This window comes from Cryptomeria japonica, chromosome 2, assembly GCF_030272615.1.
Source record: "Cryptomeria japonica chromosome 2, Sugi_1.0, whole genome shotgun sequence".
NCBI lineage: Eukaryota > Viridiplantae > Streptophyta > Pinopsida > Cupressales > Cupressaceae > Cryptomeria > Cryptomeria japonica.
Window position 1 is genome coordinate 22039416 of NC_081406.1, and position 72089 is coordinate 22111504.

The 72089-nt window shown below is 36.1% G+C and overlaps 1 protein-coding gene and 1 long non-coding RNA gene across 2 annotated transcripts; one reads left to right on the forward strand and one right to left on the reverse strand.

The window, feature by feature from the left end:
* Positions 1–35986: 35986 nt before the first annotated feature.
* LOC131048509 (acetate--CoA ligase CCL3) lies at positions 35987–40411 on the forward strand. The gene is made up of 3 exons (XM_057982469.2): positions 35987–36487; positions 37074–37658; positions 39320–40411. Exons 1-3 carry the CDS (start codon positions 36284–36286, stop codon positions 40214–40216), a joined length of 1686 nt encoding a protein of 561 aa, XP_057838452.1. The 5' UTR covers positions 35987–36283; the 3' UTR covers positions 40217–40411.
* Positions 38970–39431, reverse strand: LOC131048510 (uncharacterized). The gene is made up of 2 exons (XR_009106451.1): positions 39293–39431; positions 38970–39181 (listed from the first exon to the last, which is right to left on the reverse strand). It is a non-coding gene; the product is annotated as an uncharacterized LOC131048510 (long non-coding RNA).
* Positions 40412–72089: the final 31678 nt, after the last annotated feature.

Genomic DNA, 72089 nt, shown 5'->3' on the forward strand with positions numbered 1-72089 from the left:
GCTTTGACTCAACCAGGGTAATTTAATCGATTGCACCAGATTGTCCAGCCAACTTTGATCAATTGTATAACATCAATCAAAAGCACACACTACCTTTGTGTCGTATCTCTTGCATGACCTAAGGGTACTCGTTGGCTTGCCCTTTCTCTGTATTCACTATGTTTTCTCTCATTCTTTCACCCTTATTTCTAAATTCTACTTCTCGTTCTTTTTTGAGAGATCACTCGATTTTTCAAAAAAAATTGGGCCATCTCTCGAGGGGGCATACCACCCACTAAATTAACATTTATGGGGCATATTTCTTCACACCTATTTTTTTTTCTTTGAAACGACGCGATAAACTGCATCGTCTCAAAGAGGGGCAAATGTAGTCACATAAATCTGTCCATTTAATTAAATGAATATTTACTATTTATTTGATTAATAAACCCACTAGCCAACAGTTAATTAAATTAACATTTAATTAATTCCTCCTCAACCATTCTCCTATTAATTAAATAAATTATTTAATTTATTTTAATCAATTCATTACACCAAATTAATAATCAATTAAATGAATAAATCCTATTTATTTAATTTAATCCCCTTTCCTCTTTTAAATAAATAATTAAAATATTTATTTAAAAACATTAAACCTCCCCCCCCCCTCACTTGCATTCTCCTACAAATGCAAGTTACAACCACAAGTTGAAATAAATTAATTTTTTTTTAATTTAAATCCTATTTTCCCTTACCCACCAAACCCACTTGCAATCCTAAATCCCCTTCTAGACCCTTCTAACCACTTTCTAATAATTCCTAATTAGCCTAATCCATCCCCAATATTGTCACATTCCTAAGCAACTTGAAGTCACTTCTCAAAGACTCCAAAGTCTTTGAAAAACATTTAATGCTTTATGTGTTCAACAAGCTAACCTCTAAAGTTTTCCAAACCATTAATGGCTCTTACATAACCATTTATGGTTAAATCCACTTGCCCCCATGGTTAGAGACTTTACCTCTAACTCAACTCTCATTTAACCCATGGGTCTCTTCAAGTATTTATTGCTTTAACCATGGTTATCCTCACTAACTCTTGCACAAGAGTTTATCCATTGGATAAAGGCATTATTTATTGGATAAAGGCTTTATTCATTCAACTCAACATTAACCTTACCTCCCAAGTTAACCCTCAAGTCATGTCAAGCATTCAATGCTTATTCCCTCTCCTCTCAATCCATCTCTTGTTGACATTTGTCATCCTAGGATTGGGTTGAAAGCCCTCACATGGATCATAAACCCATCAATTCTGGCCCTTGTTGAGATTACTCAGTCTCAACCATCCATTGCTCCATTTTACCTATAAATAGAGCTCACATTCCTCATTTTCAAATCCTCAAGCCTCAAGCTCATCTCAAGCACATCTATAATCCTGAAAAACTTGTATGCATATAACTTATAGTGAATTTTAGAGAGCATTTAGCATAATCATTTCACATTGTCATTTTGGGTTAAAATTAATCTTAGTTAATTACATAATATCTCATATTTAGTTTGTTTTACACTTGCATTTGCATAGTTTAAAACATTTACAATCTTGAACCTCCATAAGACATCCAGAATAGTGCAAAAAGCTACTGAGACCTACACTCATTTGGGAACCTGGAGAGGAGAGGAACAAGGGAGGAGAAGCTACAAGCATGGTGGAAGGCATTTGGAGATGCCTTGTTGCATTTATTTTCTTTGTTAAATGTTCTATTTTTCTTTTAGTGTCTCTCTTGATATGCTTTCTTAGGATACTGTTTGATTTCTGATTTTCTAACACTAACAATTGGTTTCTTGCTTGTTTGTTTGTGTTTGTCATCCTAACCATCCTTTTTGCAGAGCGTCCCTAACCATTTTGAACATGCAAGCATAGTATTTGTTTGCAATGCAAAGGTAGGGCTATTTAAAGAAGCTAAAAGTAGAATCATAAAAGCAAGAGTTCAAAACTGAAAATTCTTATAAGGATGAAAATATGTTTTACAATGTGCTGATGAGTTGAGTGCAAAAATTCATTTTTTGTGTGATCATTTGAACATGTTTGCATTATATTCACCATCAATTTTTTTTAAAGAAAAAATGTAATAATTTAATAAAGGCATTTATAATGCATAAACATTACTACACAAAATCGTAAATTAATAAATATAATTATTTTAAAATATTAATTAAGTTAATTAATTAAATAATAATTAACAAATATAATTATACAAAATATTAAATTAAATATTTCATTAAGAGGATAAATTGAAACTTTATTTAATTTAGCAAAATATTATCAATCTAATTTAATAAATTGTTAAATAATTATTAGAAAGAAACATTTAAATTTTATTTATTTTGTCAAAAGATTATCAGTTTAATTTTTTTTTTTTAATTGAACTAGAAAGGCAACAAAAAAAAATTGATCACCCATCAAAGTCAAAAACTAACTAGGCAACAAAATGATTAGTTCTTTATTAGGACATATAGTGATATGATAATATAATTATATAGTTAGCCGATAGGCTATTATGGGTGGGGAACTCCCCACTGAATTTCCACAATTTTCATGCTAAATTTTTCTTCACCTTACAAGAAATGCATCGAAAAATGCATGATAACTGAAAACACTCAGTATTAATTGTCCATATATCTACCTCTTTACTTGAGAATAGTCAAGATTTCTATTCAAAATGTATTTATATTTAATATTTTCTCTGATCTGTATGCCTCCGTATGTTGTGATTTAGAATTGTGTGATTTCCACTTTTTACCTTTCTCAATTAACATGGGGAGAAATTTGAAGAAGTTGCAATAAACTTTTTTTACTTATTTATTTGGAATGGTGCTCATTACCTAATAAAGAAAAACATATTCCATGAATGTATTTTTTCTATTTTGAATAAATAAAAACATATTATGAGCAAAAAAAAGAAGGAAAAACATAGGAAATGCTTGTCTATAGAAAAGTTTGTATATATATGAAGAATGAATAGCAAGTGTAAAAAAATAATTACAATAACAACTAAACAAAAATAGCAATAGCAACACTTTAAGAACAAACAAAAGTAAGCAGCAAACAAAAGAAAGCAACAATCAAAAAATGATGAGCAACAATCGATTCATTGCAAACAAAAAATGAGTAAATTATTATTATTTTTTATATTGAATCAATGCAAAAATAATTTACATTAAACTAGGCAACCATAAGGTTGCCAAAAAATAGAAACCACCAGCATTCTTACAAGCCAAAACCATATCAAAAATCAAAATTATCGTTGCAAGGAACACCTTATCTAAATCTAAACAGAACATATAGGGTTGCCCAAAAAAGGGAACCTCAACAAGAGTATGACTAACATCATTACAAAGGAGCTTTTATAGATCTCTAATTGAATGCATATAAACTTGGAACAAAAGCAACCTCATCTTGGAGGAGTAGACCATTTTAAGGAATGACTAAGTTTATTATGAAGCTAAAACTTTAAAACTTGCTCCTTGATTTGTTGAGGCTAATCTAAGACTTTACAAATTTTCTTGCATAAAACCTTGGTCTAAGAAAACAAAACAACCACATGAAGAAATATGTCAAAGTAAAGCCTTAGAATGCCAGTTGCTAGATGACAATTGTTAGAAAACATAGTTACACATCTCTCTTTCCATAAACGCTTTAAAATAACTTGTATAATAGAATCAACATTACATCTTTTTGCATGCCATAATAAAAATTGGCCTCCTTCCAATTAAGATTATGTTTAAAAATAGAAAGTAAGTCTTTAAACACAGTAGTCCGTTGTTTCTTAACATATATGCAATCCTAAAAGATATGTTTCAGAGTTTCAACACCTTGACAAAAAGGCTAGCTAGCTAGTTGAACCATAATACATTTGAATCTACCCTCAATAGGTAGTTTGCAATGTAGTGTTTTCCAAGCCAACAATTGAGAATTAAAAAGCTTTAGTTTTTCATATTTGAGTGCTCAATTTTCTCCATAACTTGGAGCTAAATCTACGTTTCCATTTTTTATTTTAAATGAGGATTAAGAGGCTAGTTAGGAAGTATTTGAATGTAAATCTTCTTAAGAGGAAAGTAGTTAAAATGGTTGTAGGATAACCATTTCAAATCTTTGAAAAAGTTGCAATACCTTGGAGTACATAATTTTATTAAAAGGTCAATAGGAACTAATGACTAGACAAAAATCAAGAAGTGTTTATATTTATCACTTAACCCAAAATACTCTTTAATATATGTCCATGAGGCCTATTCAAATGAATTGAAGTCCCAAATGTCTTTAAATTGTTGAACCCCTTTTTTTGAACAAAAATAGGAAATACTTGGGAAAGTTGATAGCCAAAGGTTGATCCTAATAATTTATAAGCTTGTTTCACCATATAGACGATGAAGAAAAACTAATGTCATGCTACAATGGAGAATCATTCCATTTAATAATTTTACAAACTTTTTGCCAAGATTCACATATTGGTTTTAAAGGAAATGAAGTTCTAATATTAAAAGAAAGGAGACACGCATTTTGTCTAACCAATTAACAATCTACCATTTTTTTTGGACTGTAGCTTCCATGATTCAATGATGAACTAAAAATTTTCAAGGTTCATCTCCATTAGTAGCTCTTATGATCCATTTAGCAGCAAGACATAGCCCTTGAGATCTAGGATCTATAATTTCAAGACCGCCTTTATATCTGAGTTGAATGTAATGATACCAAGAAGAGGCAATAAATCAAACATTACCATCCCATTTGGACCACAAAAATTTATGAATTATTTTGTTCAATTCTTCAAAATCGTGTTTAGATGGCATCCATTAGGATGAATAATAAACATGAGTGGAAATGAGAATCTTATTAGCAACTTGAATCTTATCGGCTAAGGATAAGAATTTTTTGCACCAATTAAACAACTTATTCTTGAGTCTATTAAGAAACCAACTCCAAATATCAGAGAGAGAGCCCTACTCCAAAAGGAATACCAAGATATCGGGTTATCTCTCCATGTTTAATAAATTTCCATTCCTTAAGAATCCATAGAGGAATAAAGACAAGTTGAGATATCAAAAATTCTATCTTGTTGTGAGCTAGTATTTTAGATCAAAAAAGAGAACAATACAAATTCAAAATATCCAACATATTGATGGCCACTTTAGAATTTTGCAAGAACAACATATTATCATCAACAAAGTATGAATTAGTAACCACATGATTTTGAGGAATAGAGATTCCTTTAATAAGTTTAAGTTGGTTGGTTTTTTTAAGAATTTAACTCAATGCATCGGAAGTAAGCACCTATAAAAAGGGAGATAAAGGGCATCCTTATCTAATAGAATGTTGTAACTCAAAGGAATCTGACATTATTTTATTGATAATGAGATGTGCATTAGAATATTTGAACAACATTTAAACATGATTATGAATTTTAGGTTCAAACCCCAACCATTGCAACATTTTAAGATTGAGGCTCCAACAAATTCTGTCATATGCTTTATCAAAATCTAGCTTAATTATCAAAGCATTTTGACCTATTTGTTAGGCCCATTCAATAGTTTCCCAAGCCAACACAATATTATCAATTACGTATCTTCCTTTTATAAATCATGTTTTATTAGGTCTCACAATACCCTGAACAACAGGCTTAATCCTAATAGCAACAACTTTTTCAATAATTTTGTATGAGCTATTTAATAAAGTAATTGGACGTATGTCAACCAGCTATAGTCTCCTTATTTTTTCCTTTGGGAGTAAGCTTGATTAGGCCCTTATTAACATTAGGGCCCAAAGAACCATTATGCAAAGCTTCTAAGTAAAATTGTAAAAGGCATCTTTAATATGATTCCACATAACTTGATAAAATCTACCTAGAAGACTATCGACACCAAGACTTTAATTAGATTTCATAGAGAAAAGAGCTCATTCAATTTCTCCCAAAGAAGAGAATACAATCCAAGAATATGTTATAGCTTGGATCATTTTTTTTATATTTTTAGATTTAAGTTGCTACCATAAGGGGTAGATCCCTTTCATTAAACTTAAAAAGGAAAATTACATAGTATCAATAGGGCTTAATGGTAGAGATACCCTATTCTAGACCCAAAATCCACTAACATACTCACTACCTCTTGAGGTAAGAGGTCACTATTAGCAGTCATGAAGGAGTTAAACTCATCCAAATTATATTTCTTCTCTACACCTCTCTTATACAGATTCCAAACTTTGTTTAACTTGGTTTTTTTGCCTTTTGCATTTAGGTCAATGATCCCAACATTACCTTTGAAGTCGATATGAAAGCCTATTGATTACCTCACAGACTTGGTCAACATAGTCAAAGTGGACAATCTTTTGAGCTATTTGAATCCCCAACAAAATGAAACCAAGGACTTGCATAGTCAAGGAAAAAAGTCTGACATACACTTCTCCATCATGAACTTGGCCACCAAGCCAAAATTTGTGGCACAAGATCTTAATAACCATTGCTTGCTCCTCCTCTAAACCCCTCTGAAATAGGTAGGCAATATGTTTCTCTGGAACCTCCTCCACACATCTACATTTATCTCCAAAATATTTTGTGATGGCTCTTTGCTCTTGTAGAAATGAAATGCTTCTTATGGGAAGTCAATGCAAAACTAAAATGCATGCCCCTTTATTTATCTTTTCTATTTAAGGCATGAGTTTGAAATATACCAAAGAGAATTGCTAGATCGCTAGATTTCAAAGTGACATAAAAAAAAATTGACATCTTGAGGCTAAATTTATTAAGACCATTAGTAATCCATTGTGTGGTGTATTGCTTTGTGATCTAGGGATCTATTTTCATATTGAATCAATTGATATGAAGCCTCAAGAATTAATGTCTTATAAAATGGATATTCTTTAGAATGCAATATCTTTGAATTGCCTCAGGAAATGAGCACCATTTAATTACCTGGCTTAAGGACTATGAAGAGCCAGTGAAAACTGTATTGCTTTTTAGTGATAGCTTTAAAATTATATATTGCCAATATCATACTACCATTCCTATTGTCATTGTCAATTTTGAACTTTCCTTATCCAAACTAACATATTTTTCATTCCTACTTGTCTAATATGTTTGAATGGTTCTCTAGTTTAATTCCCTTCGGATTGATCATGTTCTCAATAGGAAACTTTTTTCCTTTTCATTTGTTTCTATTTAAAATTGGCAAGTGATATTTCATGTCTTATTACAATTTGTATGTTTTGACTGGTTGCCTCTCTATATCCTTTTCTATATTAGGTTTCTCTTCTAATAGGATCTTATCTAGACCAGGCCATGTTACAATATCTACCTCAATTATCATATCCTCTTATTGCTAGACTCCATAATTAGCTAGTTTATCCACCACCGAGTTCGCCTCCAAATATATATGTGAAATGGAAAAATCACCAAGATTGTTAAGAAGTGACCAAGCTAGAACCACCCAACATCTTAACCTCCAATTTAACAAGTCACCTTTGATTATTACTTGGATACATAATTGAGAGTGTCCTTTTATGTCAATATTCTTCAAGTTTTTTTCTTTAAATAGTTTCAACCTAAGCACTAAGGCTTCTCACACTACAATTACCATTATGATATCTTATTATGCTTCCCACTCTAGCTTTACCTAGGTTGCCTTTAGCAGCCCCATCAAAGTTGAGTTTACACCTTCTTGGTTTCAGGGCTGACCGTGTTGCATCTTTTCTAATTTGATTTCTTTCATTCACTTAACATCTAGGGCATTTGAGCTCTTGCCATTTATTTTGGATTTCTTCATCCCATATTTTGAACTTAGTATTTGCTTTGACTTTGCACTTTGTATTGGTCACTTCATAAATGCCTCCTCGAAGAATCCTGATAACTCCCTCCACCTTTTCTGTGCATCATTAAAAATTATGTGGTTTCATTCTTTCCATCTATGCCACACTAGCATAGTGGGTGATATAATCCAAATATTAGACAGGTATGTGCAGGACCATGGTAGGCCAAAAAGTGGCAATGTGAAAAAAATGTATTTTTCCTTTGCCCAAAAATGTGAAAATCTGCTTTGACTTTTTACTTGGGTTGGGAGAAAGTACATGTTGCCATGGTACAACCCAAGCCTAAATGGATATCTGTTTTAGAGAGCATTTAAAAAAAACCAAAAGTATGCTATAATATATATTATATATAAGAATAACGTTATTATATATAATATATTATAATATATAATATTATATTATATATAAAAAGCTCTCACATTATTACAAAAAAAATATTTACTGCCACGAAATGGATATCTATTGGCACAATAAAAAAGAAAAAAACATACCCATTAGGGTCATTTTTACCATTTGGCAGGTGGAGAAAAGTGCCCTAGGTAATAGATATCAGAAATTATCTAATATCCATTTTGGACAAATAAATTTTCTTTGCAATTTCAACAAGGTATGCTCAAAATATACCTCTTGTATCATTTTTTTTGTTTATGCATTCTTTTTTTGCACGAAATGAGAATTTTCTTATTTATTTCAATTTTTTACTTCAATTAGGTATAGTCGTGGATGATGATCAAAACCTTGCCCCACCAAATTCACTTGCACCACCCAACCCTCCCCAACAAAATCCTCCTTCAATTTAGGACCTGATAAATGCAAATTTAAATGAATTGAAGGATATTTCTCAAATCTACTATAGGGGCTCTTGTTTGTCTCCTTTGATAAACTCCTTAGATGTCAACATTTTGAATGTGGAAAACCTCACATCTTGGCATGGTGCATTTATAAAATTGGTGAGATGCCATAAGGGAATTATATTGATGGATTATCATATGACCATGTTAAAGAGGGGTTTGGGAGAGCTCCATGTTGACATGTATCCTCAAGTGAACTCTAAGAGTAATAAAATCAATTGTAATATTTCTGTACCAACTTTTCTCTTTTTTTTTATTGGTAATGGGTCGAAGTCGATAAGGTGTACATACCCTACCCCCTTATGGGATTTGAACTTGTGACCTCTCTTTCAAGAGCACAAATTCTCCACCACTAGGCCAACTCAAGTTGTACATTTGTGTACCATATTACTCTTCCTAGGTAGTTTGCAATATCTTTTAAGAAAGGATAAAAACAATGATTAGGGAAAGGCATTTTTATCCATGCTCAATATTTAGACTTGACATATCACTAGGATGAAATTTGAAGTCCCATAGTTGAAAATATCTAGTCTATCTGTAGATGACACAATAGTTGTATTAAAAGAGTTGTTTGAAATGTTCAATGAATGCAATCATGCAAGATACATATTATCACCCAAGCCCCCCTAATAGATTATATAGACCAACCATGGAGTTCCTAGCTTGAGTGTGTACATTTATAAAATTATTGTTGGAATAAGAATCCTCTCAAGAAAAAGAAAATGGTGAACCTAGGTTTACAATTAGAGATGAAATCTATAATATTATGGAGGGAATAATCAATTTGAGATTCTCAAACCAAGCTGTATATCAATATCCTCCCCTTCAAACGTAGTGTGTTGGATGACACCTTCTTTAAATCCATTAGAGTGAATAAATAACTTGAGACCAAAAGATTCAATGTTTACTAAAGTTTTAATGATGGATGAAGCTAAAAATTTAATGTGGTTTTGAGTCTTATTACATTTATATATATTAAAACCTTAAACATGAACTTCATTGACAAGATAACAGAAGGATTTACTCTTTAGTGTGGAGGGGGACAACCTAAATTCATTTAGTAGAGAAAGAGTGTCCATTGGTGACCTAGGGTGATGCAGTCGTAAGGTGGAGAACAAGACTAGAGTTCAATAGGATGGGGAAACCTAGCCTCCAATGGAGGAGGATGAGAAGATGGGGAAATTGGGTACTAAGATGAGTATTTTCTTCATTTCATCTTCACTCACCCGCCATCTAGAACTATTTCTTTGTAGGAAAGGGTATAGGAAGGAGATATTTTAACTAGGGATAGAGGAGAGGTGCAAGGAATTGAATATTGGCTATAAAAAACAAACATGGAACACAAATAAGAGAATTCAATATATTAATTCAAACCTTATTTGATTTTTAATTGTAAGCCTTTGATTAAAATAAGAGATTATAGATAAAAAGATGAAAGAAAATACAACACACCAACAAGACTCTTGATGCACATAAAATGTGAATGTGCTCAAGATGGATTTTTTTATGAAAGATTACATGTAAGGTTGCTCAAAACAACCATATGTCATTTTAATGTTGTAAATTTCACCCCATGCAAATTCACGTTGCATAAGACTTCTTCTTTAGCCAAATTAAAAACAATGATCAAACTTTCATACCATCAACTTGCCTTATCATTTTTTGTGCTTAGTCTCCCAACCATTTGGTCTAGATTATGCATGGACACGTGCATGCCATAGAGATGCCTAAGTGACATGCATTAGTCCCACAAACATTTGTGACTAAAGGTGGTTGTTGCAATGTTAAAGTTGCTAATTCTAGCAATGTAACGACTCTCTAGGTTCACATTGACGCCAGGATGATTTCCAAACCTTTCATATTGCCTTTTAATACCTCATTTTAATCTTTTACAACTCTCTCTTGCTTGCTGGTTGATCAAAGTGACTCTCTTTAACATTCTTGGAACCCTCTACATCATTTTTACAACACACTAGCCCACCATCTTCCACTTTTATTGAAGCTATTCTGATTCGGAGATTTATGTCCTCTTGATCCTTGCAAGCCTTTTTACTTCTAGTGTTAAAAGGAGGGTACCTCTTTCTAGGTTGCTTGCTTGTTTGTTTTCTTTAATTTACCATATTCTTCTTGTTTCATTTCTATTATCATTGTAATCCCAATATTGCCTATAGGTTGTTTGTGGAGGTGAAAATTGTAACATGTTATTTCTAAGCAAGAGAATAAAGAAAATTAAATTGAATAAAACTTTAAGAAATATAGCTACAACTTTTTTTTCACAAAAGAAAATGATTTTTTTTTTTCTAAAAAAGTAATATCTTTAAATAACCATGAATGATTACAATAAGCTTAAAAAACAATAAGAACTAAACTATTAACAACCACATTATTAATTAACACAAGAATAGTTTAGGGTTTACTGATTCTTGGATTCCAATCTGAATTTATATGTATCATTGCATTCTAATAAGAGGTCCAAAGTATCATCAAGGTGATTTTTTGACCAACCACAGACTTAACTGCAATCCCCCATGCCTCTTCTAACTGGAAGGGCCCGACCCTTCGCTAGGTATAGATAGATGATAGATCTAATGCCATTTGAGACCCAGTGTTTTGACCCTACACAACCCTAGTCGATCACACACCATAGACAACTCCTAACTAGTATGACCTATGGTTGGGTTTTATATTTGGGTCATATGAATTGACTGACACATACTTATTATAGCGTCGCCTTGGCCGAAGGTTTTACATGTTTGCAACACGATTATGCGTGTAACCATTGTTCATGACCCTACTCAGCTAGGTCAAAATTAAAAGCAATTTTGAGCAAAAATATAGAAGCTTAGAACAATTTTGCACACAAAATAATAGGCTTCAATATCCACCCACACAATGATATGGATTGCATACCTATATAGGACTTTATCATCCTATTTTATAGTTAATTTCTTGTAACAACTTAATCATACAATTTGTTCTAACAAATCAAACAAACACTTAACCAACTTCCCATATCTACTCACAGACATTAAATCATAGTAATAATGTAATATTCCTAATCCACGTAAACAGTAATCTCTAACAAAAATAATTGATAGTCTTTCAAGCCATCAAGATTGTCCCTTATGCTAACTGCATGCTGACTTAATTTGAGACATACTGGGCTCTACATTTATGCTTCTAACTTTAAAAAGAAGACTTTGTTGTTATAAGAACATTGCTATCTATCATTCTCAATGAAATATGTTTTATTAATTTAATTATTTGTTGACATTATCTATTGATTTCATACTTGTGCTCACGAGCTAGCAAACCTACTCTCTCATGCTCATAGGTATGTGAACTCAGTCTAACACTATGCTGAAATTATCTTTCCAATTGTATATTGTACTAGGATTCTCATCAGGTTAGAATGTTTACTTATTTGCAGTAGTCACAAAAACTCTGTGCTAAATCTTTCACAGAATTTCAGAACTGAAATCTGATTTTTAATTAGTTAGTTCAATATTTTATTCTAAGAACCAGTTCAGAGTGTATAAATTTTGGTTCTAACCATGGCTACGCTTTTCTAGGTTTAACTTTACTATATCTTCTCTGGCTTCCAAATGGGCGACAACTTTTCATTTGAAAAGATGTTTTTTGCATTCTATGTTTCTTTCCTTAGGAGATTCTAAGTTTGATAATGTGTTCTATACCATTGTATAGCAATTATAACAATTACTCATGTCAATTTACTTCCATTTATATTTATGGTAAACTTATCAAATTTTCAACAAGGCACATTTTCCTTTGCTATTCAGTTTAGCTTATATCTAGGCTATGCTTATATTCATATATTCATCCCATGCAATAACATGGTTGTTTGTCTTCCCCAGAAGACTCTTCATTTCATATCTGAGATGTCTATATAAATGACTGAGTATAGTCATGTATGTTGTAGAGTTGATATTGGTTAATAAGATTATTTCATGTGTTTCTGGTGGACGTAGCCACTTAGTGGTGTACCACGTTAAACCTTGCATTGTGTGTTTTCTTTTCTGCTATTTTTTTTTTGCTTCTCTGCTCGTTTAATAACTAACAATTGGTATCAGAGAAATGGTGAAATCTTGAGCAGAGATGGGATCCGATTGGATAGTTGATCCTGGATATGGTTGCCCTTTCTTTGTGTTTGATCCCAGAGCTGGGTGCTTTTATGTTATTGACAAACAAGTTGAACTTTCAGATGATGAGGGCGAATCAGATGATGAAGCCAAATCAGTCATCGAAAATTTTCTTGGTAGTTTAGACGCGGTAGAGAGTGATGTCCAAGTGGAGGTTGAAACCAAACGTCATTGGTGGGATGGCTGGGAAAAGGAGAAGACTCCAGTTGAAGAAGAAGAGGGTTTGTTGTATTTGTTGTTTGAAGCAAAAGTGACTGGTTTGTTTCCCTTCCAAGATGAGGAGGACGCCTCCTGGGGTGAGGAGGATGTATTCGCGAATCTAGTGAATGGGGATGACCCTGAAGATGAAGAGACGAATTGCAGAAGCGATGATTTATTGATGAAGATTGCAGAAGTAGAAGCGGAGTGGATGCATTGATTGCAGGTGCTGCACAAACTTGTGCTAGAAATACCAAAAAACAATTTGACATGAAGCCCGTTGGTGCTGGGTATGGTTATCGAACCGGTTCCTCTCCCACATCTTCAAACCTAGGAGTTGGGTTTTATTGTGATGGGATGCCTGCGGATGGCCCAAAGCAAGCAAAGCTTGTTGCAAATGCCACAGATGACATGTGGTCGGTTGAAGGGATTCTTTGGTTGGAAGAGGACCAGAAGGGGAGTCCAAACGACAATGTTGTGGAGATGACGCACATAAAAGAAAATTCAACCATGGAAGAAGTTTTTGACCTTGCGGTAGATCCAAATGTTTTGATGAATCAGGAATGGTTGGAGGCAGAAGAAGCGCCAATGCCATTGGAGGAGGAGAACCGGACGCTCAAGAAGCACTTGTTTTTGTGGCAGATAAAATGGATGATTTGCATAGTCGTGTGATGAATTTGAACACCGAGCCAATGAAGCAAACTATGAAGGAAGAAATAAAAATAACAGAGGAGACGCCAAGTGGTAGAGAAAACGATGGAAGAGACATGGTTTATGTTTCTGTAGACAAATCTGCACTAAAAAACGTGATGCGGGCATGGGGCGTGGAGGCCACCGCGGCTTCCAAAGCCAAGCTCTTCGATGCTCTCTTGCTATCCACATCTCAGGCTATTGTGGCCTTCGAAAACAAAAAATCATCAGATGACGCGAACAATCTTAATTATAATATTTATGATCAGGATGGAGGTATTTTACTGCAGGCTGTGTTGGCAGAGCCCTTTGAGAGAGCGACAACCTCGTCAGAGTTCAATGACAATGGAGAAGACATATTGATCCTAGCATCGCAATAGAGCAAATTGGAGCCTGTGATGTGAGAATATGAAGAGACTCGCTACATGTTGTTGGTTGGACTGGGCGATGAATTTTGTACTCGCAGTGGTTTGGAGGAACACGTGGCGATGATGTAATTGAAATGTCTGAAGGCATTACTGAATGTTTGTAGTGATTCCTTGAAGATGGTGAGTCAAGGTCATGATAAAATGGAAGGGCTCGTGCTTGGACAACCTGTTTTTCTGTTTTTTCAGTTATGGGGGAGCATAGGGGATCATTATTGATTAATAAGTAAAGTAATAGGAGATCAGGTTTGTGACTCGGATCTAGTTTGGAGACAGTTTATCTGTAGTGTTCGTAAACAAGAGTTTGCGAAGTTAAAGTCTTGCAGATTGGGTGCAATGTAAGATTAGGATGGAAAAGCAGGGAATGTTTCACTACATGGCTATGCCAGTTGGACTTCACGGGGGAGATTGTTGGGTATATGAAGCCCAACGGTCACATGGTTGTTTGTCTTTCCCATAAGATTCTTCATTTCATATCTGAGATGTCTATATAAATGACTGAGTGCAGTCATGTATGTTGTAGAATTCATATTGGTTAATACGATTATTCCTTGCATTTCTGGTAGACGTAACCACTTAGTGGTGAACCACGTTAAACCTTGCGTTGTGTGTTTTCTTTTCTGTTGTTTTGTTTTTGCTTATCTGCTCGTTTAATAACTAACAATAAGAAACAAGCATTGAAATGAGATTAGAAGTATTATCAACTATGTAAATGAAAAAAATTCATACAATTACTGCTCAACATAGTTTAAAATTAGCTTTAATTTCATAGCAAAGCATAGATAATGGTACGTAACCTAGCAAGAGTCATGCCTTCCAAATGGTGGATATGAACTCTCTAGTTCAATTATGAAAGCCTCCCTTGCTAGTCTCTGCTTACTTATGCTTTTAACTGCTTATGCTTTCTTTTCTTTGTGAGAAAAATTAAGAGCTCCCAAATTCATATTATCAGAACCATGTGTTTCCAAAGCTAATTCCTTTCCGTATATAACATACAGATTTCAAATTTCCCAAGTTTCAATTAATAACAAGCGGTTACGTACATTTCAAAGCATTTCAAGAAGATTTCATTTCATTTCTTTGAAATTTCCATTATTCTCATTATGAGTTAAACTGATCCCTTAATACTAGGGAGGCGATGGCTCCAATTCAATTTTATTTAAATGCAGTTTAAATCTAATACGTCAACTTATAGCCGACAACATATCGCTTTATTTATATGATTGCTCATTCACTTTGTTACAAGGTCTGTAGTTTTAATATGATTCATATCTTTTATATTTAAGTATGGTCTATTCAATACATGGAATACAATTAAATAAATACATAATGGACTATGTATACACAAAATATGAAATTCTTATATTATTATATATATGTATGTGTGTGTGCTAATTATCAATTAGCACAAACATGTGTGTGTGCGCGCATATACACACACATTCTATTTATACATTTAATCATTTATGTATTTATTTTTATCGACATAAAGAATTAAATAAGGATTCATAATTATTTATCTGAGTAATTTTAATTTAAGGTTTTATTTAAAAAGATGCCAGAGTCCAAGACAATAATTTTATAAAACCCTAACAATTAGATTGACTATCTAGGGTTAACCAGAATAGGTACTTAGTTTGCAACACCACAACCTAAACCCTATCTCAACATAACAAGTCTAAAAATTATAGGCTTAGGGTTTCAAATAGCGTTAGATCTTTCATCTATTTTCCTCCCATTCCTGATGATACTTTCCCTCCCTTCTCAAAGGATGTCGAATTCCCTACATCCACCAAGTTAAAACCACATAGTCTGGAATCTCATAATTAACTCTAACATGTTCAAACATGATAAAACGACTCATATAAACTTAATGATTTGAAACAAAATCATTTGCATTGCATTATGAATCACCATTCAATAGTATAGAACATCATGTATCAGTGCATTAAAACATTATCAAAATATTAGGGCACAAGAGGGATGTAATAAAAACACCAAAATGTGGGTTTGACTGTCGAAAATGTCTAAACACAAACACCCCAAATATATTGGCCTTGGTCTTATGTGTGTAGGTTTTATTGAAGGACATCGTTGCTTGGGTTGGAGGCTTCATATCAAGGACTCGTTGTGAGTATCTCTTCGTCAACCTTGTCTTTTTGTCCATTTATTTCGTCTATTAGCTTTTAGAGCCTAGAGCCTAGAAATTCTGTACCTTGTCTGTGTAGGACGTTTGAATGTCAAGTTGTCGTCCTCGACTTGCATGTGCATCTTGGGCAGAGAGTATATAGAGTTGTTCGGGCAGTCCTTGTAACCTATGTTTCTGGCCTTTGTGGTCTAAAGTTTATATCTATTAGTATACCACAATTACACAAAATTCTCTTCTAATTGAGCAAACTCAGAGGTTGTGGTACCTTGAGGTTTGTTCAAAATGGAGAGTTAGATTTTGAGTCCTTGTAGGGTTCAACCTCCCTTCGTAGTGGTTCCATTTTCCTCCTCTACAATCATATTCCAAGCTCTTATGAAAATAGCTAATAAATGAGCTACTTACAAATTGGGATGATGATTAATCAAGGGTTGAGAATGGTTTAGAAAATCAACGAAGAAGATTGATTTAGAGAATTGGAGCCATGAGAAGCCTCCAAGTAACACCTTGTAATTGGTGAATGAGAGGAGTTCCACAATCCAAGGGATTTGGATGGTGATCCTAAATTGAAGAATATGAGGGTGGGGGGCAAAATATTCTTTTTGGAGCTTTGGGAAGGGCTAGTATTTTTTTTATTTAATGGGTGGAAAAGATGTGATGAAGACTTGTGAAGCATGGGGCCATGCATGTGCAAGTTTGACTTGGCTAAATCAAGTTTAGGATTGTGCAAGTGTTTTATTAGCTAGCTATTTGATTTTAGCCAACTAATGGTTTTGGGGAAAAGAATGAATTAAATAAACAATTTATATTAATTTACTTTTTTGAAGATTGAGAAATGAAGTGAGAATTTAGCTAAATAAATGTTTGAATTTATTTAATTAAGGTTGGACTACATAGGAAAGAGAAAAATGATCAATTAATTTTGATAAATGATTGAAATTTATTCAATCATTGCTAAGAAGATGTTTGGATAGTTTAATTAAATATTTAGTTTCATTTAATTAATTGTGGAAGGGGATGAACTAGGTGATGTTAGGATGTGGTCCAATTTAGGCATTATAGGGTCCTTAGGAGGTGCAAGGGAATGACTAGAATTAGAATGAGATATAGAAACAAGGGAGGAGTGCATAGGAGGTTGAGATGTAGTAAGCGATGAGGTAGCTAAGGGCTTGGAACTATGGGATACGGGTAGGATGGGGTTTCCACATGAATGAGTCCTTAATCAAGTGTCCATCCCATATGTAATAGAAATAAACATCCAATTTATTGATGTGGTGATTGTTTCAAGTCACAATGAATCAAGGGCTAGTTAACTGGATTTAATTGAGAGGGATTTAGGAGAGGTCAATGTTGACATATATCCTTAGGTGAACTCTAAGACTAGAAAACTTATTTGTAATATTTTTGTACCATATTACTCTTCCTACCTGTAGTTTGTGATATTTTTTAAGAAAGGATAGAAATAATGATTAAGCAAATGTATCTTTATCCACATTTAATATTTCGACTTGGACATACCCTTAGAATGAAAGTTGAAGTCCTATAGTTGAAAATAGCTAGTCCATCCATAGATGACCTAGGAGTTTTATTAAAAGAGTTGTTTGACATGTTCAAGGAAAGAAATCTTGCAAGATATATATTGTCACCCAAGCCCTCTTGTAAGGAACACCATAATTTTAAAATAACATAATTAACAAAATACACAAAATCAAGAATAGACGATTGCCACATGTTTAGATATACAAGGTTAGAGACAAGAAATATCATCTAAAAATATAAAGTCAAATTACATAAGTTGACATCAAGATAGACATAAGGAAACACATACCTTACAATAGACCGCAAGGTCAAATACAAAGAAATCATAATGTACAAACACGAAGACCACTATGACAGGAACTCCCAACATCTCTCTGTCGAGCACATCATGGTCGAGAACATTGTCGGAGCGTGTTTCCACCCTACCACGAAGTAGTTACACTTCCCCGAAATCTTTCATGACACGAAAGATACCCAACCCAGCACGAGGGAGACTAGCAATCTGATACTGGCAAGAGTAATGGAATTGGTGTGGCATAATACATCCACATTCTAACTCTAATGCAACAATATCATAGGCTTGAATATAACTCAAATATAAAGATAGAAGCAACAACATTTGCTTAACTATCTAAAATCAAGGTCTCAGTTCCCTCTTCATCACATTCATTCCAAGAGGTAAACATAACTCGAAGTTATATCAAATATATGGATAAAACACAAGAATATATCTATGCAACATGCATACAAGAGCATGGAAGATTATCCAAGTACTATATACTAGGCATTACCACAAATTCACAAAAATACTCATTGGCTTTTAAACATTGATAGTTATGCATTATCTCCTAGCTCAACCATAATGTTACAAAATAAATCCAACTTCAATGTTTTCCAAACATTCACAAGAGACCATAAAAATATTACAAAAGCATGTTTAAGCATACAAAAGATTAGATACGAAAAAATAAAAAATCCTACAGATGCTTACTATAACTTTGTCCTTGTTATAAAATTAAAAATTTGAAAATTAAGATAAATTTCATATCAACAATGCTCAAAGATTTATCTCTAATTAGGCATACAACACTCGTAAGTTTTCTCTTTCATGTACATGTAGGACTTTAAGAAGAAAATTACTTTGATAATATCATTTGTAGTGTCATAAAATTGTGAACCTAGCAATTTTCGACCACATTAGGGTCCTCACGCATGCAAAATCGAATCCCCTAGCCTGATCAGAGACCAGAGACTACTCAACCCCTAAAAACTGCTTCTCCCTTGCCCTCTGCACCACCCTATTTGCACTCTTCCTTGGAGAAAAGGGCAGGATAGGGGCGTGGCCTACTTTGGGGCAAGACCTTTCCTGAGTTTGCATAGAAGGTTGTGCAATGAGCAAGAAAACTTCCCTGATGTCGACCCCTGATGAAAATCAGTTTCATTAACCCTAATTGACAAGTATATAAGTTGCATTTGTCCTCTCATTTTCATAGGTTGGATGAGGGGGAAGTTTACATGAGATCAAGCATTCAAGAGAATTCAAGCATTCCTTTCTAGCATTGAGCATTCTCAAGTCTCCCTTCAAAGTTAGGTGTTGCATTCAAGTCAAGGATTCAACCATTGAAGAGGAGATTCATTCCAACATTCAATTCCACACAAGAAAATCTACCTACATTCTATCTACAACCTCCCTTGAGGTGATTTACATTACAGTCTCTCATTTACATTTACTTGCAAGTACTCTCTTTCATCATTTGGTTAATTCCAAAACTAGTGTTTGACCTGAAGGAAAACCCTCGATCCCAACCCATTTTCCTCTCTTTTCTATGTGTAGGTTGTAGGTGCGCGACTTTAATTTCGGATTTGGACTTCATTTGCAAAGGTGGAAAAACCCTTTTCATTTCATGGATTTTTCGAAGGATCGTGTACACTTTCGCCATGGTCCAGGCAACTTTTCTTCAAATTCGCAAGGCGACTTTGTCTCGACATATTACTGCCAAATCCAGGTGCACAAATTCATTCCTCACTTTGATCTTGAATTATTATCAGTTCTTTGTCACTTTTGCACTTAGTCTTAATACATAATTCAATCAATTCCTTTCCATTCCAAGTAGGAGAGGGGATTAACTTATCATTCTCATTTCATTTAGAATTTTATCTTCTTCTTTGGAGGTTGAATCTAGTGAATTCCCCCCCCTGTTCGAATGTAATGCGTGAAAAGCGTTTGAAGGGAAATTCATAGTGAAACTCTCATCTCTCCTTGGAGGGAAAGGGTAGCTTTCCTCTTGATCTCTCATTCACACATTTTTCACCCACCATTATATTTTCATGCCATTACATTTTAGTGAACCTGACGTCTTGCATGCTTTCCTTTGAACAAAATTGCATATTTTTCATTTGCAAGTTTCAAATTTCTTTAAACTTAGTGGTTAAATCATTAAAAACCCTAGTTTCTAAAATTAAAATTGAACTTGTGATTTGTAAAAATTGTTTGTGGTTATCTTAGATCTGAAAATTGTTTTGTTTGTCAAATTCAATTTCCTCATTGTCTTATTCAATTTGCAAATCAAATTTACAAAATTAAGTAGTTACTTCTTAAAACCCTAATTTTCAAAAATCATCTTGAACTTGTGCAACAATTGGATTTCCATTGAATTTTTAAATTTTCTGATTTTTCTTAGACTTGTTTTCATTCCTACAATTCAAATTTTCAATTTCCCTCCTTTTTTCCCAAAATTCAAATTTCAAAATTAAGTGGTTAGGTCATAAAACCCTAATTTTCAAATTTAATTGGATTTTGTGCAAATTTCAATCATTTTCATTCCAATTCAGATTTCTAAATGTTTTTTAAGGTGTCCCTATCCATTAGGTTTGACATTTTTCAAATTTGCAATTCAATTCCTCTTTTTCTTCAAACTCTTAATAGGGTCCTATTTTTACATTTGAACATTAATTTCGCCCATCTAGAAATCATAAAATTCGCCAATTTTTTGGGGTTAGCTTTGAAATTATCATAATATTCATCCCTAAAAATTTTGAAAAAAGTTGGCCAGATCATGTGCATTCCCACCACGATCCTCGACTTTTTTCTTGATTTTTTGGGAGACTGTTATGGTTGTATTTAATAGCCTAAATCCATAAGATTGGTTGATTTTGTCGATTTTTGATCCCTCTAGAATCGAAAATACCTCCAAAATTCAACATTTCAAATTTTCATGATTTTTTTTAAAATTAAGAGGTTAATTATAATCTGCCCTGATTTTAAAGATTCTGATTTTAAAATTAAGTAGTATTCCCTTGGCCCTAATTTTAAAATTCCAATTTCCTTTCATTTTTGGAAATTGTGTCATCCTCTTCCTCCAACAAAGTTCAAATTGTGTAATTATTATTTTCTTAAATTTTGCATTACTCAATTTTGTAAGCTTTGTTCCTGTTGGTGTAAATAAATATTCATTATGGATATTATTACACTTACTTAAGTTAACTTAGGATAATGCATCTCTTCGTAGTTTGGATTTGAGACACTTAGGGAAGTGTGCACTTAGGGATAGAGCTTGTAGGAGAAATTCCACCTTTTGTGGTCTTATTTTGCTGTTACACTCCACATTCGGTGGGTCATCCACCTCTTGTGGAATATTATATTATTTCTCCTACCTACCCTTAGTATTTCTTACCTACCCTTGTTTCTCATTGAGCCACATGTCATATTTGTGTGCTCATACATCCATATGGCCTTGCCTATATAAGCAGGCCTCTATTCATTGTATTGGTTAATCCAGTTGATCATTTGTATATTGATGAAAATACAGTTTGTTCTTGTCATTCTATTGTCTCTTTTATGCTTTTCATTGTGCCCTTGATCTTGGCAAAATCCTACATGGTATCAGAGCTATTGGGGCTTCATTGATCGGTTTTTGGAGACATCGTGGAAGGCTTCTATTTTCGGATTTGGGGATCTTCATTTTTGGGGGGCGTCATACAACAATTTGGACATCACCGTTGAATCCAAGAGGCCGTTTCCATAAATTTCGACTATAAAGTCAACCTATTTTGGTGAGACATTTTTTTTCCCCATTTTGGCTATTATCGTACGGATTTCGAAATTTAAAAAAAAATAAAATTATTTTTTCAAAAAAATTTCAAAAAATTGAAAAATAAAAAAAAATAATAAAAAAAAAGGCAAAAAAAAAGAGGTGTTTTTTGAGGGGTCCGCATACCCCCCATGCAATCAGTACACGAGTTGCAGGTACTGCAGGGTCGTACCTGCCGTTGACGCCACCGCAGACCGCTGGTACCCGCCGCCGCCGCTGCTGACGCGTCCTCCCATTGTAGAGTCTTCCCATGCTGCTGTCGAGAAACGCCTCGCCCGCCACCGAGACCCACTGCCGGCCGCCGCACCGTGTACCCGCCAGCACCCAGGATTCCCCGCCGGTCGCCTCGGTTTCCCCCACCCGCCGGTCTCTGCACGTCGCCAGCTCCGACAACTCCCGTCCTCCCTACTCCCGGCCACCGCCGGCCCCTCTGCTTCGGCGGCTTCCTCCGTCGGCGACCATCAAACAAGGCAGAAACCGCGTCTGCCACGTGGCAGGCGGCCACTGGCCTGCAGGAAAACCGTATCCCTGCACGCCACATCATCGTTCCACGTCATAGAGCCATGCAGTCGTCTATACAGTGCCACATCACAGAGCCACGCAGTCATCTGTACAGTGCCACGTCATCTGTACGGTCTGCACAGTCGTCTACACAGTTAGCAGTCCATACAGTACGGACGCCCAGTCAGCAGGGAGGTGAAGTTTTTGCGATGGTCATACGGCCATCAAATTTAACACAGTGACTTGCTGACGTCAGCGCCACATCAGCACTTTTTGAAATTTTTTTGACCCCTCTCCATTGGGCTTTTCAGTTTTGCAGTCCAACTTTGGAAGGCCATATCTTGCTCATTTTTGCTCCTTTTTTGGTGCAATATTTTTTGAAATGGGCTAAAATTTCATGATCTTCGCAGTGGTGTGGTTATTTTCTAATTTTGGTGCATAGTTTTTTCAGAATTTTTGGATTCTCTCAGCTGTACCTGTCCAATCCTCAATTCTGCAACTTCAAAGGCCTCATTTGAGCTCATACGACCTCCTCTTTAGGTGTCATTTTTTTTAAAGTGCTTATTTTTTCATCTACTTTCAGAATCTATGATCATATTTCAAAGATTTTGAGTGAAAATTGTACTTTCAGATATTGGTCTTATTTGGCCTATTAGGTACTTGTAAATTGCTTGGATCTTAGTTAGATCTCTTGCATTATCAGTTTGAGACTCTTTTGGCCTTATTGAGGCAGTTGTAAAATTGTAAATCAGAAGTCCACTTTGCCATTTTTTGCAAGTGGCCCATTGTATACGCACTACTTATAAAGTGTCAAAATCATCACATTTGGGGGGGGGGGGTTCTTTGATTGAGTGAATTTGGGGGGGGTGTCTTGTGTGATTGTGCCTCTCTTTGTGCTCTTTCCATTCTTGTTGCAATGAGTCCTACTAAGTTTCCACCATTAACTCCACATAATTATGCATCATGGAAAATTAAAGTATGGAGTAAACTAATGGAAAAGGGTCTCACACACTACATAGATGGAACAATAACAACACCACCTGATCCTAAGGCTGATCCAATTGCTCAATTAGAATGGCTCACAAAGAATTGCATGGCTCTTGGAACTTTACGCAAGTATGTATCAGATGACCTCATTTTTCACATTGAGAAGTGTAAAACAATTAAAGAGGCTTGGGATATGTTTCAGAAATTGTATGGACAAGTTGATGAAATCAAAGGCTATCAGATTGACAATGAGCTCACCAACTTAGATCCCAAGAGTTTTGATACAATCCAAGATTATGTAACCAGAGCAAATGAGCTAAGAGCAAAGCTAAAGGATTGTGGAATTGACAAAAAGGATGCTCAGTTGATCTTCAACTTGTTGGATAAGCTTGCACCAGAATATGCAGCATTTGTATCTAGCTTACAAACTCATCGTTTAACAGTGGGGAGTTCTTATGTTATGCCTTCATTTGATGCTTTCACAGAAATGTTGATATTGGAACAATCTAAGTTGTTGAACATGGGGTTTCTCAAGTCTTCAAAGTCCAAGGCTTTGGTAGCAAATCAAGGAAATCAAGGAAGTCAAGGCAAAGATTCCAACAAGAAAAAGAAGCAATCCAAGTCTAAGCCACACCAGGAAAAAGGACAATCATCCTCTCCATCACAAGGCGATTTTTCATCCTCTTCCAAGAAGGGGACACCACCTAAGAAGGATAAACCAACTTGTGCATAATGCAAAAAGTATGGTCATGATGAGCATCGATGCCATGCAAAGCAAGTTGATGAGTTAACCAATCTTCTCAAGAAAAACAACATCAACTTGCCATCCGCCTACACAAAGAAGGATTCAACTCCTTCCTCTTCCTCACAGTCTAAGGGAAAAGGGCAAGCATTTGTGGCTACAACAGGTTCTTCACAGCAATGCATACTTGACTCGGGTGCCTCATATCACATGGGTTCTACAAAGGAGCAGTTTTCTTCATTGGAGCCATCTAAGGTTCCTCACATTTACATAGGTGATGACACACAAGTAGAGGTTGAAGGGAAAGGTTTAGTTGACATGGATGATGGAACATTTGAAAATGTTCTCTATGTTCCTAACTTGTCTACCAACCTTCTCTCCATCTACCAAATCACTCACTATGGGAATGGGAAAAAGGTTGAGTTTACACCAGATTCAGTTGTCGTAAAGGAACTTGATGATGATGCCTTGGTAGCAGTGGGACAAGTCAATGACAACTCAAGACTTTATTCATTTTCCCACTTTGTGCCAAGTTCACCTTCTAGGGCCTTGCTTACTCATTCAAATTCAGAAAGTAAGCTATGGCATGAGCGGTTTGGTCACCTCAACTACCGCTATCTTCAGCAACTAAGCACTAAAGACATGGTCACAGGTCTACCTCGAATCAGTTTTTCAGAGGGTGTATGTTCAAGTTGTTCCATGGGCAAGCATCCCAAAGAGAAGTTTGATAAAGGGAAAACTTGGAGAGCTTTGGAAGTTCTTCAACTTGTTCACAGTGATGTAGCAGGTCCATTTCCAGCACCTTCATTCAGTAAGGCCCGCTATGTTCTTACCTTCATTGATGACTACTCCTGCTTCACTTGGGTCTACTGTCTCATTCATAAGAGTGAAGTATTTGACAGATTTCAGGACTTCAAGACTCGTGTGGAGAAGCAATCTAGGAAAGTGGTCAAGATTCTTCGTACAGATAATGGAAGGGAATATGTGAACAAGAGACTTGAGGATTTTTGTACATTTGAGGGGATTGATCTTCAGCATTTTGTAGCATACACTACACAGCAGAACAGGGTTGCAGAACGCAAGAATAGAACTCTCAAAGAAATGGCTAGCTGTATGATACATGCACGTTCTCTTGATCCCGCTTTTTGGGCAAAGGCTATCAGTTGTGCCACACACATCCAGAATCGGGTTCCTCACAAAGCTTTGCAAGGTATTACTCCTTTTGAAGCTTGGGCTGGTAGGAAACCGATTGTGAGACATTTCAGAGTCTTTGGGTGTCCAGCATGGGCTCGCATACCTCCACAGAAATGCAAGGCATTGGAACCTCAGAGTCGACCTTGCATATTTGTTGGATATCCTGAGGGTGTTAAGGCATATAGATTGATGGATCTAGAGACACATGAGGTATTCATTGAGAGGAGTGTTCACTTTGAGGAAAGATCTCCTAGCTTAGCCTCTCTACCTCCTCCACCTTCCTCCATTGTGGATATTGATGTTAGTGATTCAGATGATGAGACTCCCTCAACTCCGACTCACAGGGTTACACCTCCGCAGGGTCCACTTGCAGTTGAGGAGCCTCGTTCTCCACCTCCACCTAGGCCTCGTTGGGCTCGACAGACACTTGAGTCCGCGGGTTCTCTTGTTGGGGATCCTTCGAATACACGGAGAACTCGATCACAACATTAGGATCTTCCACATGCATTCATTGCTACCGCTTCTGATCCATAGACATTTAGGGAAGCATCAGGGGTTCCTGAGTGGGACCAAGCTATGGAGGAAGAGTATAGTTCCTTGATGAGGAACAACACATGGGATTTAGTCCATCTCCCTAAGGGGAGAAAGATGGTTCGATGTAAGTGGATCTATCGGACCAAGTTTGCAGCAGATGGTAGTGTGGATAAGTATAAGGCTCGACTTGTTGCAAAGGGTTTCTCGCAGGTTGCAGGTGTTGACTATACTGAGACCTTTGCCCCCGTAGCCAAGATGAACTCCATTCGTTTGACACTTGCTATTGCTGCAGCTCATGGTTGGGCTGTACATCAGATGGATGTGAAAAGTGCTTTTCTTCATGGTGATCTTGATGAGGAGATTTATATGGAGCAGCCACAGGGTTTCATCCAGGATACTTCCTTGGTTTGCAGACTAAGGAAATCTCTCTATGGCCTTAAGCAGGCCCCTAGGGCTTGGTACGCCAAGATGGATTCCTTTCTTCTCTTCGTTGGGTTCACCAGGTGTCATTCTGATCCGAATGTCTACATTTTGCGACAGGATGACTCTCACTTGATACTTGTGCTCTATGTTGATGACTTGATCATTACAGGGAGTACTTCATCCATCATTAGCAGGGTCAAATCTGCTTTGCATGAAAAATTTGCTATGACTAACTTGGGTCTTTTGCACTACTTTCTCGGGATAGAGATTTCACAATCACCTTCCGGGATCACACTATCGCAGCCCAAGTATGCTCTTGATCTACTTGCATGCTTTCATATGGCTGATTGTAAGCCTGTCCCGACTCCCTTTCTTTTAGGAGTCAAGCTTGAGGCTCAGTTTTCTTCTCCACCAGTTGATGCCACTTTGTATCGTCAGCTTGTGGGTAGTCTCATGTACTTGACTCATACATGCCCTGATATTTCATTTGCAGTTGGCATGGTTTCCCGCTTCATGCAGGATCCACATGAGCTTCATTGGAAAGCCGCCAAACGCATCCTTCATTACATCCAGGGTACACATCACTATGGGATTCACTATGCAGCAGGCACAGGACTTCGCTTGGTTGGTTACACAGATTCCGATTGGGCTGGCGATCTAGTTGATCGTAAGTCTACTTCTGGTTACAGTTTTCACCTTGGTTCGGGCCCCATTTGTTGGCAGAGCAAGAAGCAACATGCTATTGCTCTCTCTTCGACTGAGGCTGAGTATCGAGGCACTATTAACGCAGCGACTGAGACCATTTGGCTCCAGCAGATTCTCACAGAGTTTGGTTTCACCACTCCACAATTGACAGTTCTACATTGCGATAATCAGAATGCTACTGCAATCTCGAAGAACCCAGTCCAGCACCAGCAGACCAAACACATCAAGATTCATATGCACTATATCCGAGAGCTCATCCAGGAGCAGGTCATTGATTTGTAGTATTGTCCTATAGCAGAGCAGGTTGCTGACATATTCACCAAACCTTTCACCGAGAGTAAGTTCCAGTAGTTGCGAGCTCTCTTGGGGGTGCGGGATGTGTCATTAGGGGGGGTCAGCTAACTTCTCCTTCCTCTCTTATGGGGGGGACTTTTTCCACTTTGAGGTTTTGTCCTTCTTTGAGAGTCTTTTGTACATTCATCTCTCTTTTGGGGGGGAGTTTTTTCCCACTGGGTTTTCTCCCTTTCTCCATTTGTGAGAGATTGCATTGCATTGTTTTGCTTGCATTTGCATGTTGTACATGGGTACCTATCATGGCCTAGTAGCTGGGACCCATCTTGCATTGTTGACTTGAGTCTTCATTCCCCTAAGTTGCACTTAAGGGGGGGGTGTTGGTGTAAATAAATATTCATTATGGATATTATTACACTTACTTAAGTTAACTTAGGATAATGCTTCTCTTCATAGTTTGGATTTGAGACACTTACAGAAGTGTGCACTTAGGGATAGAGCTTGTAGGAGAAATTCCACCTTTTGTGGTCTTATTTTGCTGTTACACTCCACATTCGGTGGGTCATCCACCTCTTGTGGAATATTATATTATTTCTCCTACCTACCCTTAGTATTTGTTACCTACCCTTGTTTCTCATTGAGCCACATGTCATATTTGTGTGCTCATACATCCATATGGCCTTGCCTATATAAGCAGGCCTCTATTCATTGTATTGGTTAATCCAGTTGATCATTTGTATATTGATGAGAATACAGTTTGTTCTTGTCATTCTATTGTCTCTTTTATGCTTTTCATTGTGCCCTTGATCTTGGCAAAATCCTACAGTTCCTATACTTCAAAATTCAAAATTCAATATTCAAATTTTCCCTTTAGTGCATGAGTTTTACCACTATTAGTCCTACCTATACTATCCCTGTTAGACAAAGCATTAGAATTAAGGCCTCCCAAGGCTTAATTACTGAGGAGATGGAGCCTAATTTGGGTGACTTCTTTAATGAGGATCATGCTAATTCTTCCAATCCTAATCATGTGCCTATTTACCCCATTGATGAATCTCATGATGAAGAAGAAACTTTAACTAGGGGCTCTAGATCAACTTTCCACATTGGATAATCAATTTGATAACTTTCAACAATGGATGTCCCAAGAATACCGTAATAGTGAAGCTCTTCCATTAATTGAAGGCCTTAAGTGCATGATTCAAAGCGATAAGAATGAAATTGATATATTGCATGGCATTGCACATATTGTTGATTATAATGTCATGCCTATCAAAAGTTATGTCGAAACCCTAGGTTATTCACAACCTTCAACACAAGTCAATCCTTCAATTTCTTTGACTACTCTTATGGCTAGTATTTCTACTTTTACCTCCAACATCATGGCTACTTCAACTCAAAATGTCATCCCTACAACCATTGGTCATGGGGGCAATCCCTCTTATTCATTTAATCCTCCATACCTATGTCTTCCATAAGTATTCCTATTATTCCTCAACCAATAAATGTGACACAAGGGGGCAATTCCTTCAACAACTTTGTTCCTCCTTTAAGTTTTTGTTTTCCTACCCAATCATCACCTATGCCTACTTATCATTATGTCCCACCACCTTATTCTCAGTCCATGCCTTCTTTCAATAACATCACACCACCTTCTCAATCAACTATGTCTAACATCAATTCTTCTACCGAAGCGACAATTAACAATCTTGTTCAAACCATGTCTTCCTTACAACAACAAATTGATTCTATGAGTCAATCCAAGATTAGTGTGCCCACCTTTGATGTTGTGAGCCCAATTTCTCTTGATATTGTTAAAGTTGTTCCACCTAAACATGTTGAGGTCCCTCAATTAGAACTCTATAGTGGAAAAGGTGATCCTCTTGCGCATGCCAAAACATTTCAAACCTTGTGTACTGATTTTGCTTATGATCAAAGATTGCTTGCAAAATTGTTTACAAGAACACTAAGAGATAAGACTTTACAATGGTATTTCTCTTTTCCTTCTTATTCTATCGTTTCTTTTCAACAACTGGCAAATGCTTTCATCCAACAATTTAAAAACAACATTGGTCCTAAAATCACTTTGACTGATTTAATGCATTGTAAACAAGGTGTTAAAGAAAAATTGACAGATTTCATTGTAGATATAAGCATTTGTGTGCTCAAATTATTTTCTTGTACGAGATAATGATATTCAAAGAATTCTCATTTCTAATTTGCAAAAAGATATCAGGGAAAAGCTTCTTTTGTCTGAGTTTACTTTCTTTCCGTAGTTGTTCGCAACACTCCATAATTATCAACTGGTTGTGAGTCAAATGGAGCAATCCACTCCCATGTCTCTGAGTGATAAGGGGGAGAGTGTTCAACAACCGTTTGCAAAATTCAAACCAACAATGTGAATGCTACAACATGTGCGCCTTCTATTTCTACATTTTTCAACAAAGAAAGACATTTTACTCCTTTGAATGAATCTTTACATAGTATTATGTCTAAGTTGTTGCAAAGAAATGTTATCAAGCTTCCTCCTATAAAACAAGTTGATCCTTCTAAACTTGCATCCCCTTATTTTGATAATAATTCATTTTATCAATTTCATCGTCAGCCTGGTCATGATACTGAGAGATGTTTCACATTGAAAAATAAGATTCAAGATTTGATTGATAATAATACTATATCTGTGGTAGGTGTGAATGATAAAGGGAATAAATCAGTAGCTCCTCCTAATCAAAATCTTAAGATTTTCACTGATCCCTTGCCTTCTCATACCTCTAACATTATTGATATTGTGCCTACTTCTTTCTCTTTTGAGGAATTCACCTCTATGACTCCAAACTTGGTAAACATGGTAGAAAAACAAGATACGCCTAAGGATCCTTGTATTACATTTGATCCTAGTGAGACCATTAGAGCACCCGATGGCCCCTTATACATAGTTGTGAAGGTTAAGGATATACCTTTCCGTGGTGCCCTTATTGATCCCTCTTGCATGGTTAATATCATCACTGGGGAGTATCTTTTCACTTTATGATTGCATAAACCAATATATGATGCTTCTAATGTGGTTGTGAAGTTATTTGATGGATTCTCTTGTCCTACCATTGACTCTATCACCCTTCCCATTGAATTTCATACTAAATCCATGGATGTTGACTTTTTTATCATACCCTTTTCCGAGCAATTTTGTGTGAAGTTGGGCTATCCTTGGCTATCTTCCATGAAGACTATTGCTTCTCCAATCCACAAGTGTCTGAAATTTCCTCACAATGGATAAATCATAACCGTGAACCCTAGCTTATTTTGTCCATCTGAAAGACGCCCTAGTGTTCCTATTGATTTATTTTGGCCTAAACAATTTCAATCTCTTCCATGAAGGAGTGATGCTCTTTTTCAATCTTATAAAAAATGGAAGAAAGATATGATCTTATCCTTAAGTCAGCCTAGATCCCCAACACTTGACATTCCTATCATAGTTGAAGATATAGTTATTCCCCTCATGGATAGAACTAATCTCCCTCCTAAGGAAGATCATCAACCTATTCCTATGGATGTGACTATACCTTCTCCTAAGAAGAACAACAATATTCTTCCTAAGGTTAGACCTGTACCTCCTCCTCATGATGGACCTGGTCTCCTTCCTACACCTAATATTCCTCCTTTGTATGGCGCAGTTCCACCTCCTTCCTCTTATCGAGAGAAGAGGCATGCTTCTCCTCTTGTTCAACCTAAAATACCTCAACCTAAACCTCCAACTATCAAGGAGAGAAACATTCCTACTTTTTCAAGTGTTCATCTCCCTTCTCAGCCTTCCACTAAGACTCGACAAAATCATTGTGCGAGAGAATGCCGAAAGACGTCATGTTTGAGCTCGTGAAGTTGTCCCTCAAAATACTCAATCTCCTAAGACTCCAACAATTGACATGATTCCCTTTTCTCCTAAGCAAGATGTTCAACCTACATCTCCAAATCATAAGTTGCATAAAACATGTGATGACTTTACTCCTATTCGTGTTCTTGCTCCTCTTTATCTAAACTTTGATGAAGAAATGGGTGAAAATGTTATTCATGATGGAAATACAACTCCTAATGCTTCTGATAGGGAGTATGAATATGTTGATGTGGACAAGCATTTATCAACTAAATTTTCACAAACCGTAATCCTAGCTCCTAGAATCGAACAAAGTTACTTACAACATGAGCATAGTCCTTGTTTGGATCTTGTGATAGCTCCATCTATTGTGCTCGATGTCGCTCCTCTGGCGTGTTGCTCACCTTCTCGAAATAGTGATCAACAAGATCGGGAGGTGGATGTCATGCTAGATTAGCAACGTTGGCAACATAGATTTTCTCTCTCTCTCCTCTCTTGCTATATTGTGACTATTCTTCTATGTGTACCCCTATTCTTCTATTATCCTCTTAATGTCTACTTGAGGATGATGCAAAGCATTGAGATCTCTTTTGGTCTCTTTCATGTTGACTCAAAAGACTCTTATCTTCCCTTTCTTCCAAGGAAGTTTCCTTTCTTTGGGGAATGGCGATTATTATATGCACATACATATATGATATACATGAGTTATCATACGACATACTGACCCCGATGAAAGAAACACTACCTCATGTTTTGTGTTCATTATCCTTCGGTTTATTCCTCGATTGGGGCTAAATACTTGTGGTAATGTGCTCCCTCTCTTCTCTCTCTCTTTTGGGTGTATCCTACCTTAAAGAAATCGCTCCCGATAAGGCACACACAATCACTTTAACGTGGAGGCATACACTCCGCTCATATTTTCCTTCTTGATACTTAGAATTACTTAGTGTACTTGGTTTCACTTTGTAATCTTTGGTATCCTTGCTTTCATGACTCATAGTGAAGGGAAATTTGCTAATTGTAGTCATGGTTTTCCCTTTCTCGATCTTCCCTTTTACTTTGTCAATTGAAGTCGTAAGTTCCTTAGTCCACTAGGGGCTTGCCGCATCTTGCCTCCTTGACATGGTAAAATTCCTTTCAATCTTGTTTCCTTGTACTTTACCGACAGTATTGGCGTACACTTATACTCCCGCTAAAGTTTGGGTTAAATGTAGTGTCATAAAATTGCAACCCTAGCAATTTTCAACCACGTTAGGGTCCTCACGCATGCGAAATCAAATCCCCTAGCCTGATCAAAGACTAAAGAATGCTCAACCCCTGAAAACTGCTTCTCCCTTGCCCTTTGCACCACCCCATCTACACTCTGCCTTGGAGAAAAGGGTAGGACAGGGGCGTGGTGCCCCTATCCCTGCCCTATTTTGGGGCAGGACCTTTCTTGAGTTTGCATAGCAGGTTGTGCAGTGAGCGGGAAAACTTCCCCGATGTCGACCTGTGATGAAAATCAGTTTCATTAACTCTAATTGACAAGTATATAAGTTGCATTTGTCCTCTCATTTGGATAGGTTGGATGAGGGGGAAGTTTACATGAGATCAAGCATTCAAAAGCATTCAAGCATTCATTTTTCAGCATTGAGCATTCTCAAGTCTCCCTTCAAAGCTAGGTGTTGCATTCAAGTCAAGGATTCAACCATTGAAGAGGAGATTCATTCCAACATTCAATTCCACACAAGAAAATCAACCTACATTCTATCTACAACCTCCCTTGAGGTGATTTACATTACAGTCTCTCATTTACATTTACTTGCAAGTACTCTCTTTCATCATTTGGTTAATTCCAAAACTGGGGTTTGACCCGAAGGCAAACCTCCAATCCCAATCCATTTTCCTCTCTTTTATGTGTGTAGGTTGCAAGTGCATAGTTGTACTTTCGGATTTGGACTTCATTTGTAGAGGTGGAAAAACCCTTTTCGTTTCACGGATTTTTCGGAGGACTGTGTACTCTTTCGCCACGGTCCAGGCAACTTTTCCTCAAATTCGCAAAGCGGCTTCGTCTCGACATATTACTGCCAGATCCAGGTGCACAACTTCATCCCACACTCCGATCTTGAGTTATGATCAACTCTTTGTCACTTTTGCACTTAGTTTTAATACATAATTCAATCAATTCCTTTCCATTCCAAGTAGGAGAGGGGATTAACTTATCATTCTCATTTCATTTAGAATACTATCTTCTTCTTTGGAGGTTGAATCTAGTGAATCCCCCCTCCCCCCTCTTCCAATGCAATGCGTGAAAAGTGTTTGAAGGGAAATCTGTAGTGAAACTCTCATCTCTCCTTGGAGGGAAAGGGTAGCTTTCCTCTTGATCTCTCATTCACACATTTTTCACCCACCATTACATTTTGGTGCCATTACATCATTATAAATAAATTTTGACAATGCTCCCTTATAAACACTAAGGTTCATTAAAGTTTTTATGATAATAACCTACATCTAAATCATAGAGGTGAGATAGCTCTTCATCACTACAATGATAATCCAAAATTATTAATGTCCTTTAACTGATGGTTATTTCCTTGACATATCATAAAAACGAATATAATTTCATTGTTCTAAACATATGATGTAATTGGTATACATTAAAACTACATTGATAAGATGATACTTCTAAATAGCCAAGTCCTTCATGCAAAATCACATTTTTAGATTCTAACCCTATAAGAGTATTCCCCATTGACGACAAAGAGCTACACCATCTTCGTCATTAACCAAAGGACTTCAAAATTGAATGTAACCTAAATTGATAACACTTTTGCAAGGAGTTTAATAGAACATAATTTTAATGCATTACCTTAGAGAAATCAAAACTCTCTGCTTCTCTAAAAGATAAAATATAAACCTATGTGTGGAAAGAATGAGCTGACATAGATCAAGGAGAAAGGATTTAAGCTTACGGTTTGCTACAGACTCAGCAAGGGAGAGATAGGATACACAAATTACTCAAATCAAAAGTATAAGAAGTAATAAGAGAACAAGACGCTTGAACCATTGACAAACTACTACAAGGTAACACTATCTCTTGGAATGCAATGATAATAGTATATAAGCACAAGATGGAATAATCTAAAGGTCCAAAAAGGGTCCTAGGATTGATAGAATTGAAGAATTTAAACAATATGTTCTTACACTATGCTGAGGTAGAAACTCAGAAATAAAATTTAGCACATTTAGAAAGAAATAATTAAACCAAAGAATGCTTTGTATTGTTCGAACAACAGAAACTAAAAACAAAGCAAACTAAAATGGAATTCGTTGAAAACTAATGTGTATAAAACATACATATATAAAAGATCTATTCAAAATCTTTACCGATTAAAAAAAAAAAAAAAAAAAACCAAAAAAAACAAACAAATAAAACAAAACAAAAAACTAGCTTTAAACTTAGAAGAGTATCTGAATATTGTGCATACATGCAGATCAATTATGCACCGATAAGAACCCCCCCCAAAAAAACATCTAATATCTAATGAAAAGACATCTAATGCATGCAAATATTAAAGAGTATTAGAAAGCAATTTAGCTAATATCTATTAAGGCCAGGTAATGTATTGTGCACTTGATGAAAAACATATCGTAACGAATGGAAACCTGTGGTAAGGTAAACACAAAACAGAGCTAAAGATAAGAATTTAGAAACTTAGCTGTAAATGCATCCGATTTGGATGAAAACAAACTCCATCTTCCTTGTTCAAGAAAATAAGCCCTCTCTCTATCCACCTGTATTGTTATGGTTTGGGATTCTCTTCCTGTTTCCAACGATCTCTAAGCAAAATAAAACTAAATAGTGGATTTGTGACAGAGATCTATCTATCCTAGATACTCCAGATAGAAATCCTCCATTGACTTCATATCAAAGGGTGGAAAAGTAAATCTAGCTATCCCCAATCTTCTATCGGCCTTTTCTATGCATCTTGGTAGCTGATGTAAAAAATTCCCCTCCACGCTTCCTGCTTAGTTTCGTAATGAAAATTGTCATCCAGTCCCCCTTATGACCTTCTATTTGTTCTTCTCTCCCCTCCTCTTTTTTTTCCATGACTCCATTAAAGAAAAGTGGCGACGTTATATTTTTTTCTCCCTTTATGCATGTCGTCTAACTTCCACTCCATTCCTGTTTGTGGTGACTGGTTTTAGCATGTACCACTTCCACTTGCTCTCTCCATTAAAGAAAATCCTCACAAAAATTTGTGATTCCCTTATTGAAGTTTCCTTTTTCCTCTAAAACTCCTTCCTCCACGTGGACACATGGAAATGTTTATTTATTTAAACTCACGTGGGCTCTCTTCTTTTTTTGAAAAGTATTAATAAGCCTTTCTTTTTCTTTTCTTTAATAAGTATTACCTTTAGTTCTATTTAAGGTTTTTACTTTTCTTTTTCTAAAAGCATGTTTTTTTTTTCCATTAATTACTTTATTTAGTAAAAATATCATGCATTATTAAATGCATATTATAGTTATATATAGTTATTGGAGCACGTCATCAAAGTTTTTTTAAGTGGTTGAATTATACAAGTGGGAGCACAATAAGGGGCCCTTTAGGGGCCACAATAAGAATGGTTAAAAATGGTTCAAATTTTGAAAAGAACGTGACTGGACAAGTCGGTTTAGGAATCCATGCTAATCTCCTTACATTTAAAAATGCTACTTTGAAATCTGTTCAATTAAAAAATTGGTCTTAATTGCGTCTAATACATTCACACCCTCGCACACTTTGGATCCACCGATTCCACCGTCTTTTCCATTGCTATCCGCCTTCGTAAATTCTCATATTGCATTAAAAATTACTATTTCCTTGGAAGGTGGGAGATTCACCTTTGGTGTCGTCGTTTTCAGACCTAAATGTTAATTTCCAAGTCGGATAGTCCAACAGAGTGAGCGAAGAAAATTTTTAAGGCATGATAATCTATCGAGAATCATCCAGTCTGTGACCTTCCCGAAATTATGGAAGGCCCAGTCGTCTCCAACAATAAATACTAATCTCTCATTCTATTCTTTCGTTCCGTGGAAGATTAGTGCGGCGGCAAGTGTAGCTAGATCCTGAGGTCAAAGGAAGCCATGGATATTGACAATCTGCCCAAATGCTCTGCAAATTACACGGCTCTGACGCCGCTTTGGTTTCTTCAGCGGGCAGCTCTGGTGCATCCCAAGCGCAAGTCGGTCATCCATGGCGCAAAGCACTATACTTGGGCTCAGACTTACCAGAGATGTAGGCGCCTCGCCTCTGCTCTTGCTCGTCACAGCATTGGCCTCGGCAACACGGTAAATGTTCCATTTCGCCCTATTTTGTTATTATTTAGGTAGATCAGCCAGACGTTTTCTCCTCGTTCTTCTCTGCGTGCCCTGTCAAGGGCTTAAAAAAACAAGCACCACGCTCACAGGCCAGGGTTTCCAAAGAAGCAGGAGAGATTGAGGGGAGGACATTACGAATTAATGAGGCAAAATTTCAATGTTTTGTTTACGTTCCTCCAAGATTTACAGTTTTAAGGATTTAGTCAATTGTTCAAAGTTTTATGGTTAATTTAGGGTTACAAGGAGCTGAGAAGAGGAACCTTCTTTGGATTTGAGTAAATTTGCTTTTCTTTGTTTTTTTCGGAAATAGATTTCAGTCACTTTTCCTACACACCGCGGCTTCCTCTGTATCCAGAAAATTTTCAATTAAATCTTCCTATTGTGCAGAAGGTTATAGCCTTTAGGGTTTTAGGCACTTTTCTTTTAAGCGGAGGCTTGTTCAGGAGGCAGAGGGAAAGATCAGCTTGAGAAGATCTAGAAAAATTCAAGTATTTCAATTGAGGCATTGGATTCAGTGATTGGCTAAACTTACTCCTTCCCTCTTTTGTTTTTGCAGGTGGCTGTGTTGGCACCAAACATTCCGGCCATGTACGAAGCACATTTCGGGGTGGCCATGGCGGGAGCCGTGTTGAATTGCGTCAACATTCGTTTGGATGCGCGAATGGTGGCGTTCTTGCTGGAACATTCCAGGGCGGCAGCGGTGCTGGTGGATCAGGACTTCTTTGCACTTGCGCAGGAGGCGCTAGGGTTGATCCGCGCAAAGCCTGGATTTCGAGAACCAGTCCTAGTGGTGATAGCAGACGAGGCCTGCGAGAGTAGTAATTTGGAAAGGGCGTTGAAGCAGGGAGCGGTGGAGTATGAGGAATTTTTGGGAGGAGGAGATCATGAGTTCGAATGGAGGGCACCGGAGGACGAGTGGCAGAGCATCGCGCTGGGGTATACGTCGGGCACCACTTCGGATCCCAAGGGTGTGGTGCTCAGCCACAGGGGTGCCTACTTGTCCTCTCTCGGCGCCTCCCTTGCCTGGGATATGGCTGACGGTTGTGTTTATCTCTGGACTCTGCCCATGTTTCATTGCAATGGTTGGTGTTACACCTGGGCGACGGCAGCGTTATGCGGCACCAGTGTTTGCCTACGCCAGGTAAAAAAATTGTCTTTTGCTAATATGAGGGAGAATTTGTCTTATAGGCGGGATTATGTGACGACTCGGATTAGAGGCCATTTTTTACTAAAAGATTAAAAAATTAGTAGCAAAACCCATCTTGAAATTTTTATTATAATTTTAATATGAGTTAAAAGTATAAGCCATATCTTGTTAAAAAAATGAGAGGTCATCATTTATTTTTAAAAGATTAAAATTAAGCATAAATTAGATTTATTCAATGAATAACGATTTTTTATTAAAAGAAAGTGAGAACTAAAAAAGCATGTCCTATTGAAAAATTAAAATTAAATCATGTGTCAATGTTGTGTATATGTTGTGTATAAGTGTGTTTTTTAAAATATTTTGAATAGCTGAAATAATCTTTCTTTATTTTAATCAAGCTGTTACAGTATAGGAAAAACATATTGTGAAAAAAAAAGGGTTAAAATGAACAAACTGTATATTGCCAAAAAAAAAAAATGTTTCAATGTTCTTATGTAAATTTATGGAAAAAAGATAATTTGGAATCTTTCTTTGTTTTAATCAAGCCCTCCCGTATAGAAAAAACAGATTGTGAAAAAAAGGAGCTAAAATAAACAAACTCCATATTGCTAAAAAAAAAAAAATGTTCCAAATCTACAATTTTTTATTTTTTTAAAATTTGACAATTTTGGCATTTATTTCTAGATTTTGGATGGGACTGTGTAATAGTTTTTGAATCAAGTTAGTGTGATATCTGATCTGTGATTGATCTGAAGCCTTGATTCAAAAACTAAAACTATTACACAGTTTATTTTAAAAATCTAAAAATGAATCAAATTATACTTTGTAAAAATGTGTTATCATTAATTTTTTGACATCTATAAATTTTTTTTAATACATTTGCTTCAATTTTATTTCTTTTGTATAAATTATTATTAATACTATTAATACAAATTTTAAAAAATAATCTTTAAAAAAAAAAAAAGATAAACATGACCAATTAACTGGATGGAGATCTGGCCATAAGAATTAAAAATATAAGAAAGATCTTGTAAAAGTAATTGAGAATCCAGTCGCAGAAATTAGATCTTGTAAAAACCCTTTATTCAATGAAAAACCTTTTTATTAACAAGATTTAAAAATTAAAAGCATAAGTCGGATCCTGTAAAAAAATCCCAAAAATTGAAAATTAAAAGCAAAAGTCAGATTTTGAAAATAAAAATCCTTTGACCAAAGAGAGGCGACTTTAGTTACAGACCGTTCTTTACTCAACATTACTAGTCACTGATGCAATGGTTCAAATTCAGAATCAGATCTCTAACATCATTCACATAAAATCGTTTAAATTCAGAATCAGATCTCTAACATCATTTGCATACAACAGTTTAGATTCAGAATCATATCTCAAACACCATTCACATTTTTAACTCTTTTTTCCGCACGATTCCTCTATCTCCGATCGATCTATTACAGGAAGTGGTGTTGGCCGAAGAATGATTTTCCAATACCGTGCTTTAAGCAATTTCTGATCCCCTCAGCTGAAAAATTGGAATTGAACAGAAAAGGGAGAATAAAATTGACATTTTTATCTGACAGATAAAAGAGAAAATAAAACTGGCGATTTTGTTAGAGGTAAAATAGAAACTCACGTGGCATCAATTTGGGGGTTTTTGCAGGTAACAGCAAAGGCAATCTTTAGCGCCATAGCGAAGCACAAGGTCACACATTTCTGCGCTGCGCCAATTGTGCTGAACACAATAATCCATGCCCCAGCAGAGGATCGGGTTCCCATCCCGTCGGGCGTGCACGTGATGACCGCTGGGGCAGCGCCACCGGCCTCTGTTTTATCCGCCATGGAAAAACAAGGGTTTCGGGTTACACACACCTACGGACTCTCGGAAACCTACGGACCCTCCACTGTGTGCGCATGGAAGGAGGAGTGGAATTCTCTCCCACTGCCCCAACGGGCCGCCCTCAAAGCCAGGCAGGGCGTACGCTACCTCGCGCTTGAAGGCCTGGAAGTCGTTAACCCAGACACCATGGTCCCCGTTCCTGCGGACGCAACCTCAATTGGAGAAATAGTGATGAGAGGCAACATGGTAATGAAGGGGTACCTCCACAACCCTAAGGCTAACCAGGAGTCTTTTAGAGGCGGTTGGTTTCACTCAGGGGACCTGGCAGTGAAGCACCCTGACGGGTACATAGAGATCAAGGACAGGGCTAAGGATATCATTATCTCTGGTGGTGAGAATATAAGCAGCTTGGAGGTGGAGAATGCCATTTATGGTCATCCCCATGTGTTGGAGGCCTCGGTTGTGGCCAGACCAGACGAAAGGTGGGGGGAGTCCCCTTGTGCCTTCATAACATTGAAATCTTCTTCTTCTAACTCTGCCCAAGAGAGGGAATTAGGGGAGGATATAATGAAATATTGCCGAGACAGGCTGCCACGTTATATGGTTCCCAAATCAGTGGTATTTGGCTCCTTGCCTAAGACTGCAACGGGGAAGATCCAGAAGCACATTCTCCGGGCAAAGGTCAAGGAATTGGGACCCGTGCGTTACAGCAAATTATAAGGATTTAAGTGGTTTGCGTAACAGCAAATTGTAACGGTGTAAGTGGTTTGCTTTAGGAGTAAGAGGGCTTGCTTAATTGTTTACTTTATACTCAATACTCCCCATCTTTTCAAATTGGACGAACATGGTGCATTTGGTGCTAATTTTTGTGTTGAATGTAATTCATATAAAATTTATATTTTTTTATTTTTATTTTAACATATGTAGCAGTTTGTTTGAACTTGAAAACAATTTTAAAAAAACCGCACAAAGCTTATTTAGATGTTGGGTATTACAACACAATTATGTGACATGAATGTAATCGGTTACCTCCTCAAAACAGAAAAGGAGGTGTGGGATGAGATGGAGCAATCCATTATCCTTTATCTCGTTCTACTTTGAGAGAATTGGGGTGGGAGGGAAGAGTAATGAGTTGGGTGGAGGAGATAGCTGGGGAGAGAATCGGGGTGTGAGGGAAGAGTAATAGGATGGGTGTTCAAATTATGATTATAGTAATTATTGAATACATCTATTTGATGAATGGTTACTAATATTGCAGTTTGATTGCAGTTTGTGATAGAACTTTCAAAATAGTAGTCAAATTATAAACAATTTATTTGTATTATAAGAAAATTTTCATCTTCTTGACATAACCAATTTGATTGAAAAGATTAATGCTAAGTATATTAATGTAGCATATTATTGTTTTGTTACTGATATTTTTTGTTTGCATTTATTTTTGGCATTATTTTCAATATATTATTTTAATATTTATTTTGATTTGTTTTGAGTATAAGTTAGATTTGAATCTTACATTTATCTTTTCAACTAATATTATTTTAATTTTAGAATTGACAAGCTCAATTAGTGAGTACTTTTTCCCATTAAGACTCAAGTGTAGGTGTAAATAGGTCCTTTAATTCAGCCACATTTATATCATTTGGACACAATCATGCATGCAATCCTATTTGTCAATATTCACATTTCACCAATATTGGAGTTAGCATTCTTTGAAATTGATCGTTTCTTGATATATTACATGTGAATGCATTTAAAGTTGAGTGTTTAGGGTTGTGTATTTAAAGACAAGCCCTAGATCATAAGAAACATGAAAAAAAAAGTTTGAAAATGACATGAGAAAAGAATGAAAAAGTAATCGATACATCATCAACATTACATTAACAAATTCTACAACAAACTAGTAATCATAAGCATTTTACATCTTGTATTTTGTATTTTTAATCTTATGAAATCAACAATGGGGTTTGATTAAGGCTTAAGTAAGTTTTACATTTCAATCTTAATATAGAAAATGTCCAAAAGTGTTCATTAACATTGCATTGTTGTGGAATTAGATATCATTCTTAGGTGTCTTTCAGGAGTTTGTGATGACCTCGGTTTTGGAATTAACCAAGTGGTTGAAGTAATGTAAATGAAATGACTTATTCATATCAACCCCCGGTTTTAGAATTAACCAAGTGGTTGAAGTAATGTAAATGAAATGACTAAAAGTAGAAATCCTCCTCTTTGAGGGGATGTTGAATTGACTGAAAATGAAATGCTTATACCTCTTTATGAAGTTTTGCTTGCCTCCACATGGAATTAGGGTTTCATGAAGTAGAATGTTGATCTCCTCTTCAATGCTCGAAATCTTGTCTCTATTGTTGCTCCAAAGCTTGAAGGAAGATTGAAAATGCTTAATTTCTCTTGAATACTTGAATGCTTGATCTCGTGAATGCCCGAATGCTTGATTGGATTTCATGATATGTCAAATAAGAGGGGAAATCCCTCTTATATGCATGCCAATGGGGTTTAATTGACTGATTTTCTGACTTGGGTTGACATAGGGGGGATTTTCCTGCTCTAATTTGAGATGAACCAAAGGGAGGGACCCCAAGATAGCTCCCAAATAGGGGATCCTAGGGTGCCACGCCCTGGTCTTGGTGAGGACTGAGGTGACATGGCCTGGTCTTGCCCTATTTTGGGGCAAGATCGGGGTGCAAGCAAAGTGCTAAGTTGAATTGCAATGTATTTTTGATGTTCATGAGCATATTCAGGTCTTCGATTAGGTTGAGGGGCACAAAAACGAAGGTGAATACCCAAATGCAGTTGAAAATTGCAAGGGGTGCAATTTTAGGACGTTACATTTAGCCCCCACTTTAGCGGGAGTATGAGCTTACGCAAATACTCTCGATAAAGTACAAGGAATTTAGATTGAAAGACTTTCACCACATCGAGGAGGCAAGATTCACCAAGCCCCTGTTGGACTATAGGATCTTACGACTTCAATGATAAGGTAAAAAGGAAGATCGTGCGAGAGAGAAAGAGAACCATGACTTCAACTAGTAAGGTTCTCTTACTATGAGTCATGAAAAGAATACCATAAATTATGAAGCAAAGACAAAATTCTCTAAGTAACTTAAAGTATCAAAAGAGAGAATCATGAGTGGAGCGTATGCCCCCGCGTTAAAGTGATTGTGTATGCCTTATCGGGAGCAATTGCTTTAAGGTAGGATACACCCAAAGAAGACAAGCATGCTATCACAATAATTTAGCCCCCAAGAGAGGATAAATCAAAGGATAATAAACACAAAGCATAAAACATGAGGTGGTTTCACCGAACTTTGGAGTCAGTATGTTTTTTATGATAACTCATGTATATCATGTATATATGCATGGAATCATCCTCATCTTGTAATATCCCTTGGCTAATCTGACCCTGTTTTGCTTATTTGAACCCCAAGGAATATTGTCAAACACTTGGCATACAATGTTTGAAGCCGCTGTAGTGAATTCTTTATTTGATTTCTTTGGGTTTGTACACTGCAAATGAAGTTATGGAAAGCTTCTAACAATGCAAAGTTGTTATAGAAATGATATGCTAGTTGTTTTAGACCTTACACACACATGGAATGACTGAAATTAACTAGTACAGCTAGTAGACATTAAGACAAACACTTGTCATGCATCCCAAAGTACACCTACAACCATTAGGCATTTAAGCAAACAGTTGGCATGAAAGCTAAGTGGCTGATCAATGTTAAATGTCACCTGGAATATCAATCGACCCCAATCTGTAGGTGATGAAGGCGGCTACAGGGGTTTGCAGAATGTAGAAGAAGTAGCCAAAGACTCCTTATTCAATCTTCACCATAAATCTGAACAAACATCTCCAATTTGGTCTCCACAAAGACCACAAAATTGGCAAGGTACTATAGCGTTTACTGTAGCGCGGTACTATAGTGTTTACTATTCACGGGTACTGTAGCGCACTGTTCACGACACTGTAGCAGCAAATAAACCCTCTGTATGATGTTCTCAGTCTGCCATATACATATACCCTCAGCTATGCCAATAAATCTGAAAATAAATCCCCAATCAACACAATGTCAACTTCTGGATGAAGCCAACCCTAGGAGCAACTTCAGATGAATATCTCACACCCTCAGATTGTTGATGCAATGAAGTCTTCACGTTCTCCAATGCCGATACTCTGGACAAGCTGCAGAAACCCCAGCTTCTTCTCCAAAGCCAAGAGACAAGTTTTCTCATAAAAAATAACAATGATCAATCCCCCTTCTCTTCTTTTCAAAAGCCTTATATATATTTCCCATGAAGGTTCGATTTTCTCCAATAAGACATTAAATCAATTAATGATATTAAATGACATTTAATGATATAATATTTTCACTTTGTCATTTAATATTTCACCTTGGTAAAAAAAAGCCACAATTAATTAGTTAAATGGTCCCCTTTAATGATACTTGGACCCTTCCTTAAGTTATAATATAAAATTATATTATAACTTAATAATATAAGCTCAAAACATTAATGTTTATTTAAACTAAATAAACATTAATATCTCCATTAATATTCAACATTTTTTAACGTCGTCTGAACTGGGAGCTGACATGATGAAGCTGCATATGACCATACCCCCTTTACTAAAAATAGCAGGGGTCCATCTCTAACATTCCCAAACCTACTAAAAATAGGAAGTAGAGCAAATGATGTCCGAATGATGCCAAACAAAGACCAAACTGAAGCACTCTGAACACTAGAGATGATACCAATCATCAAAAGACCCTCTATCCAACACATTAGCCTACGAGGGTCAGGATAATAGGCTAATCTCACAAAATCCAAGTCTGCTAAAATGGGGACATTACACATCCCCCAAAGAGAGGAAACCACCATGGAAGAAGGGAACGCATGTGCCTTTTGAGTCAACATGGGAGAGACCAAAAGAGATATAAACGCTTTGCATTGTCCTAAAGTAGACAACACCAGGGACAAAAATAGAAGAATAAGGAGAACAAATAGAAGAATGTCACAAACAAGCAAAAGAGGAGAGAGAGAGAGAGAGAGAGAGAGTCTACAATGCTAATGAAGCTAATCAAGCATGTCGTCCTCCCCCTGATCTTTCTGAACATTATTTATGGAAGGTGGACAACACGCAAGAGGAGCCACATCGAGCATAGTAGATGGAGCTATCACGAGTTCCAAACAAGGACCATGCTCTAATGATAAGTCACTTTGTTCATTACTAGGAGCTAGGATTAATGCTTTTGAAAATTTTGCAGATAAGTCATTGTCAACATCAACATATTCATATTCATCAATAGAAATATTAGGATTAATATTTTCATCATTAAGAATATTTTCACCTATTTCTTCATCAATATTTATAAGAATAGGAGCTCTAATAGGAATAGAACTTGAACCATCATTTGTTTTAAGTATTTTGCATCTTGGAGAATTAGGTTGAACATCTTGTTTAGGAGAAAATGGAATCATGTCAACAGTAGGTGTTTTGGGAAAAGTGGTTTGGGAAGCAACTTCACGAGCCTTAGCACAACGTCTTCGTCAACGTTCTCTCGCATAACGGTTTCGTCTAGTCTTGGCTGAAGGTTGAGGAGGTTTAGGTTCATCAGATATAAGCTTTGTCTCTTCTTTAAAGGAAGGATGAATGGGTTCAGGTCTTTTAGGTTGAACAATAGGAGAGGTCGGTCGCTTCTCTTTATAAGACGAAGGAGGAGGAACCACACCATATAAAGTAGGGATAGGAGGTGTGGGAAGGAGACCGAGTCCATCACGAGGAGGAGAGATAGGTCAAGCCTTAGGAGGGATTATTTTTTAGGAGGAAGAGTTTTTCTACCTTTTTGAGGAAGAGGAGACTCATCCATAGGAGAAGGAATGGATTCTTCTTTAGGAAAAAGAATATCTCTTTTCTGTGGTGAAAGGATACTCTTCTCTTTAGGAGAAGGAATAGATGCCTCCTTGGGAAGAAGATTGTTTCTTTCCTTAGGAGGAAGAACAATCTTATCCTCAAGAAGGGGTATATGATCATCAAGAGGAATGCTAAGTGTTAGATTTCTAGGTTTATTGAAGGACAAAATCATTTCATTTTTCCAATTTTGATATGATCTAAAAAGAGCATCACTTCTAGGTTCAAGAGGCTTGAATTGTTTGGACCAAAAATAATCAAGACAAACATCTCCACGCCTTAGTGTAGGCTGAAATATTCTATGATTAACAGTTATGATTTCACCATTATGAGGAAATTTAAAACACTTGTGAATAGTAGAAGCGATCTCTTTCATGAAAGAGAGCCAAGAATGTCCCAACTTCACACGAAATTGATCAGATGTAGGAATGATAGAAAATTGAACATCTAAGCATTTAGTGTCAACATCAATAGGAAATGTTATAGAACCAATAGTAGGACAAGAGAAGCCATCAAAAACTTTAACTATTACATCAGTATCATCATATATCACTTGATGCAATTGCAAAGTATAAAGAAATTCTCTAGTTATCGCATTAACCATGCAAGCAGGATCAATAAAGACTCCTCTAGCGGGCATACCTTTGATTTTTGCACTTATGTATAATGGGCCATCAGGTGCTTTAATGGTCTCACTAGGATCGAATGTAATGCACAAATCCTTAGGAGGTTCTTGTTGATCTACAAGGTTCACCACGATATTAGATTTAATGGTCACGTCATTGGGAGAGAAAGCAAGATGATTAATTTCAATCACATTAGTGGAAAGGGATGGTAAAGGATTAGTGAAAATTTGAAGGTTTTGATTAGAAGGGGCCACGAATTTGTTTCCTTTATCATTCATACCTGCCACATATATAGTATTGTTACCAATCAATTCTTGAATCTTACTTCTCAATGAAAAACATTTTTTCAGTATCATGACCATGGTGACGATGATATTGACAAAAATATTTAGCATCAAAGTAAGAGGAAGTTATTTTAGATGGATTGATTGGTTTGATTTGGGGAAGTTTTAACACATTCTTTTGTATTAACTGAGACATAATGCTATGCAAAGGTTCATTCAAAGGAGTAAACTCTTTTTCTCTTTTAAAGAATTTAGACAAAGGAGTCACACCTGTAGCACCTACAAGTTGATTGTTGTCATTGAATTTGATGAATCCTTTGTTTGGTTTGAACTTCACAAATGGTTGTTGAGCACCATCACCCTTATCACTCGGAGTCATGGAAGAAGATGATTGTTCCAATTGACTCACAGTTAGCTGATAATTGTGAAGTACTGCGCACAATTGTGGAAAGGAAGTAAACTTAGTTAAGAGAATTTTATCCCTATTGTCTTTTTATAAATTAGCAATGAAAATATTTTGAATGTCTTGATTAGGCACATGAAAATAAATCTGAGAATACAAATGGTTATATCTACCAATAAAATTAGTCAATTTTTTTTTAACACCTTGTTTACAATGCATTAAATCAATCAAAGTAACTTTAGGACCAATATTGTGAAATTGTTGAATAAAAGCATTAGCCAATTGTTGAAAAGAAGTAATAGAATAAGGAGGCAAAGAACAATACCATTGCAAAGCTCTGTCCCTTAATGTTCTAGTAAACAATTTTGCTAACAACCTTTGATCATGAGTAAAGTCACTACACAAAGTTTGGAATGTTTTAACATGAGTTAAGGGATCACCTTTTCCATTATAAAGTTCCAATTGAGGGACTTCTACATGTTTAGGACAAATGGCTCTAACGATGTCGTGGGATAATGGGCTCGCTACATCAAAAGTGGGCACATTATACTTGGATTGATTCATAGAAGCTATTTGTTGTTGTAAGGAGGACACTATTTGGGCTAGACTATTGGTTGTAGCTTCGGTAGAAGGATTGAAATTAGACATGTTGGATTGAGAGGGTGGAGTTATATTGTTGAATGAAGAGATTGAGAATAAGGAGGTGGAGCGCTATGATAAGTGGGTATTCGAGAAGATTTGGTAGCACATGGAAGACTCATGGGAGGAATAAATGAATTGTGATTGAAGGAGTTGCCCCCTTGACTAACATTTATAGGTGGTGAATGTGATTGAGTAACAAGAGGAACACTCATGGCAGGAGGAATGAAAGAAGAGGTATTTCCCCCATGACTAATGTTTATAGGTATGACATTTTGTTTAGAGGTAGCCATGATGTTTGATGTGAAGGTAGGAACACTAGTCATGGAAGTTGTCAAAGGAATAGAATGATTAACTTGACTAGGAGGTTGTGTATAACCTAGGTTTTCAGCACAACTCTTCATAGGTATAATATTAGAATCAACAATATGCATAATACCACACAAGATATCAACATCATGTTTATCACTTTGAATCATTCTTTTTAATCCTTCAATCAATGGGAGAGCTTCACTTTCTGGGTATTCTTGACTCATCCATTGTTGAAGATTGTCAAATTGATTGTCCATCTCTGCCAATTGATCAATGGATACTCTAGCTAGTGATTCCTCCTCATTGTGAGAATTGTCAAGAGGATAAATAGGAATATCTAAAGGATGGGAAGAAGCAACAATATCCTTATTGAAAAAGATAACCAAATTAGGCTCCATTTATTTGGTAATTAAACCTTGGGCAGCCTTAATTCTACAACTTCTTCTAATGAGGATACTATAGGTAGGACCAATAGTAGTAAAACTCATGCACTAGGGAAAAGAAATTGGAAAAAATAATGCAATCTTCTAGGAATTTGAATTATTAAATTTAAAATTGTCCCCTAGAAGATAAAAATTTGAATTTAAAATTAGGGTTGAAAACGACCTCTTTATTTTAAAGTTTGAAAGGAGGGAAAATCAAAACTAAAATTAGGGTTGTCCAAATTTAACCTTTTAATTAAAATTTTGAGATTTTGGAATGTTGAAATATTGAAGAAATCAATTTAATTTTAAAGATTGTTGTATGTGTATTGAACCACTTAAATTCAAATTGACAATGGACATGTTGAAATTCAGATTTGCTTTCGACCTTAGGGTGACCTAAAATCAATAAAATTTCACAAATCTCTGGAATTGTGCAGTAAAATACAGTCAAAACAAGCTCCCAAAATTTGAGCAGAAAAAGTTGGGACTGAGTAGGTAGCGACTTGGTCCGAACACAGTCCAACCAACTTTTATTCAAATTTTCGGGGAAGCAAGATATTGTGATTTTTATGCGAGTTCCAGAAGGATATGGAAATTGGAGATGTTGAGATATGCAAAATTAAGCCTTGAAGGTCGAAATAGGACACACTTAGAATGTTTGATAAAAAAATAAATTGAAAGGACAACAAAAAGGGCACACTTAAGGGTTGACTTTTATGATGTTTGAATTTGCATAAGATTAATTTAATTTTAAAAATTAGGGTTTGTTGCATAAACCGCTTAATTTTAAAAATTTAAAGTTGGAAGGAGGGAAAATAAATTTTGAAAGAAAAGCCAAGACTCAAATCTGAAAATTAATTCAAGATCTACACAATCCACAATGTCAATTTTAAAATTAAAAATTAGGGTTTTGTGATTCAACTACTTAATTTTTAAAATTTGAAAAATTGAAAGTGTAAATGAAAACTTGAATTGTATAATTGAAGAGTTCTCAGATCTAAAACAATCAATCTAATTTAGACAAACAACAAGCACAATTTTGAATCTAAAAATTAAGGTTTATGTGCATTCAACCTCTAAACTTTTAAAAATCGCAAGGAAATTAAACTTGTAAATTAAAATTTTAATTTTAAATTGCGTACACTAATATCTGAAAATGAAAAATCAGAATTAAGGGTGTTTCATGTTGGGTTCACTAAAATGTAAAGTGGAAGACTAGGAGCCTTGGCCAAATCCGCCACTTGAAAGAAGATGGGAACTTTACTAAGGTTCAATTTTTACTTGGCGAGACTTTACATTCAAAAGAGGGGGGATGAATCTACTAGATCCAATCCCAAAGGATGCAAGGATTGAATACTCAGTAGATTGATTGTGATTGAAATACAATTGATCCTCTTTTGTAAGTTGTCAAGTTGAATTAAGACTAAATGCTAGAAATGAAGACAAAGTATGAGAAAATAACGAGATATAGACTCAGGATTCAGTCGTACACCTGGATCTGAGAAGTTTGAGATGATTCAGAGCTACTCTGCGAATTCTGGCGAAAGTTGTAGGGACCGTGTGTCCGGACAGGGGTGCCCTCCTATTGGTCCTTCGAATTTTCTGCATGTCGAAAAGGGTTTTTTCATCTCTGTGAATAAAGCTTAATTCCACAAGTACAGTTGTGCACTTGTTTCCTACACACAGAAAGAAAGGGAAATGTGTTGGGAATATGGGTTTGTCTTCATATCAAACCCTAGTTTTGGAATTAACCAAGTGGTTGAGTAAATGTAAATGAAATGACTGAAAGTAGAAATCCTCCTCTTTGAGGGGATGTTGAATTGATTGAAAATGAAATGCTTATACCTCCTTGTGAAGCTTTGCTAGCCTCCACATGGAATTAGGGTTTCATGGAGGGGATGTTGAATTGATTGAAAATGAAATGCTTATACCTCCTTGTGAAGCTTTGCTAGCCTCCACATGGAATTAGGGTTTCATGAAGTAGAATGTTGATCTCCTCTTCAATGCTTGAAATCTTGTCTCTATTGTTGCTCCAAAGCTTGAAGGAAGACTGAAAATGCTTAATTGCTCTTGAATGCTTGAGTGTTTGATCTCTTGAATGCTCAGATGCTTGATTGGATTTCATGATATGTCAAATGAGAGGAGAAATCCCTCTTATATGCATGCCAATGGGGTTTAATTGACTTATTTTTCGACTTGGTTCGACATAGGGGGATTTTCCCGCTCTAATTTGAGATGAGCCAAAGGGAGAGACCATCCTAGGATGCCACTCCCTGGTCCTGCGCTATTTTGGGGCATGATCAAGGTGCAGGCAGAGTGCTATGTTGAATTGCAATGTATTTTTTATGTGCATGAGCATATTCAGGTCTCCAATCAGGCCGAGGGGCACAAACACTAAGGCAAAGACCCAAATGCAATCGAAAAATTGCAAGGGGTGCAATTTTAGGACATTACATAAAATAATGGAGGTAGGTTTGTCATATAGTCCATGAGAGAGATTCATTTCTAGAATTTGATTTTTGATTGTTGAACTCATTGTACAATCTATCATTCACATCAACTACTCCTCACTAGATAATAAAGAGCCAAGCAAGTTTCTTACTTTCCATTTACATTTATTTGGTTGTAACGTCACATTTACTTAGGATTGATACATTACTTGATAATTTACTTGACATATCTATATCTCTACATTTGTATGGATACAGGGTGCATATTTTGCCTACATTTCAGTGAACCAATGCTTCAATAAACCTAGGTTTTGTTGTAAAGTAAGGTGTTGCACACCTTGCATAATAATGTTATATTTTATTTATTATGTGAATTGCTCATGGAGGTGTAGCATGTAGAGATTACATTAGAATATTCTCAAGGCCACTTGGATGAGTTATATTATAACATTGTAATATTATATATATTAAATTATTTAATATTAGGAAAAAAAATTAAAAGTGTAAACTTAGCACCTAATATTAAATGTGGGGTCAATGGTTAGGTAGCACATGGTGTTAGTCATGTGGTTTTGTGACACATGATTTTACTTGTGTTGCCTTAAATTTTCAAAAAAATTGATCCCCTCTTTGGGACCCAAGTTCTAGTCTAAACCTTGTCCTTAGTATTTACTCGCCTTCATTTTTTCACTAAGTCATGTTTCCTAGTCACCCCTTTGTCCAAGTTTTGTGCCTAGTCAACAAACTTTTAAGTTTTTGAACCTAGTGTCCATGGTGCAAAAGTTCATGGAATCATCGATCACCAAACCATTATCTATGTTTAAGTCCTTATTGTTGGTCAAGTGTGCTAACGAAGTCTTTATGTCTATCAGTTGGGTGAATTTTTAACCTTCATAACCCCTTCATTTGTTTTTTTCATAAGTTCCTAAATTTGTTGATCATCTGACTACTCTTTGGTGTGTCTTGTCATCGGTCACCTGTGTTGGCGTTGTCTTTGTAGTCAGCTAGTCTAAAGATTCTAAACCCTGATACCCCTTGATAGTTGTGGTTCAAGAGTTCAAAAAGTTACCAACATCCCAACTCAAGATAGTTCTCATTCTTCAAGGAACGGTCATTCCAAGGTAATATCAAGTATGATGCATTAATGATTGGTTTAGTAGTGAAAGATATGCAAGTATGTTGGCATTGTTTTTGAAAGAGAATGAGGGTACTCCTGCCGCCAAAATTAAATGAATTTAATGCTCCTCTTTAAAATGGGTGATATGACTTCAAAAAACTCATTTCGTCTTGAAGAGCTAGTAGAGTGAAGTTTCAAGTTTTCGCAACGAAGGACAATTTGTAGGCATGCACAGGAACATGTTAGGTTAAAGATTTCTTTCCTTTTCCTCTCTCCTTTAAATTAGAAATGAAGATTTTTCAAGATGCTAGCCAGTGTGATTAATTAGGAGTTTCCTCATGAGTCTTCTTGGTGGAACTCTAGTATATAGCTATCTCTTGCCAACCAGAATTACAAATTCCTTAATAAATTGCTTTTTATACCACCAATTTCGAACCCTAGCCTCCTCAATGTCACCCAATATAGAGAATGGTCTTAACGATGTGTCGAACACAGATTTAGGTGATGTGAGTCTTCATAGTATTCTTAGAAGAATGAGGGAAGAATCAACCTCTCCAATTATAAAGAAAGTCATAGAGAGTGTCCTTGAAGCCGATGGTTTTCCACATGTCATTCCCTTGTTTCAAGTGCCAACCATTACCACCTCTAGTTCCATGGAATTCAAATTTCCAGTGGCTCAGTATTTGCCAAAGTTGATCCTAAAGTTGTGTCCCAAGTGCTCAAGCTTCTTGAACGAGAGCAATTTGTGAATATATCTATAGAGTTCAGTTGGGATTATTTTTTTGACAAAAGAGAATGGTGCCTAATTTGAATTGCAATTGGCTGACTAAAAGTTAAGAGGAAGGGCAAGTCTAGACTCCCTTCACTTCTCAAAAGGGACCATTTTGAAAGATGAAATTTTTGATGCAATTGCCCTTTGCACTGTGTTGTGGGGAGTGCCAAATCAAAATTTTCCTTTCGGGATGTGTGAATTCATGATAGTTATACGTAGTGATAATCTATAAATTAATTGGGTGAGGATAATGAGCCAGCATTTGAATTAACAACTACATAGTATAGCCCATGGGAATTTTTCCATATGTGCTCGTTATTGATATATATCCTTATTAATAGAGATATGGCCTGGCCTGCAAATATTAAAGTCTCCAATTGCATATATGCTTGTGTATGAGTACTTCTCATAGTTACAGAAGAGGATAGGGATGGATAATTATCTTTATGTCAATGACGCCTTTCTATGGGTAGTAATTGAGAGGATTGAAGGGTTGCCAAAAAGGACATTTTCTTCAGAAGCTCTAGCCCTGGTTACTTAGTATGGCAGCTATTTCACTTAGTTCGATAGTTTCTCCTACTTGAGAACCAGGGGTTTTGAAAATACCCCATGTAAGTTGCCTAAATATATTTTTGAAATCATTATAAATGGATACAATTAGAAATAAACATGAATTAATTAAAAGAAATATCCCAACCATAAGCATAATGAATCCAAACCATTTCAACGATATTTTAAAGAAGATTAGCAAAGAAGCAAGTTAAGAAACAATAAACAAAAAAATATTACACTTCCCCATGATACTCCCTATACCATGACTATTCCTTGTCCTCCTCTCCAAGATCTTGTTACTACGTGAAGTATGCCCTCAACTTGAGCACTAGCACAAAAGGATCTCAAATGGAGGATGGGAGATGATTGATGATAGTCAGGTGTGGATGTTTGAAAATGTGAATGGAGTATTAGATGTCAAATAGAAATTCCAACTAGTAGAAGAGCTAAAACATAATACAAAGATTTCCTTCAAACAAGAATTCAAAACAAAGTAACAATGCCTATAGATAACTCTTGTGACCCCTAACAAAGAAGTAAAGAGCTCTATTTATAGGGAAAATGAGGCAATGAAGGGTTGAGATTGATTGAGCTTAAGAGGGGCTAGGATTGCTTGAGGATTCCTTGATCCTAAATCCATGTTCTCTTCCTCAAGCAATCACATGTTGACAAGTGTCAACAAGAGAAGACTTGAGAGGGGATGGACAAAGCCTTAAAGGCTTGAAAAGACATGAAGGTTACTGTGGATGGATGAGTTAATGGATAAAGCTTTTACCCAAGGGTTAAAGGAATGTGCAAGGGTTAAAGGTGGGTTAGATTGGTCAAATCCAATAAGGCTTGATGGGGCTTGAGGGTTACCATGGATGGTTGGGTTAATGGATAAACCTCTAATCAAGGGTTGGGGGAATGTGCAAGGGTTAAAGGTGGGTTATATTGGTCAAAGACCCATGTGGGTTTTCTTGTGAAAGGGAGAAGGCCTTTAAGGCTTTGTAAGAGCCTTAAAATGTTTGAGAAGTTACTCTTCCCTAATCCCTTGGTTTAGGAATGTGCAAACATGTAGAGGGTGATTAGGCTAATAATAGTGGTTTAGACATGATTAAGGAGAGGGTTAGTGTGCAACTTGCATTTTCTAGAAAGTGCAAGTGGGTGAGGGGATTTAAATTTAATAAGATCATTATTTTATTTAAATGCATGTGATTGTGAGGATAAAGGGATTTAAATAAATGTTAATTTATTTAAATGTGAGAGGGTTGTTAATTAAATAAATATGCTTTATTTATTTAATTAATTTTTAAAATATGGTTGAGTTAAATCAAATAAATTGAATAATTTATTTAATTAATAGAATAACATAGTTAGGATGAATTAATTAAATATTAATTTAATTAATAGTTGATAATTAAATAAATATATCATTTATTTAATTGGGTGGACAAAAATAGGGTGTATAGTTTCTAATTATTTTGTGTTCTTGGAAGTGTGCCACTAGATGGCAAGGGTAAATGTCAAATATGTAGATCACATGAAGAGAAAGGGATACTCATTTCCCATTACTTTGATGGATTTCACTTGCAAGAGTAATAAGGTTGCCCAAATAGTGGAGAATTTTTTATTGAAATTCAATTTTCAATTTCAATCATATAGGCCTTACTATGACAATTAGGGCTATATTAAAGCTCATTTTCATTTAGGGAAGACATACATGCATCATCCATGATTAGAAGACTATTGGGAAGATTGCCTAGATGCCAAGGAGGTACAAAAAAGAGATTACATGTGGTTGACCCTAGATCAAGTCAGGGCCTTTAAGTTACCTCTTTCTATTCCTAAAAATCTAGTTGATGATAGTTTGAAAATAGTTGACGAAATCTATCAAAATATTGCTCTTAGACCCCTCCCACAACTCTTTTGGTTAATCAAGAGATCATGGATATAGAAAATAGAACCTCGCATGTGGTGGAAAGAACAAGGTGGTGGGTTGAGAAGAAAACAAAGGAATGCACTGGTTCCTCTACATTAAAGGGGACACCAAGCTCGGAACATAGTGCATCTTAGAATCTGACTGCCTCTAAGGCTCCAACCATATTGACTCCCACTCCCCAAAGAAGTAATTCCCAGTTTGAAGGAGATGGAGAGCAATTGGGGGACATTGTGAAGCTGAAATCCATATGCAAGGAAGATGCACCAACATCATCCTAAGGAAAAGCAGACAAGGAAGCTTTTGTTCTTGTTTCTCCTAAACTTGATAATTTGTCAAATATTGTGGGCACTACCTAAGAGAATGATTCTTTTATCTCCCACAAAATTAATGGAGATAATACTTCCAACACATTCTTTGATAGCTTAGATTTATCCATGCTCGATGATCCCACTCGTAATGATTCTACACCTTCACCATCCACTAATGCAATAGCCAATGTTCCCAGTTCATTCGTTGTTACCTCTCTGCCATGGCTAAAGAAGGATGTAGAGATAAAGAAGAGGTATACTTCCATGCTAGATATGTTGGTGTTGGAAATAAGCCACACCCGGACCGATGATGGACTGGTCCAAGAGGGGCTAGTAGCTCAATGGTAGAGCACTCCAACAACGTATGGAAGGTCCTAGGTTTGAGTCCTAGCTTGTCCATGTCTCAACATGGTATCAGAGCCAGGTCCAGGCTATGAGCTCCAAGAACATGAGAGGTGTGGCTTAAGGGGGGGGTGTTGGTGTTGGAAATAAGCCACACCCGGACCAATGATGGACTAGTCCAAGAGGGGTCAATAGCTCAGTGGTAGATCACTCCAGCAACGTATGGAAGGTCCTAGGTTCGAGTCCTAGCTGGTCCATGTCTCAACAAGATACATAAGTGGACATAGTGGCTAAGTTGTTACAATATAGCCCCAAACCTAAGAAGGCTAGAAGAATGTCTACAATGATTCCCGACCCTATCTTTGGTCATAGGTTTTTGGAAATCGCACCCTACTAGAGATAAGAATGAACATGAAGTCATAGAGCTGGACTTTGGCTTAAGCAGAGTGGATATAGGTCCAACTACTATTGAAGGTGACATCTATCACACAAAATTCTATGTGGGTGCATTGTCAAAAAGAGTCAAACTTAAGGTGCAAAAGAACTTAGTGCTACAAAAATAGGCGAGCACTTTAACTTCCTTTATTTAGTCTATTTTGCAAATGAATGACCAAAATGCAGATTAAACTATAAGTATTCCTATTGAGGGTTTGGACCCCAATAAATTGAAACAAATCAAAAGGAGTCAATTTGTCACCTTGGCAGTAGATAATTGGGCTAGTAAATTTAAGTTGGATGGAATAGTATATATTGAGAAATCTATGAGAGCATACATTCTAATATCAGAGAAGATGAAAACCTAGAACAATGATTTGCAAAATGTGAAAAGGGAGAAAAATAATTTGTCAATGATCCTTCATAAATTACAAGAAGTTTCAAAGTTACCCCTAGGCATTTTAATTAATGAAGGAATAATCAGCTTAGGATGAGAACTAATCTTCCATGTGGATAGATATGTTGGAGAGGAAACTCTCCATAATCAAAGAGTTGGATGCTCAAATAAGGTTGACCTTGGCATAGTCTTGACAAGGCGTCAAGGATTTAAAGCATCACTTGTCTACTCTAGAGAAACATATTTGAAGAAGATGGAGATAATCTACCTAAGAGCACCAATGTAGCCTGGAGTTTCAAGACAAGGATGGATGAGGAACTGTTTGTCGAAAGGGTGAATGAAAAGACAATGGAGACCTTGAAGAACGTGGCATCTTATCTCCCAACCTTTAAAAATGAAGTTGAGTGTTAATATCACAGGAAACCCCAATGCTAAATGACTAACTCCAATTATCTCCAAGTACAAGGCATATAGAGAAAAGATATTGGCATGAGTGGTACAAGAAGCACCTGTGAATGATGTTGCATAGGATGCACCACGTGGAGAAGGAGTTGGAGATGGAGGGGCCATTGTCATTAATTAAATCCTATTTTGTTAATGTTTTTAAATTTCTTTCCTGATTGGGCACCAAAAACTATTGGCTCTAGAGAGCCATTATCTTATTTTATATTATGTTATGATGTTTAAGTTTCTTTAGAAATGGTAATCTTTACAAGATCGTTAGTTTCAAGACAGTTACAGATGGATATCTATATATGTTAGATGGATTACAACGAACAGGATCCTTTTGTTGGTTTCCAAATACTTGATTGTTTTAAATAGATATTAATGAAAGAAATATGAACGCAGTTTCATGGATTGTAAACTTTGAGTTGTGGTTGATGGATTGTTTATTCTTCTTATGTTGAATACTCTAGTATTTGGATTATCTTTTCTTGATATCCATTGGATGGTTCATGAAAATTGTATATGCACATTGTTGTGAATGTTTGGCTTTGGACAAATGAAATAGTGATGTTTTGGATGTTATAAATTTTGGTATTTGTGGGGTAAAATCTTTGTATTCCATTCAATTATAATTTTGTTGCAATTTTTACCTTTTGAAGCTTTTTGGTTAAAAACCTTTGCCTTATTTTCTTTCTGGTTAAAAGCATATGTGGATTTTATTCTTTTTATATTATTAGAAAGTAGCTATGCCTTATAAAATAAGTAGAGAATAGGTGTAAAATATCATTACACTTGGCTCAACTGTTAGTTTTTGTTTGCACCTTTGTGGGCAAGAGAATATAGAGTTAGGTGACAAATGTGTTAACCAACAACTTGACTAGTAGTTGTATTTGAGTGAGTTTTTGTCTATAAAATGAAGCACATTTTTTGTTAAGGTTAGGTGGTGGTTTTAGGTTGTCATTGTATTGAGTCCTTTGGAGGATTGCATTTGTGAAGCATGGCATGGGATGTGCAGATTCATGCTTGGACACATGGGAATGCATTGGAGGACTTGATGGCTTGAGAGTATTCATTATAACTCTGTAAGTGCTTTGTATTGCTTCATGGTTGAATAATCTATGGAGTATGGATGCTTCTGGAGGTTGGATTTTTCCCCCACGAGGGCTTTTCTAGGGTATATCTTGTGGCTTGCCTATTTGAGCTTTGCATAATGGTAATTTTGTAAGCTTGTATGCATGTTTTTCTAAGATGGGTTATGTAGGAAATGAATTAAATGATTTTGGATTTAGAGCATTATTTCCTAATAGGTTTTCATCATAGGTATCCTTCCTTTTTCCAAAATTTTAGGTCTAATTTTCTAATTTGGTCTACTTACATTCAACTCTAAAAAACTCTTTCTCTTGCTTTATCTCCTTTCATGATATATCCATTCCCACCAATTCACACTTACATGAAGTTATATTTAATGAGTTGGTTGGTAATTATTATGTCTTTTTCATTATTTATTCTTGATATATTTGTTTCTTCCCCTTGTTAGGTGTATGCTTTCTATAATGCACATAAGTTAGACAACCCTATCTAGGATTGTGCTAACAATGTTTATAAATGCATGGATTTTCATCTAATCTTCTTATTTGTTGTAGTGTCTTAAATTGTACACCCTTGCTAGGGTGGTACAATTTCACACTTAGTTTAGTACCCGCCTTAGTTTGTCTTGCATCTTGCATTTATAATTTCCCTTTAAGAATTAATTAAATCTAAATTCATATTTCATCACTTCACACATTATAAAATTGGACCCTTTATCCTAAGTGTGCCCCTTTTTATTTTAATCTTCCAATAAATCATTTAGTCATAAACCCTAATTATATCATATTTTGACCTTTAAGGCCCAATTTTGCATATCAAAACACCTCAAAATCAGCTATAACTTTGGGATTCTCTCTAATACCATCATATCTAACGACCCTGAAAAATTTGGTGAAAAGTTGGTCATACCGTGGTGGGAGTGCAAATGATCCTCGACTTTTTTCCCAAAATTTTGAGAGCACAATTCTATGATATTATAATGCTTAACTCTAAAAGATTGGCGGGAAATTCAATTCCTAGGTTATCCTAAAGGTGGAATTAAATCAAAATTAAGATCTAGGGTTTCATACATAAGAGCTTTGTTTCTTCATTTGAAGGCAACTAAGATCTATCAAATCGAATCGAGGAAAAAGCTATTGGAGAAAGCATAAGGAGCCTTCTATGTAGTGAAAGAGAAGCCTATGTGGAGTTTTCAACAACATTCAACAACATTCAATAATATTTCATCAAGCATTCATCATCAATTAGGAGCCTTGAAGACATTGAAGAGTAATAGGAGATCTAGTGGCAATCTCTCCCTTGGGGATTTGTATGATTTCATGTTATTTTCATGTCTTTGTATGAGATTTTTTACATAAACTTTCATATTTACATTCATTCTTTAGATAACTTTGCATCATTTATTTAGAGCATTTACTTTGTCAATTACAAGCATTTAGGGTTTACTCTTTAGGGTTGCTCTAGATTGTTTGCATTCACATTAGGATCTTGCATACACACAAGGTTCTAGCACACACATTTTCAGTACATTATTGGCTATTTGTGGAGGTGTAAATTTCCAACACAGATTTCATTGATTAAAAACCCTATAGAGCCACCCAAACCATCCCTTTTCAGTAGCAGGTGCAAGAACAGGTACTCGGAGACAATTTTAGATTAAGAAAAGACATCAACACCACCTAGAGGTCTCAAAAGTGCATAAAATTGTCAAGGACAGTGACGTTTTTTCCTGGTCCTACCCAGGATAGTGGCGTGGTGCCATGGTCCCTCCTCTTTCAGGTGAATTTTGATAGGTTGCAGCCTCAAGACCTTCAGATTTTAGCCTTTCAATTGCAGCTCTCTGTCAGATTCTCAGGGATAGTGGCGTGGCACCCTGGACCTAGTCAGTATGGCTTAGTTTGCAGCATCTGGTACACATCCAAAATCCTCTCCCTTTCATGCTTTCAGTATCTCAGTTTCATATATGCAATTTTTTGCAATTACGAGTTCATTTATGCTTCATTCTTTATCTCCTAATCTAGTTGATCATTCAAACCCTAGTTTTTCTCATCATTTGCAATAAGAGAAATAGAAACCCTAAGAGGTAATCCTTATCTCTCTCTTTCTCACAAGAAGTATCCAAAGTGATCTATCTCCCTAGGCTCTTTCGTATTCCCAATGTGTTGGAAGAAGTGGGATTAGGTCCTAGTTACTCGGTCTCTCTTTTCCTACCTCCACATTTTGGTGAACCTGCCGTGAATCTAACCTTCTTTAATTCTGATTTATGTTCTCAAATATAAGTGGTTTTTATATTTCAAATTCAAAATTACATTTACGAGTTTCAATTCCTTGCAAATTTCAAAATTTAGAGGTTAATTTTGCTAATTCAAAAGTCAACTTGTGGATGGCTTAATTTGGATCATTAATTTCATATCTGATTTACGATCACATTCTACTCATAAATTTCATTTTCTAAATCAACAGTTAGGGTTCTTGCATTGGTTAAAATTGAGCATTTCCCTTTATTTTGCATATGTTATCATTTGAATGAGGAATTTTTTTCATGGTGCATTCATTTCGTAAATGTGATAATGGGTTAGCTTCCCTTGTTCCAATTTGTCCATATCTTAGAGAACCACCTTTTATTTATGACAACATTTTAGTGCCTAAAAGAGTTTTTACCAATCCCTTTAAAACTCTCCCATGTTCTAAAGATGAATATTTGAAGAGTGATCTTGACAATTCTCCTAAAATGTGTTCTTCTCATCTAGCTATCTTAGAGGAAGATTATGATATCATAAACACTTTTTCTTAATGTTACCTTACCTTACTCACATGATGCCTCTCTTAGTGAAAAGGTATTGATGGACATTGACTTATCTTCTCCTAAATTTGGTCTTACCAATGGGGGCATGCTAGCACAACAAGAGGTTATGAGCACTTCTTCCAAAGATCTCCTTCCTAAGCATTAATCTTTGGAGAAAGATGTTCATCTCCCTCCTAAAGAATACTCCCCTTGTGAGGTTCATTTTGTGCAAGAAGATGGTATTGTCCCTACTTTTCCTAGTGAGGGCATTTCCTCTTTTGATTCCAACAAAATTCCCACTAGAGATAATGCATTAATGAGAAATGCTTTTCCTCCTCTTAAAGTTTTCCTTACCCCTAAAGATGCCTTAGAGAAAGAAGATGAAATCATAATAAATTTCCCTAATTCTCTCTCCCCTAAATATCCTATTGAAGACATTTTGAGGAAAGAGGATGATTTAAATACATGTAGTGATTTTCTCCTTCCTAAGGATGAAGAAATAATGAACATTGTTATCCCTTCTCCCAAAATTGGCAATAGCAATAAGGACATCTTTGTGCAATATATTTCTAATACTTTTTCTAATGACCTCACTATTTGGGATGAACCATTAGAAGAAGGTGTTGATTATTCTCTCCCCCATGAGATAACCCTAGCCAAAGGGGATGAAATCATGATTGATAACTCCCTTGATAACATCTCACCTTCCATTAATCTCAATCATTCTCCCTCTAAAAATAAAGCATCTCCCTCTCCTAAACTTGGTTCTACTCATAAGGATACCCTAGTTCAAGATAAGATGATTAACATCTTTTTCAAATATCTCCCTCTCAAAGGTGAGACTTTAAAGAGTAATGTTGATCCTTCTCCTAGAGTGTTTATTCCCCATGTAGATCCTTTGGTGATAGAGGATGATATAACCTTTCCTAAAACATTAATGCCTACTTCTATTCTCCCTCTTAAAATTGATCTTATCCGTGATAATATCTTAGTGCAAGAGAAGACTATCAAAAATTCTTCCAACAATCTTGTTCATTATTCTTCTAAGGACACCTTTGATATTCCTAAACCATCCTCAATCAATTTGATACATGTGAATGAAACACCTAATAAACCCCTCTTCATAGTTCTGTTGGGTGAATATTTTGTAAGTAGCGTACCAATGACAAAATATATAATTCACACACAACTATGTTGAGAAATTAATCTCTCCTCTCAGCAAGGGGAGGCTCCCTTTGAAATTTCTTCTCTAATTAACAAGAAACTAAAATTTATGGGTAAGTTTTGGGCATATAACTCTTTTTTTTCAGAGTTTATGTATTTTCCCTCCCACTTGTTAGAATTCTCTATCATGTATGATACTTAAAGAAATGAACAAACTACTCCAAAAAATTACACCAAACCTCACAATCGAGAAGCACAAAGTCTTTCTTGAATGCAATTCTAACTAAGCTAAAGATTACAAATGATCACAAATTTAACTTGCAGCTCAAAGTCTTCAAGTATAAATTCCCAATTCCTTAAACTACAAGTAATAGTAGCAATAAAAATCCTACTACTAATCACCTAACATCATAAAATTTCCCAAATATGTAAACAACACAAAGTCTATTTCCACAATTAGAAAGCTCTTTTATAAACTTTCACAATTTCACCAAAAGATTCAAGATCATAAAGAACAATTATGAGAACTAAACATAAGAATGATTCCAATCACAATCACAATCTTCAGTCCAACATAAAGTTTGGAAACTAGCGGATCGTTATCTTTATCTCCTTGAATCCACTTTTACATCAAAAGCACAAAGTCTTAATTGAGATAAAAATTTGACAGAGTTTTGCTAAGCATAGAAAAGATAAATATTTACAAATGAGGCTCCTCTATATATAGGAGAGGAGTGGAGAAAAAGGTGGGCATCGTTTACTAATTCAACTGCATAGTCCCACTTGATTACAACTATAGTAGAAAGAAAATATGCAGCTTGGAGAAAACTTGCAGCATCTAACAATGCAACTACATGAAAAGATAGTGTCAATGTGACACTTTATTCATTTTTCTCCTCCTCATTGGATTTCTAAAATTCTTCAAACAGTTTATTCATTTTTCTCCTCCTCATTGGATTTCTAAAATTCTTCAAACCGAGCCAAAGCAACTTGCATCTCAACTTTGTCTAGTGCCATATCAGCAATCTCATCAACACATCTTATTTTCTTTGTCGATTTGCTAGAGAGGGCTCAGACGTTTCGACATTGAGCATCAGTATCTCAAAAATCACCAGCATCAGAAGGGAAAATTCCATCAATTGGGACACGAATCTGGGGTCAAAAAGAACTTAAGAGAAAAACTAGGAAAAACTTGCAGGGCAGATTTTAAAGTCCGACTTGTCAGTCACTAAAATGACTAACTGACATGTCAGAGAAAAAAGTATGACTTGTCAGTCACTAACATGATTAACTAACACGTCGGAGAAAAAAGTCTGACATGTCAGTCACTAACATGACTAACTGACATGTCAGAGAAAAAAGTCTGACGTGTCAGTCACTAACGTGACTAACTGACATGTCGGAGAAAAAAGTTTGACATGTCAATTAGAGGAATAAGGCTCACTACATGTTGGACTTTAAAGGTCAACATTGCAGTTAGGGAAAAAACTCAGTTTGGTAGGTTGGAGAAAAAAGTCCAACCTACACTCTAAAGTCTGATGTGTCAACTAAAAGTCAGTCGACTGACATGACGGGTTTTAAAACCCGACCTGTCAGTTGAGGAAGTAACAAAGGAAAACCCTCGCATGTCGGGGTTTAAAACCCGACATGCCAATTAAGGGTATTTTAACCTCACATGTCGGGTTTTAAACCCCGACATGTGAGTTGGGAAAGCAACAAGACTATGCATAGCGAACTAACTCCTTCCTGCAGGTCGGACTTTAATGTCTAATCTGCAAGCAAATAAAAGCAACCTAACTACAGGTCGGACTTTAAAGTCCGATCTATCAGTCACTTAAAAACAAGGGAAACAAGCACATAGAGTTAGAGAACAAAGATATAGAAAACAAGAAGGATGATATGACTGAAAACAAGACTCAAACTTGTGCAACTACACTTGTTGAAGAGAAAACTATTCTAACCTAAACTAACTGACCAAGTAAACCCCCCTAAATGAAATCATTAATGGGCTCACCAAAGTAGCTGCCTTTCTTTAGCACCTTGTAGTCCCTTGCATGATCATAAGTAGTCACAACCAACAAAAGCACAAACAAGTGTACTAGGACTTGATGCAACACTCCTTGGAAAAGATGATCAAATCCACCTTCCTCTTGGGATGAATCATATGTGCTGCTACCCCAAAGTGGAGTTTTGAAACCAGACCGCTCTTGCTTAACTGAATATACTTTTTTGGCTTCTTTCTCAAGTATATCCTCAAGCTCATGTACAAGTGAGACCTCTATCTTTCCATTAGCCTCCAACCAAGCAACATGTCTGATTGGACATCCTCTTGATCGTACAAAGACTGAATCCTTCTTACTAGTTGCAACTTGAACAACTGGTTTTTCAACCATAACAACCTCATGCTGAATGAAATGACCTTCTTCATGTGATTCAAATGAAAACATGATTACACTTGTAGACACCTAAAATTAATATTTAATTAATTTAAGCCTATCAACATAATTAATTAATTTAATTGTGTTATCCTTATTCCTCTCAAAATCTATTAAATCTAATTTAATTAGTCCTATCACTATTGTCCAATAATTATTTTATCAAATAAATTAATTATTCCCTTATTTTTCTAAAGTCCCCTCCAATAATTATTTCCTCTAAACCCACTCAGTTAATTAATTTTAATTAATTAACGTAGTCATGTGATTCCTACAAATCACTTTTCTTAATCCCATTAACCTAATTAATCCTTCTAGAATCTCTTATAACCATTCTTATCATTATCTTTCAATTTTTAATTCTCACTCATGTCACATCAACATTGAGTCTCTCAAAGAAATTCAAATTTCTTTGAATCCCTCCATGCATCCTTATTTTGGAATTTTTAATTCCTTATATTTGAAATTCAAATTTCTCCCCCCTTTTCCCAAGGAATTTTATATTCCTATTTATTTTCCCAAGGCACCCTTGATCCATGTCTTCTATCTAAAATTAATCTCAACCCTTCATGATCAAATCAATGTTGGCCCTCCATTAGCCTTCTCCAATTTATAAATTGGAGCCTATTCTCCTCACAAATCATCCACTTCTCATGCATTGTCATGCTGCTCTTTTCTCTTCTTTTTTCTCCAATCTTTCAATTCAAATCCATTCAAAGTCCATCCAATAATCCTATCAAATCTATTATTCTTGTTGAGAAAAGGAGATCAATCCACATCTAAATCAAGCAAACAACACATCAAGTGGAGCATCAAGGGCACATCCTCATCATCCACTTCATCGAGCTCAATCCAAGGGAGAGGTAAAAATAGCAAGGTATAAGCTTTGTCTTCATGTTTTTATGTGGTTTTATGCATGTTTCATGTTTTAATATCTTTTAGTGATTTGTTTGTGCACTAACCACCTAAATCGACCTTCCTAGTTTTTCCCCTCTTCAACACTGTATTCTTTAGTAGGTTGTTCACAAACTTATAACTGGAGAGAATCGTCAACAAGGCTTGAACAAAACTCTTCTATAGTGCTCATGAAAAGATCTTCATCAAGTTCTGGGGTAGGTCTCTTATGCAGGATACGTCCAAGTTCATGACCTTGGAGCATGAAAGCATTCATTTCAACTTGACTGGGATCTTCATGCATGTTCACCTTTTCACATCTCATGATATGATTTTCCTCCTCCATGGTACCTGACATAGTCTTTTCTTTTTGTTCAATATCTTTCTGGAACTACATAAGCCATATTTGAGAGTCACTAGCTATGTTTGCTTCCTCCTCTTGTAATAAACCAACAATATCACTTTGTTCAGATTTAGAGTCCTCCACTACTGCATTTGTTGATGGTGCCTCAAGTGTAAGCCCTTTTGGTGGCAAAGGGAGCTTGTCTTGATTTCTAGCTACATAACTAGGAGCAGTATTTGGATATGGCCTCCTAGGAATGTCTTCATAAGGGGAAAAAAATACACCTTGAGCTATTTTCTTTTTTAGGGAAAGAAACTCATTAGCCAACTTCTGCACCATGACATCTTCTCTCTTGGTAGACCATGATCCCAAAGAAGAGTTTTCTTTGGACCCATTTGGTTCTATCTTTATCTTACCCGCAGGGATAAGATCATCTTCAACCTCAACTGCTAAGGTTTGTGTAGCTGCAAGGTCTCTTGGAACTGCTCTTCTCAATAAGAAGCTCACCTCAGGTGACTGAGCATTGATGAAGAAGCACTACAAATTTGTAGCAGTAAGCTAAGAAGCAATCGAGATGCGGTTATGCAGCTCGTTGAATTTAGCAACAAATTCCCGCATGGGCTCTTGCGGTTCCTTCTTCATTTGATTCAATTGCACCAAGAGCGCATGCCCATCTTCAGTAGGTTTTGAATCTTGCCTCAAACCTTGTTTTGAGATTATCCCAATTAGTGATAGAGTTATCAAGCAAATGTCAAAACTAATCAGTAGCTACACCTTGTAAGGTTTCAATGAATAACCTTACATATACATCTTCATATTCAACACCAAGAACACCACATGCAATCTAAAAAGCAACAATGTGCTCATTAGGATTTTGAGCACCATCTCCCAAAAAATTAGGAAAATTCTTCCACGAACCATCAAGAAGAACTTGTAAGGGTAGAGTTAGGTTCAACAGACCAAAAGCACTCCCCCAAGAATCTTGAGCAGACATTTTACATATCCTTGGTGAAATTTTGATAAATTGTAAGGAAATGAATTACAATGAATAGGATATCAGTATACTTCAACCAAAAGGAATGATGCTTTTGGATGCATATCGTTTCTCCAGTAGAGTTGCCGAAAAATTGTTTGGTAAATATTTTGTCACTAGCGTAACAATGGCAAAATATATAATTCATACACAACTATGTTGAGAAACTAATCTCTCCTCTTAGCAAGGGGAGGTTTCCTTTGAAATTTCTTCTCTAATTAACAAGAAACTATAATTTGTGGTTAAGTTTCAGGCATATAACTCTATTTTTTCAGAGTTAATGCATTTTCCCTCCACTTGTTACAATTCTCTATCACCTATGATACTCAAAGAAATGAACAAACTACTTCAACAAATTACACCAAACCTTACAATTGAGAAGCACAAAGTCTTTCTTGAATGTAATTCTAACTAAGCTAAAGATTACAAATGATTAGAAATTAAACTTGCAGCTCAAATTCTTTAAGTATAAATTCCCAATTCTTTAAACTGCAAGTAATAGCAACAATACAGAGTCTACTACTAATCACCTAACATCAAAAAATTTCCCAAATATGTAAACAACACAAAATCTATTTCCACAATTAGAAAGCTCTTTTATAAACTTTCACAATTTCATCAAAACATTCAAGATCATAAAGAATGATTATGAGAACTAAACATAAGAATGGTTGCAATCACAATCACAGTCTTCAGTCCAACACAAAGTTTGGAAACTAGTGGATCGCTATCTTTATTTCCTTGAATCCACTTTTACATTAAAAGTACAAAGTCTTAATTGAGATAAAAATTTGGCAGAGTTTTGCTAGCATAAAAAAGAGAAATATTTACAAATGAGGCTCCTCTATATATAGGCGAGGAGTGGAGAAAAAGGTGGGCACCGTTGACTAGAACTGTACAGTCCCACTTGACTACAACTACAACAGAAAGAAAATATGCAGTTGCGAGAAAACTTGCAACATCTAACAATGCAACTACATGAAAAGATAGTGTCAATGTAACACTTTATTCATTTTTCTCCTCCTGATTGCATTTCTAAAATTCTTCAAACCGAGCCAAAGCAACTTGCATCTCAGCTTTGTATGGCGCCATATCAGCAATCTCATTAGCACACCTTCTTTCTTTGCCAATTTGTTGGGAGAGAGCTAAAACGTTTCAACATTTATCATTAGTATCTCGAAGATCATCAACATCAGAAGGGAAAATTCCATCAATTGGGACAAGAATTTGGGGTCAAAAAGAACTTAGGAGAAAAACTAGGAAAAAATTGTAGGTTGAACTTTAAAGTCCGACTTGTCAGTTACTAACATGACTAACTGACATGTCGAAGAAAAAAGTCTGACGTGTCAATCACTAACATGACTAGCTAACATGTCAGAGAAAAAAGTCCGACATGTTAGTCACTAACATGACTAACTAACATGTCAGAGAAAAAAGTCTGATGTGTCAGTCACTAACATGAATAATTGACATGTCGGAGAAAAACATCTGACTTGTCTGTCACTAACATGACTAACTAACATGTCAGAGAAAAAAGTCCAGCGTGTCAGTCACTAAGATGACTAACTGACATTTTGGAGAAAAAAGTCCAACGTGTCAGTCACTAACATGACTAACTGACATGTCGGAGTAAAAAGTCCGACGTGTCAGTCACTAACATTACTAATTGACATGTCAAAGAAAAAGTATGACGTGTCAGTCACCAACATGACTAACTGACATGTCAGAGAAAAAATTTTGACATGTCAGTCACTTACATGACTAACTAACATGTCAGAAAAAAAAGTTCGACATGTCAATTAGAGGAATAAGGCTCACTGCATGTCAGACTATAAAGTCTGATATGTCAGTTAGGGGAAAAATTCTGTTTGGCAAGTCAGAGAAAAAAGTTTGACTTGCACTCTAAAGGTTTGGGAAATTCTATTGACACATTGGACTAAAAGTTAGTTGACTGACATGTCGGTTTTTAAAACCCGACTTGACAGTTGAGAAAGTAACAAAGGACTGACATGTCGGGTTTTAAAACCTGACCTGTCAGTTGAGGAAGTAACAAAGGAAAACCCTTACATGTCGGGGTTTAATACCTGACATGCCAGTTAAGTGTATTTTGACCTCACATGTCGAGGTTTAAACCCCAACATGTGAGTTGGGAAAGCGGCAAGACTATGCACATAAGTCCGATGTGCAAAAGCACAAACTAACTCCTTCCTCCAGGTCGGACTTTAAAGTCCGATCTGTAGGCAAATAAAAGCAACCCGACTACAGGTCGGACTTTAAAGTCAGACTTGTCAGTCACTTAAAACAAGGGAAACTGACACATCGGACTTTAAAGTCTAATATGGTGACATGACTCACTGAAGGTCAAACTTTAAAGTCCGTCCTGTCAGTCAAAACATAAAAACTTTCTAACTTCTAAATGACCAAACATAAAGACAAATAATGAAAAGCGACTAATCGACTAGGTCGATTAGCCTATCCCAAAGCCCGTGAGTTGCGAAACAAATGAGTTTCCTAGGGTTGCCTCATGATTTTGGCCGCGCCAAAATCGATGGCAACAAGTTCAAGGTGTTTGTCCTCAAAATTCCCCACGCAAGCCTATCTTAGCGGTTCAAGGTGGTTATACTAATTATTATTTTTGTACTCCTAAGAAACCTATTATTACTATGCAAGGAGGTTATCCTACTAAGAGCCCTTATGAGTATGCTAAGAAAATTACTAGAGAGAGTTATAATACGGTTGCTCATAGTTACAACACAAGAAACAATAGGCAACCTAGTCCTCCTCTAGTTATCCCAACATCACTTCCTCCCTCTCAATCTATTCTTCCGCAAGCACCTCGTGTATCACAGACTCTTAGTAAGGAGTATGATCTCATTGAACAACTTAAAGCTACTCCTACTAATATTTCTATTTGGGATTGGTTCAAACTTCGCCTGCTTATCATGGGATGTTACAAGATGCTTTGAAAAACTTAGATGTCCCACCTGCAGTGATACCTAATAACATGGCTTCTTTGATTGATCCTACAAATATACCTAAAGCTTAAATTGTATGCACACAAGATGAGTTACCTTCTCCTAAAATCCAACATCAATATGATCCTCTTATGATTGTGGTTATTATCCATGATAGTGCTATAAGACGAGTCCTTGTGGATAGTGGATTTCGCCTTAATGTTTGTGGTGTGGACTTATTGGATAAGATTAAAGTGGAATGTTGTCTCACGGAACCTGCTTCTCTGACTATTCGAGGCTTTGATAATGTTAGGGTAGGTCATGTTGTGTTACCTACACATATTCATGTTATGCTTGGTAATTTGACATATAACCTTCTGTTAGGGAGACCATGGATTCATAGCATGCAAGTTGTCCCCTCAACTTTTCATAGGCAATTCAAGTTCATTTATAACAATACGACATACACCTTATTAGCTAATACCAAACCTCAAGAACCATTAAAATATGGGTCTTCTTGTTCAACTACTTCCCATTCTTCTTCCAATCCCTCTAATTCTTCAAATGCATCTACTTCCTTTAATGATCTTGTTCCTTATAGCACTCCTGATTCTTCTACTCAATCAGAATCTCCTCCCAAGGATATTTTTTATCCTGAAGGAGTGCTCTCAGATGATGATTGGGGATCTCTATATTTTACCCCTACTTTTATAAGAGAGTATAGAGTAGCTTGGAAAGAATTTAAGACTAAGAAGGAGATCTAAAGAGGAACCCAAAGAGAAACCCACCTTGTCTAAGAAACTAAGTAACAACTTTGTGGATTTTTCTAATTCAAACAATTCTTCAAATCCTTCCTCTAATTTATATAGTACTGAGACCTATGAGGCATCACCATCTCTTTCTGATTTGGAATCCCTTTATGGTCCTGGTTTTCACATTTTAGCTAAGAGTGGCTATGATGGCAATGGTTGTGGCGCAAATGAACAAGGAATTAAAGTTCCTTTAGAACATAATACACATGAAGCTTCTTTTGGACTTGGATATAATCCTTCTAAGACCACCAAAGCATCTAAAAGACCATCTCTCAATGTGAATGCTATATTTAGTAGTGATGATGACCTCACCTTGATTAAATCATCTTCTACTTCTTTCAACACTTATCCCCCTCATAAGGAAACCTTAGCAATGAACAAATCTCTTTATGAATCGCCTCAAGAGATTTCTAATCCCACTTATGAGACTTTATCTTCTAGTCATTCTAAAATTCCTCTTTCTAGGAATAAGCCTCTAATGAATTACACTTATCCCTCTTCTAAAATTTCTTGTGTGCAAGAAAAGTATGACTGGGTGGCCTATTCTTCTCCTGTAAAATTTTCTCTTTCTAAAGAATTTTTAACATTCATCATCTTATACATGTTTTTAATCTCACTTATAGTAGAACATATAACATGTCAAATTCAAATACCTCATTCAATCTATCATGCCTTTAAATTACATTAATGGCTATTATGTTGCTCATCATTATGTGACATTGGTAGCTCACTTACTAGGGGCTCATTGTCATTCAAGATGGTACAATTCCACATGCAATCATACTTTTGGAAGTAACATAATAGCCCATTTCTATCTCATCTCTTCTCCCTATATATATAGGGGGCAACAGTGATTTCAAACGTCTCTCCTTATTAAGATTAAAAATTCCCCCTTTGTGAAGTAGTGTCTTCTATAAGGATTTCTTATTGATTGTAGAGGTGTATTCATATTTGAATTCCTTCCCTCATGTTGGAGCAAGCATCTCTAATGGGGATCTTAAGTACATATCCTTAATTGTGAACCCCTCCTTGGTGATTGGAAGTCTTTGATCATTCATGACATTCTTTTCTTCATTGAGTAGTATCTTTTATGATATACCCTTCTATTGTGCACGTGCATATTCATGATGAGGATATCTTGCCTTCTTTTAGAAGAGTGTTGTTATAAATAATCTCTTTTATGTCATCTCAATCCTCTACTCTTTTCAAATCTCTTGCATTCATTCGTTATAGAAGATGTTATATTCATCTAAGATAACTCCTCTTGAAGGAAGATGTCTTTTGAACAAATACCTCTTCTCCTCCAAGGATCTCATATACACTTATATAGCAAGACATTTCTTTTGAACTATCTTATCCCTGGTTGAAGAGTATTCTCTCTGTTACTTGGATTTATGACATTGTTGCATGATGGATATCTTCTTAGTGTCGAAGGTAGCTATCCTTGTTCTACTTGCACACACATGCACAAGGTTGAGTGCAAATAATGGTGTTCTCACTCTCCTCCCTTACATGGATCACCCAGACAGACTCTGGGGCCTAGTTTTCCATGTCCTTCTCTCCATGGATCACCTAGTTTTAGGGGCGAGATGTCCATGGTTCATTTTATTTTCTCATGGATCACCAAAGTGTGTATTCATGCTTTATATCTCTTCTTCCTTCTCTTTGCATTTGTCTCCATTTAAGTCTTTCATCTTGTGTTAGAGAGATCTCAAATCCTCACACTCT

Coding starts and splice junctions, on each gene's coding strand:
- LOC131048509 (XM_057982469.2), top strand. CDS start 36,284: ATGGATATTGACAATCTGCCCAAATGCTCTGCAAATTACACGGCTCTG. Junction 36,488..37,073: donor GCATTGGCCTCGGCAACACG/GTAAATGTTCCA, acceptor TTGTTTTTGCAG/GTGGCTGTGTTGGCACCAAA. Junction 37,659..39,319: donor CCAGTGTTTGCCTACGCCAG/GTAAAAAAATTG, acceptor GGGTTTTTGCAG/GTAACAGCAAAGGCAATCTT.